We start from the raw sequence: 61,720 nt of genomic DNA, 5'->3' as shown, positions 1-61,720 counted from the left end.
GCAGTGTGTTGTTGTCCGAGTACGGCGAGTAGTACACCAGGCCTGCAGGGGTGGTGCCGCCAGGCAACTGGTGAGGCGGTGTGAGGCCGCCGGCGCCGTTGTTGCCCGCGACAATGTAGTCAAAGTACGCCTCGGCCTCGGTCTGCCACCCGGTAAGGTTGTTTGCCAGCCCGGCGCCAGCTGCAAGGTTGGGCCGAGCAGTAGCAACCTCAACGAACAGCACGTACAGGGCCGGGATGCGGCCCTCCCAGCACCACGAGCCGCGGTACGCCGTCATGTTGTACTCGACGTACGTGTTGTACGCGTCGAGGTAGTACGCCGAGTCGTTGGTGGCCGCGGCGAGCGCGAGTGCCGCGGTCGCCATCGTGTCGTTCCACCCATAGCTGACGTACGCTTCGCCGACCTCGGGGATGGATGCGAAAAAGTTGGCCTTGGTCGTGGTGTTGGCGACCTCGTACAGCGTCTTGGCGTGCTGGAGGAGCGTGGCCGAGTAGTTTGCGTCCTTGAGCGACGTTGGTGCGAGCGCGCTCTTGGACGTGTTCCACAGACCGCCGTCGTACGCCATGGCGCCCATGGCGAACGCGGCCGCCGTCGACGTCCACACGTCGGTGCCCGGGTGGGTGCGGTTGACTGGGAACGCTGGGCGGGGCTCGGGAATGTGGAGGTCGCCGCCCCAGTAGTTGTTGTCGAGCGTCGTGTTGCCCACCTGGACGAACAGCGTGTCGTTGCTCGGGTGCGCCTTGATGAGCCAGTCAAAGCCCCAGCGGAGCGTCGCGTCCATGTACGGCGTCTGGTTGGACGCATCGAAGCCTGGCCCAAACGACAGCGCGCCCCACGACAGCGCAAACATGGTGAACCCGAACGGGAACGTGCACTTGATGTACTGGGCGCGAGGGCGTGAGCGGAGGCGGTGCAGTGCGGTGAGGTGAGGGGTGTGTACTTACATCGCCTGCGTCGTGGAACCCGCCGCTGAGGTCGAGCCCCCAGTCACTGCCGTCGTTGAGCAGCGTCGTGTTGCGCCATGGCACGCGGTTGCCGTACGTCCCGAGGCTGAGGTTGCCGCTGCGCTGCGCGTCGTAAAAGTAGAGCGCGTTGCCGAGTGCCGTCGTCCACTGCTTGTTTGGTCCAGACGAGTTGGACGTGGCCGCGACGAGACCTTCCGTCGCTGGCGGGGGCATCCACACCGGCCCCGAGGGCTTGACCTGCGCCGACGCCAGCGGCGCTAGCGCCATGAGCGCTCCCGCGAGTGTGAGCGCGAGCATGATGAGAAGAGGGTTATGTTATAGTTGGGGACTAGACTGTCAGACGGGGAGGTTATAAACCATGCCCGGGCTTGTTGTCGTTGTGCTTTGGGCGCGTGATAAGAACTATCCCCAGCTTCTGGCCGCCACCACGCCCCGTCTTCGCCGGGCAGTGTGCCGGCTGTGCGCTCGCTGAGCGACGCCGTGGCGCAGCAGTGTGTGCCGCCTGGGCCGTGTCGGCCCGGTATGTGCACTCCTCAGCGCGGCGCATGTGGCCGTAGTCCACGTAACGAGAGATAGCTTGCACTATTTGAGGCGGCATGGGGGGACCCTTCCGGCGACTCGCCCGATCGCTGGCGCCGCCGCTGCCGCTGGGCGCGCTGGGCACCGGCTTCTGCTGCGGGGCTCTCTGCCTCGGCGTCTCTGTTATCGCCAGGAGCCGGGGGAGTGGACGGCAAACCCGGGGCGCTTAAGGGTGGGGGGCGCGGGGCTGCGGCAGTTGTCGAGGTGTCAGACGACCGCCTGGAGCCGATGCACACGACATGGCGTTGAATACCGACCTGAGGGAGGTCATATGAGCATGAAGCTGGCCGTCAAGTGCCAAGTCTAAGACACCTTGGCCGGCTTATGTAAAGGCTGAACATGATGTTGACGGGCTGCCCGAACAGTGACGGCAAAGGTGAGATCTGGCTGTCCTCCGATGGCCCAGCTCTGATGCCCGCTAAGAGGTTGTGCCCATTCACAGGCAGCAGCGTCATGACATCGAGACCGAGGTCGCCGCCGCCTCGTCGTCATCTACGCATGTCGAGTTCGCTGTTGGCTTGGATTGTTCGTTGCATTTGTATCTTTGCAGTCGTCGCAACTTTCCCACCCACGTGTCCCTCACGCTCCACACGTGGTGGCCGCGGCTTGCCAGGCTTGGCAGCAGTACAGTAGCAGCAGCAGCAGCAACAGCACCACCAGCAGCTCCCTCGAGTGCCAAGGTACCCGCCGCCCAGCTAGCCAGCCAGCCAGCCAGCAGCACTCCTACTCCACAAATGGACAGCGTCGCGGCCAACCTTATTGCTCTCCATCCATTCGTTCTTGTCCATCCATCACCACCACCACCACCACCACCACCAATCGATGGCCGCGCGGTAGAGTCGCTCGTCCCGGTTCAGCAGATAGGGCCATGTTTGTTTTGACCGCCGAGCGGATCAGGGTGAGTGCGGCGAGGGGGGTGTGCGGGTGCGATGGTCCCCGGTGGCGCAGCTCGCAATAATCTTTGGTCACCGAGTGTGACTGAGCGTCTGCGTCTCCGTGCGCACTCGGGCCCGTTCATGCTTGTGCTCGCGCTTACACCCATACTCAGACCAACGAGATCCAGTCATGCGTCGCGGCCGGGTGCTCGATCGTCGCCTGCTTGTCCGTCATCGGTCTCGCGCTATGGGTGCACTCTGTGCGCTCTGCGCGCAACTTTCTCGACCGGATCAGTTTCCGGCTCCTCATTCATGCGCTGGGCTTTGAGATCCTGTATGATATTAGCTACCTCGTCGTCGTGGCAGTAAGTCGTGGTGGTGTGCTGCTGCTGTGCTGGAACCGGCTGACGACTCCAAGCCTGGAATCACGGGCCGCACACCACCGCGCGTATGCTCGGCCTTTGTATACTTTATGATGGCGTACATGGGCGTGTACGTCGATCGTTTAGTCGCCGCACTGACGTTGCACAGCGTCAACTATCTCGTGTCCTTCATCGCCGTCAACCTCGCCATCACCATTGTCTGGGGCTTGAATCCCATCCGGCTGGGTGGGTGGTGTGCTTGGGCGTGATTGCTGACTTGGCACAGGCTTGGAAAAATGGTACATTGGCATCTCGATCTTCATTGGCATGTTCATTCCCATCATCCCAGCGGGGCTCGGACACTTTGGATATGACCCAGTCTTGGACGTGTGGTGAGTGACGGAGCGGAGGCGGACGATGAGACGACTAGGCTGACACGCCCGTCTCCTTCCAGTTGGATCAAGGCCAAGACACAGAAAGCAAGAATGCGCAACTTTGTGCTCGACCTGTACTTGTGGCAGCTGTTATCCTGCCTCTACGCTGTCGCGGCAGTCGTGGCCGTAAGCAGCAGCTCCGTGTGCCGCGCGACGTAACCTGACACTTGCTGGCACAGACCCTCGTGACGCTCTTCCGGCAGGGCCGTGCAACGTCTCGAGCCGTCGCAGGCACCGAGAGCTTCAACCTCACCATGCTGAGCGGCGATGAGACAGTCTCGGCAGACTCGGGCGACAAGCCCGCTGCCAAGGCCAGCTTCGTGACGCGCATGATTCAGCGCCGCAAAGAGAAGAGATATCGGAAGCGCGCGTTGGGAAGGCTAGAGGACAGGTTCGTCAGCATTGCCCTCCGCATTGCCGCGTACCCCATTGCGCTCGTCATTGTCAACTGCGGTATTGCAAGTGAGTCTACACTGCCAATCTACGCTGACCTCCGACTCAGTCGGCGATCTCTACATTTCCTCGACGGGCGGGGTCAGCACGCCCCAAGAGTACGGCCTGTACGTCTTCTACTACTTCCTGTATGGTGCGAGAGGCTGTGTGTTTGTGTTGGTAAGTGACGCCTTGTGCCGTGTGATCCGTCCGACGGCTTGCCCCCGCTCACCCCCTGCCCCCTTCCCCCCAGTTATGCGTCTTTGTCGACCCATGTCTTATGAACGGGGTCCGCGCAGCGTGGGCGGCGACTTTCCCCAAGGAATCCACCCTCGACTCGTCAGACGTAAAGATCGACCTAGGTTCGTCGTCGTTGAACGCAAACCACCCAGGGATCAACGCACCCTTCGTCTCTGTCAACGACGCAGAGCCCATGGACAGCAGCAGCAGCAACAACAAGCCACCACCGAGCGGCGGTGGCGACATGGGCTTTATGCAGGCTCTGTTTGAGCTCGACGACGAGCCAGAGCTCGACCGCGTCACCCAGGTGTGGGACAAGGACAAGGAGTTCAGTGAGAAGGACGATCTCGCGCTCGAACCGACCAAGGCGGTGCCAAAGCGGTCAAAGCTGTTTGGCATCAGGTGGAAGAAGCCAGTCGCGGGCGACCACGACGCCGCCGGCGGTGTCGGGCCAGGTCATGGCGGCAAGCTCAGCCTCGTCACGAGTAATCGCTCGGGCAAGCCGCCTCCACTCAGCCCCCCACCCACCCCCAACCGCAGTCTCGCGTCGCCCGCCTCTGCGCGATCACCCAGCCCACCATCAAGCAGACCTCCAAGCCGGGCGACCAACCAGCCGAGCAGGAACACGACCCAGGCAGCGGCCACGCCAACACAGTACTCTAGCGCCTTTGCGGGCGTGCCCCTCGGCGCCCTTCCGGTCGGTCTCGACGACGGTGCCGACGACGTCGTGAATCGCGATGCGCTCGACCACGCCAAGACGGTCGCGGCGCTTGAGCGGCTCCTCGCTGCGCCAGTGTCCCAGACGCCGGGAAGCGTGGGCAGCGCGTCCAACATTGTGGACCGTCTCGCGCTTGTCGACAAGCTCAGCCGTCGCCTCGAGCGGGTGGAAGGGCGCGCCGGGCGCGGGTCGCTTTCCGGGTCTGCGACGCCCCGCAGCCCTGCGTCAGTGCATGCCCCGTCGCGGACAACATCGCGCGTCGACGGGGTAGACCACCACCAGCGCGGCGCCGTGCCACAGTCCGTGTCGCGTAACACTGACCCGCGGCGCGGGTCACTTGCGTCTGGTGTCGGCGTCGGCACAGGGCGCGGTCGCACCTCGGGTCTCATGTCGCCCCGCAACGCCGAGGAAGAGCGCCGGCAGCGGCGTGACCGGGCGATGGAGCTCGCCGAGAGGCTGTACGAGGAGTTGGAGTCGCAGCTTTAGGTTTGCGGCGTTGGCGGCGGGTGGTGTGCGGCCGTGGGTGACGGCCGTGGGGATACGGGTGCGTGGGAGACCCAAAGGTGACGCGACGACCCTGTCACTGTCTGGGCCCTTTGGGTTCCCTGCCAGCAGTGTATTGATAGAAATGCCCCCCCTGCCCCCACTGGCAGGGGACCTACTTATATTATCAGCATCCAAGTCTGTACAATGTATAAGTGATTACGAGTAGATGTCTGCGTTGATGCTTTATGCTGTTTACCATTGTTGCTCGTTGTTTTGCTGTCGCCGTCGCCGTCGCCGATTGTTGTTTTGTTGAGCGCATTTTGTGCCAGTTTGGAATTGGATTCAAATTCAAGTTGAGACGCCATTCGACCCCGACGACTGCGGGGGGCAGCCAGGGACGAGATCCTAATAAAGTCACGTGATAATTAGACTTTAGTGCCCTGAACATTAGTTCATGTCACGTGATCATTACAATATGTTCCTATTAGATCCTTCTATTATTTTTAGCCCTTTGGCACTGCTCTCTTTTCCCTGAAAATCACTGCGGAAAAGTCGACCAAAATAGAAACAGACGCGTGGGAGGAGGGGAGGAAGGTGGGTCTGTGCGTCGACGCAGTCCAGTCGGGCTGCCTTGCTCGCCTTGCTCGCCTTGCCTCGTCGCCTGGCCTCGGATCGACACACATATCTCCATCACTTCCTCTTCCTCTTCATCTCTCTCATCTCACTTTCTCTCTCTTCTTGTTCTACTCATCATCATCCTCCTCCTCTTCCTCCTCTTCCTCGTCGCTCTCTAAACCCCCAACCCCCACACACCACGCCCACAATGGCACCCACAACCGTCCTCTTCGCAGCCCTCGTGGCTGCTGCCGTCGCCAGCGCCCAGACGACGGTCGTCACTACCCCCGCTGCTGCCACCCCCGCCGCAGCTTCCCCCACCACTCCTCCTGCTGCCCCCGCTGGCCCAGTCGTCTCCCCCAAGCCCCTCACCGAGTAGGTTTGCAAACCGTCACCGTCGCCGCCGCACAAACTGACGCGCCACCCAACCCACAGGTACAACATTCCCTACTCGGCCATTCCTTACCAGGTCAACCCCTACCCCGTTCTCCGTGGTCCCCAGTCTGGCTGTAAGTGTCTTGTCTGCACAGTTGGAACCATCTGCCCCGAGGTGGTGGTGCGATGGTCTTGTTTGGGACTGTTTGGAACGCGCCAGTAGACACGCGCCGAGGCGCCGTTTGGTCTATTTTGACCTGCACCACCCACCCGAAACCTGGCCTTTACCCTGCGCGCCCTGCGCAATGTGTCCCACTTGCTAACACACACCTCCAGACAACCTCTGCAACTCGACTACCGAGGGCCCCAATGCACTCTGCCAGACCGCCGTCTTCAACTCGATCGAGGACTTCTGCTTCTGGGGTGGCCCCGGCACCACGGGCACCGACACAATCGGTGTGGTTGAGGCTGCTGTTGTCGCCTACGTGAGTGAAACCCGACGGGCAGACGCCGCCGGAACGCCTCCCTGACCCACGCAGTGCTCGCGCTCTGGCCACGGTGCCCGCATCTTCCCCGAGGGCACTTTCAGCTCTATTCAGGTAGGTCGGCTAGGTCACATGGCCCAGTATGGCAACGAGGCTTCCCCCGCTCACACGACTCTTCAGTTCATGAAGACCCCTGCCTACATCCAGATTGTCGGCTACTTCAACCAGACTGCCGGTATCAACCTTGCCGCCTCGGACACTGGTGGTGAGCTCGACCCTCACGGTGCCGACCTCCTCGGCAACCCCCTCGGTGGTCTCTTCTACTCGACTGGCTTTGCCAACGGTGACGGCAAGACCTATGTTCAGACCCAGAGCTGGAACAACTTTGTTGGTTCGGGCCTCTTCTGCCTCAAGCTCTGCGACCCCAGCTACTCGACCGACAAGAACTACTGCCAGAAGTGAGTCGTACATGAACGTACTAGGTGCTGACCCCTTTAGCATTTACGACCTGATTGGCTGCACCTACAACATGCCCGCCGACTACGCCACTCTGCAGAAGGGCGGCGTCTTCGAGTCGTGCGAGGGCGAGATCCAGGACGAGGTTGGCACCTACACCTCGAACGGCCAGACCTACACCTGGTCCCAGCCCGAGACCCTCCCTGCTACCAGCACTCTCCCCTGGACTCCTCGCGTCCCCGCCTCGTCCAACTGCCAGACCTTCCAGTCCACCGACCTCTTCCCCATTGCCTCGCTCGGCTACCAGAGCGCCGCTGCCGCTTCGTCGGCTTCGGCCGCCTCTGCTGCCTCGGCCGCCTCGGCTTCGGCCACTGCCACTGTCTCGAACGGCAAGTCCCAGGGCAGCGCCTCTGCCTCGCGTACTGGCTCGGGATCCGCTGCCGGTGCCAGCTCCACCTCGAAGCCCTCGGCCGGCTTCACCTCGGCCACCGCTTCGCCCGTGGCCGCGCTCGTGACCCTCGTGGCCGTCGCCCTCCTCGCCCTCTAAGCGGCTGTATCCCTTCGCATTATCACTCGACCCGCACCTGGCCGTCCGTGTCGCCTTTTCAAGTGCCAAGATCCATGACGACGGACCTTGCATAACCCCATACATAGCCTTGGTGCAATCCGGACTGAGGCAAAACACGCTTCTGCGCTCAGTGCCGGGTCCACCCGCCTAATTGTGTCTATATCATTCATGAAGCGCGCGTACGCTCTCACTAGCCTCTCTTATCGTTCATGGACAATCGTACCTTCTCATTTTTGTGCATGCATGGTCGATCAGCCCCACCGAGGAGGTGGTCGGTTGTAGGGCCTACGGAGATTCGGCCACTGTCCGCGGCGCCGCCTTCCGACATTGGTCGGACTAACGGCGCTGCTCAAAAGCTGTCAGGCGAGCCGATTCCTGCCAAACAAAGGCCCTCTCTACAGTACGTCCCCTGATGCGCACGAGCCACTGAACCAGCCAAGGCATGGCGCAGAGACGAGGACGTGGCTGAGACATGCGCTGAAACCGGCAGCCAGCACAATATCGCTTCGACAAGCGCCACACGGCGATGCCGGCGCCTCGGCGCCTCCAGCCACACTTGACGACCTTGATTCGACGCGTCCAACGCCTCCAACGCGTTCAGCAACGCGTCAGGGAAAACACTCGCGTCCATGGCGAGGGCTTCTTTCCGGCAGTGCCGAAGGGGTGCCGCCGGAAGGAGCGTACCCGACTTTGACATGACCCCCACACATGCCACACACCGATTCTAGCCGGTTCTTTGGATCGTCGGCAATGTGGGCAGGAACTCGCTCCACCCCTGCTCATGGCGATGTACCACCCAAGGTGAAGGCGCGACGGTCGCTAACATGGCATTTCAATAGGAACCAGTTGCCCGCATCTTTCGGCAGCGGCGGGCGCGATCGGCTGCGCAGTGATCTCCAGCTCTATGCAGCTCATGCATGGCCCTTCAATGTAACGCGCAGGTGGAGTCGTCCAAGCCCAATTGTCGACATGAGCGCACATTGCCGACGTGGAGCACTCATTCAGTGATAAGGAGGCTCCATTCAGCGGATGTGAAAGCCCGAGGTCAAGCTAGCGCACGCCAAGGGCGGGTGATCCTATGGAATGAGATGAGATGATTCAAGGCGTAGAGCATCTGCTGACGCGTCCTCTGGAAGAACCGCTGCATGTTCTGCGTGCACCTTGAACTGATATTCATTACTCACTCAGTAAGGGGGTGACCAAGAGGGGCGAGCTGTACCCAATTGAAGGTGTACAGGGCGAGGGGATCGTGGGGCAGCAGATCTCGCGTGGAAGCATCCAACAGCTCTGTATTGGGACATCGGTGACTGTCCCGTTCAGAGTCAAAACGCCTCGGACACAAATTGGAGGCGTCAAGTGGTGGCTGATGCCAAGGGATCCTCGATGTGGCACAATGGGCAATGTCGGTAGTAGTAGTAACCCTAGCAATATCCCTTTCAAGTGTGGCGGGCGACACGACCGCTCTTCCAAAGCCCAGCTTACTCGTGATGGATGCATGGATCGTGACATGACTGGGTATCATGGTTGGAGAGATGGATAGCCCGAAATCTATGCGAATTGAGATGGAAATACTAAAGAAAAGTAAAGTGTCCGCCAGCTTTCTGTAATGCTGGGCTCACGAGGAAAGAGGTTTGGGGATACAGTATTAGGTGAGGTCGTTTTGTTGTTTCTTAGATGCAGGCACCGTCGACAAGAGTGAAGCCACGTCGGCAGCGAGTGACAACACAGGAGCCGTGCCAGCACGAGGTTGCGCCCGGGAGGACGCCGGGGAGGGCAGTGCAGTCGGTGCCGGTGTAGGTCGAGTTGCTGCCATAGGCACCGTACGCGCAGCCGCCGCACGACTCGAGCTCCGAGTTGGTGTCGATGCACTCGTAGTCGGACGAGCCGGGGACGCGGCACGCAGACTTGCCCAATGGGCAGTAGGCGTCGCGCGCCGCCTCCTCAGCCAGGCGCATCTGCTCGGCATAGCGACGACGAACGGCGCCCGAGGCAATCACCTGAGCATAGTTGGAGAAGGCGTACGTCTTCGCGACAGAGAGGAGCCCGCTGGGAGTAGAGCCAGTCTCGTCGCCGCAGATCGCCGTGGCTCCTGAGGGGGCAGTGTTGGAGCAGGCACAGTCGTACTGTCCACCAGTGCGGCCGAGGAGGATGTTGAGGAGGTTGAGGAGAGACAGGAGCTGGTTGACGCCGCTGGCACGAATCGAAATGTACTTCTTGTTCTGGCACTGCGCCGATTTGAAGCACTGGTCGGCGGTGCTGACTGAGAACTGCGTGTTGTCGCTGGCAGGGAAGCCAGTGTCCTTGCTGCAGCCGCCAAAGGTGACGGTGCTTCCGCCGCGAATGTAGTCGACGCGTGTGCCGATGAGGTTGACAACAGTGGTAGTGCAGGTTCCCTGCGAGTCGGAACCTGCAAGTCAGCAAGGGTCAACACTGGGTGAACTCACCAGCAATGACAGCGTTGGGCGAGACACCAGTCGAGCTGCACCAGCAGGTACCCAGCAGCTGGGTCTGGTCATACGTCTTGAGGTCAAGCGAGAGACCCTTGGCGAAGATGGCAAAGTTGTACTGAGGGCTGTTTTGGCAGGTGGCCTGTGGAATTGTCAGAATGCTTGCTACAGGCAGCGATGTCCAGACTCACGATACAGTCGTTGCCGGTGAGCAGCTGCTGGACGAGGGTGTTGACAGTGCCCAGCACACCGGTGAGCAGGCCACCGACGAGACCGCCGACGGCGGCACACTCGACGAAGACGGCGGTGGCGCCGCTGAGGAGACCGATGGCGGCGAGGAGGAGGAGGAGCGACTTCATTGCTCCGCGGTGTGGTGGGGGTGAGGGCGGTGTTCTTGAGGGTTTGAGAGTCGAAGGGGAGGGGGGGGGGAGGGGGGGGGGGGTCGATGTTGATGAGAAAGAGAGCCTGCACCTCTAGAGTTAAGTACCCAAGTGCTACGTCCTTCGGAGCAAACACGACAGCCCATGCGGCCAACCAACGACGTCGAAAGCTTGTTCTTGGCCACGGGGATTGCTCGGCACTCAACGTAGCACATGAGTTGGTGCTCACAATGGCGTACTTCGAGACAAGAGACGCTGTGTCTCCTGGCACACCCTTGCCAAGCAGCCCCCTCGTTCCAACCCTCCCTCACGTTCGCACTCGTTACTCGATAACATGCTCTGCTGTCGCACGCGCTGCTCAGCTGGCCGCTGTTTGAGGCACTGGGGTGGCTGAAGCAGACACCTGTTGTTCCAAAGCAGCCACCTGTGACGCCCTTGCCTTGGTTTGGCAGGTACGGGGGGGTTGAGGGCAGGACAAGCTGCTGCTGCTGCTGCTGCTGCTGCTGCCTCACCGTAGCGAGCCCGCGTGGGGAGTCCCATGGACGTTGTGGCCGTCTTGTGAGGCGACGGTTCGGGGGTCGTTGCCCACAGCCGGCCGAGTCCCCGGCGCCCCCGGCACGCCCGGCGCCTCCGGCACGCAGGCGCACCTGGCGACGTCAGCAGCAGCCCACGACCCACCCAGGTCAAGGGCCCCGACGCGATGCGATGCGATGCCAGCACTTGTGCCACAGCGAGCATTAGGCGAGGCCTGGGGACTGGGGATCCGCGGCTTGGTATCAGGCGTCTGCACAATAGAATAGCTGGCGTTGCTGGGCGTCGTTATTTCAGTGTGGCGTCGTGCAGTGTGCCTCGTCGTCTCCTGCCAGGCTGCGAGCGTGTTATCCTTAAATGAGTTTATCATGGCGCTGGCCCTGATGCGCGTGGCGCTCTTGGAACGGCTGTCACAGGCACTGGGCTGCCGAGGGACGGCGTATTCTGGTTCTTTTCGAGCGCCGCACCTGCGCCTCTTGAGTCATATGGTCCTGCGCCTCGTCAGGGAGACGGACAAAGAGTGGCGTTCTTGTCCACAGGCTCACAGGCTCACCAAGCTCGGCGGTGCGGCAGATTAAACCCAATCTTCTCTACCCTATCCATGAATACAGACTGGTCAATAGTTCGCGCCGGTGACCGCGGTTGCTCTGTCTCGGTTCTCATCATTTTTGATTTTTTTCCGAGCTCGGTGCCGTGCCGTTCATGCGAGCCACACTCGCCGGCGGGGCCACGACTGCGCTTTCAGTATGGGTCACGCTACTGCATGTGTGCCGAGCCTTGCCTGTTACTCCGACGTGCGCACCAAACTCCGTCAATTGTGCATGCGTCGTTGTGTGACGCGACGCTATTCAGTCCTAACGACCCCGAGTGTGAGACAGTCGTGGCGGTGGGGTCACGGTGGTGGTGGTGGTGTCGCGTGCTGCTACAAGACGGAGGACGAATTACACGCATGCGTCACATATGTGCAACCGAGTCCCTCCGGCGCTTGTGTGCGGACGACTTGGGGTCCGCGGCATAACCGTGCCGGCCGGCCGTAGTCCGAAGAGCCGAGGGTCCGTCCGTATCTGGCAGGGTCGCGGATCCAAAAGACGAGCGGGCAGTGGTCGCGTCCTCCTTAGGCGGTGACAAGGACCTCGAGCTGCAGCGCACGCACGCACGGCCTGTCGTCCCCGTGCCTTGTCTACGCGCGCGTCAGTTAGGACGATCAGGGTGCCAGGACCCACAGACGTGTCAGGCTGACGTGCGGTCAGGGTTGTATGACCTTGCTTGTCTTTGGCGCAGCTGCGGTGTACCTTTGCTGTTCGTTCGTCATGTGCCTCTTTGACCCCTGACGCCACCCAAACTGCCTTGGACTTCGGCAACATGGACGCTGCCTTTTGTCTTGTCGAGTCGGCCATTACCCACTTACTACTGGCTGGTGTACAACAGGGGCAAAGCTATTGTCTCATGGAGTGGGGAGTGGGCGGACTTATTGTCCGCCAAGTCGCCGAGCGCACAACTGGTTCAGTCGCACCCCGCTGCGGGCAGGCACATGCGAGGTACTGTAGCAACACCTTCGTCGATTGCTCGCACCAATGCAGTCAACTTTGCCGAGGCGTCTACAGTCTTGAACCGAGAGCAAAACACACCGACCACCGACCCGGAGACCGACTTGGCAGGTTGGGGGGTCTCGACGTCTGTTGTCCTTTGTTTGTTGTGCCCTCGACGAGTGCTGCGCACCGATTGCACAGGGAATAGTCCCCGTCCACCTGTGGCGGCACTCTTTGGCTGTCGCCACAGACTAGGTCTCTATTGAATACCGGTCTATGCTTGTCGAGCATGCTTATGTCCGTCCAAGACCCAAATTCGGAAGGACGTGGGAGGCGGTGTTGCCTTTGTTTGGCAGTCGGGCCCTTGTCCGTCCGTGCAGCTGGCTCGACGTGGCTAGCCGCTAGGCCTTTGGCTGCCGAGCATCCCCGGCGTTTGGCATGTCGTTCAAGGATGCTGATAACAAGGCGTAACTCGGGGGCCGGTCAACACAACAACAATGTCCACGCGGCGCGGCTTAACAGCCCACGTCAGACATGCACCTTCCAAGGTTCCAAGAGTGTGTGGCTCATGGATGGCGTTCGATTGAGTCCGGCCTATGCACGATGCATCTGTGCGCCCAATGTCTCTCCTTGGCATCCTGCCCTCCACTCTGTTGACCCCGGAGGCGGTCAGGACCCTAATCAGCTAAGCCTGGCGACGTCATAGGGGGGAAGTGGCAATAGCACAAGGTTAGGTTGGTGCAGGAACTTTACTGCTGGGGGGCAAAAGAGCCCTTGGAGCAATGACAGCGAGGGACGTAGATTCACGTGATACAGTACATGGAGTTGGGCTATGGACTCACGACAGGTGCAGGACCCGAGCAGCAGTCGTTGTTGACGTTGTGGGCTCACCAGTCTTAGACATTAGGGGTCGGGTTCAAGTTTGGGACAGGGCAGTCGTCGTTGACTCCCGCAATCTGGTAACTGCCATAGCGGTGACGGACGGGGCGCTTGCGCTTGCTCTGGGCAAAGAGGCTGGTGACGAGACCGGTGCGGCCGCCAAGGATCTCGACCAGGCGCTTGATGTCGTACCACCACACGTCTTCGCCGCGGCGCAGCTTGACGTCGGTGTGCGAAATGACGTCCGACATCTTGGCGTACAGAATCTTGGAGCCTCTGACCGCAATCATGGCGGCCGTGTCGGTGGGCGGCAGGTCGGCCGTGCGGCGGCGGCCAGTGTAGTCCTGCGAGCGGGCGTGGGCGTGCTTCTCGAGGAACTTGACCGACAAGAGGGCCATGCGAGCCGCGCGCGTACGGTCCAGGGGCGATGGGACGAGACCCTGGAGCGTGTGGCCGAGCTGGGCCGAGCGGGCGTCAAAGAGGTCCTTGCCCTCCTCTTTGAGAACCTTGGTTACAAAGTCTGTCGTGTAAACACTCGATGATTTTTCCGACCTGGTCCCGGTGTTAGCTCTGTGTGGTGGTTGGCTTTGTGGCTTACCGCACAACAAGGCGCCCCTCTTGCTGTCCCTTCTCGTCTAGCTTGTAGCGTTCCTTGAGGAACTCGGCGTCCTCGAGCAGGGTCCGCAGGTTGATTCCCTCTTCTGGAGTGTAGACGAGCACTGCGCCGACGGCAAGAGCGCCGAGAGTTGCCAAGTAGCCACTCATTCCGCCCTGAGTCTCGACAACAAACACACGGTTGCGCGATGCCGACGCACTCTGCTTGATGGCATCGCACGCCGAAACGAGGACGTTGAGCGAGGTGTCAGAGCCCAGCGAGAAGTCGGTCAAGGGAACGTTGTTGGAAATGGTCGCGGGGATGTGAATGATGGGGATGTGCAGCGCAGGGTAGTCCTTGCGCGCCTTCTCCAGCATGGTCACGGCACTAAAGGCCTCAAAGCCGCCGATGAGGAGCAGGCCGTCAATCTTGTGACGCTGCAGCGCAGCGGCGATACCGCCCATGTCGACATTGGGCAACGTGCGGTTCGTGCCCAGCTCGGAGCCACCGCGGGTCGTCCAGTTGTCGACACGGAGCCAGGTGAGTTCCGTGATGTTGTCGTCGAGGAGACCCTCAAAGCCGTTGTGGATACCGAGAGGGGTGTGCGCACGTGCCAGACAGTATCTGACCGCCTGACGTGTCGCGGCATTCATGCCTCCTGCGGGAGCACCAACGCTGGCGAGGTCAGCATTGCCTCTTGTGTCAACCTCACTGGATGATGGCTAGGCGGAGTCTCTGACCCTCGGGAGCGTGGTCGGCCTGCGAAAGAGAGCTGCTGATCTTGAAGGCCTCAAGCATGTCCTGAAAGTCGGCATCACGGTACGAGATGGCTTTGGCAAAGTCCTTGTTCTCGATCGCTTCGGCAACGGCCTTTGTTTGCGCGACGGCTTCGAGCAGGGGCACCTTGGTGATCTTGTTCTCCTGAATGCCGATCATGTACGAAGGGGTTTCGGGCGTGGCCTCGAGCAGGGCCTCGACGGCCTTGACACCTTGGAGGGTTGCCTGAGACGTCAGCGCGGTGCTTCAAAGGCTGAGGCGGCGGCACCTACCAGAATGCGGTCAGCGGCCGACGGCTTGCCGCCGCGCTGCGTGTGGCCGAGGGTGGTGAGACGTGTGTCCAGCCCAAGGCGCTTGGTGAGGATGTCCTTGACATAGTCGCCCTTGATGGGCTTGAGGTTGGCGTCGAGCGCGCCCTCGGCGACAATGACAATGCTCTTGCGCTTACCGATCTGGCGGTGGTGATGGAGGACGCCGCACAGCTCCTCCTCCCAGTCGCCGCTGGGCGGGTCCTCGGGGATGAAGATGAAGTCGGCGCCCGTGGCGACACCTGCCATCAGAGCCAGCCAGCCGCAGTGCCTGCCCATGACCTCGATGACGAACGCTCTCGAGTGCGACGACGCCGTGGACGAAATAGAGTCGACAGCCTCGCAGATACGGTGCAGCGCAGTGTCGGCACCGATGGTCTGGTCCGTCATGGACATGTCGTTGCTACGCGTCAGCGGTATGCCCACACTGCTACCCACTCGATGGAGCCGACAAGGCCGACAATGTTGAGGTGCTGGTGCTCCTCAAACTGGTCGTCGGTGATAGTGCCGTTTGCGTGGAGCTCGCGGATGAGGTCCGGCCACTCGCCGCGCAGGACATCGGCACCTGTGAGCGAGCCGTCACCACCGCAGATGGCGAGGCAGTCAATGCCATACTTGATCAAGTTGTGTGTGGCCTTGAGACGTCCCTCGCGCGTACGGACTGTAGCTGTTAGCCCTCAATATGTAGCTTGCCCACTCACATGAAGGACAGCGAGACGACCCGATAAGAGTGCCGCCCTCGCCGAGCCAGCTGCGCGTGTCGTCCCAGCCCACGCGGACAATGTAGCGGTCCTTGAGCGAACGGCCATTGTCATCGACCTCATCCTCAATCGTAGGCGGGTGGTCGCTAAACGTCGCGGCCAGCTCGTCGGGGTCGCCCTCGCCCGCCCCGTCGCGGAGGAGGCCGCCGTAGCCAAACGACAGGGGCGCATCGGACAGTCTGGCGATCGCGTTCGGGTCCTTTGAGTCGAATGCCATCGGCGTCCAGGCATTCTGCGCGCTTGCTGACCCAAAGGGGTCGTCGGGGCGGTCGCTATTGTCCAGCGAGAGCTTGGACATCATCTGGCCAAAGCCCACGCTGCGGGGGTTGAGCGCAGCGTTGATGGCCGGCGAGGCGACGTTGGATGGGTGGCGCGACGACGCCGGCGTGGGCTCGGTCGCATTGCCGCGCACGAGGCCTTCCCAGCCCTCGCGGATGATGTACGCCTGGCAGCCGCTGCGGGTGGTCAGTTGTGTGTGGATGAGGAGGTATGGGGGGCGGTGGACGGCGAAATGGCCGACCGGGGGCGTTTCTTGGCATCACCAACGCCATGGACACCTTCTCACGCAGTCACCCGGGGCCGAATCCACTCACCGAGCAATGCCATAGCGGACGACGGCGCGCACTGCGGCCTGTCAGCTTCTTATCGCGAAGCGTGCCGCCTCCTGATAACAAGAGTGTCGTGGATCGGCAGCCATATCGACTCACCCGCAGCGTTCATGCCCGCCGAGTCGCCGCCCGATGTCAGCACAGCAATCTTCTTCGGTCCAGCGCTGTGATGCGCGGTGTGCGCACTGCTGGAGAACTGGACCGGCGAGCTCGAGCGGGGGAGTGAAGCGCGGTGCACGACTGGTGTCGCCTCGTCATGGTCGGCACCCTCGTGGTTTCCATTCGCCCCGGCACCGTTGGGCTGCGGCGTGCCAGAGCGCGGGGACTGTGTGTCAAATCCCAGCTGGGATGACATGGTTGTTTGGGACTGAAGAGTAGTAATGTGAGTTGGAGAGATGAAGCAAAGCAGTAAAGGATGAACAAGATAATATGGAAGGGAGGCTGCCCACCTGCCTGCCTTGCCTGCCTTGCCTGGGGATGGCTGCTGCTGCCGAGGACGAGCAGCGGCATTGGTCCCATGACGTGCGGCAGTTGAGGGCACATGCCGTCATTTTCCCCACTCGGCCGCCGCCGCCGTCGCCGCCGCGCTGCCTCTCTCTATGCCCCACCCTCTCATCCTCGTCGAGCGAGCCCGCCCTCGCTTGCATTCCACTGCTTGGCCCCCATGTGTCCATTCCCCATAGTGCCTTGCCGTCCAACATTGACAGACTGTGCATCGGGCATATGTGTCAAGACGACTTCTTGCTGACGCCCTGGTATGCACAGCACACCCACTCAGTGTGTGAGGAGCGAGGACGGGGTGGTCGCGCCGCTGAGCGTCAGCCCGCTTACCGCCAAGTACACGCTGCTTGACGAGCGATTGATCGACGCGTAGATCCACCAGACCCTCCAGGAGCCAGGAGATGCCCCGGAGACGTTGTTCACTCTCAATCGACCCGTCGCCATTGCCTCGGACCCCCTCCGACCACAGAGGCGCAGGCCGACTCTGGCGCGCGCCAAAAAGGTGCTCCGCATATGGGAAGTGCCCCGGGGCGCCAACGCCGGCGATGGTATCATCGCTGTCGGCTTTTGACCCACACGCCAGTTGGTTGCAGTTGGTCTGGTGAAGTGAGAACCATGCCGCCCATGTGCGTGCCCAGTTGAGATCCACGAGCGTGGCCGTCCACGTGCGAGTGTCCGGGCGTCTTGGCGCACCGGCCCCCGAGCGCCGTCGGGTCAGTCACGTTCGTTCCAAGGTCTCGCCACTGCACCACACCTGATGGGTAGTATAGCGTAGAGCCTACCTGTCACCACGACGACGACGGTGCGAAGGAAGTAATATCGGATAGTATCTCACTCTTGTACCATGATGTCTCGCTCGTCGTCGCCGATATGTGTGTGTGTGCATGAGATAGGCCGAGTCGCCAAGTCCACTCTCGCCGTCGACGGGTGCTGCACCCAGCCCCTCCTTTGGTCGCCAGTCATGCCTCCGCCAACGTCCAACGCTACTCTGTCTGATTCAAGCTCCCATGAGACCCAGGCGCATGCGTTCCCACTTCCTCGCACACGATCTCCAACCTCCTCATTGTGATCAACAACACTCAAGATGTGGGGAAGCACGTGATCCACCTGAGGTCCTGGTAACGAAGCCGAAGTTTGGTCCCACTCCTACAGCAACGAGTCGCGGTGTCAGGTGCCTTGAGGACCACAGGACGCGTGAGGGAGCTGCTAGCCAACAGACCAAACACGCGGCGTCACATCTGGTGCCCAGCTCAACATACCGTCAATCCGAAGGGATCTTTCAGCTCCTCAATAGGCAGTGAGACCTCCCCTCGAGGCGAAACGTTGGCGACCGACCGAGGGGCCGTTCCTCCCTCTCGTCACGTCGACATGGCTCCACTCCACCGTGGTCAATACCTAACACGATGCCCCGGCCTTCCGTAATGGTCTCTGACACTGTGCCTAGTACGCGGGGCCGTGCGTCTCTCCTCATTCGTGATCGAGATGAGTATACCCCACGCGTCGACGCGACTCTAGGCCTCCACCCCCAGATGAGCACTCCGACAGCGTTGCAGAGCGAGGAGATGAGTCTGTGCACGGCATTGGCTGAGATGAATCTACGGCCAGGATATTCAAGTCGGCAGACATCGGCAGACAGAGTGACCCGGCCCGGCGCCACCGTAAAGTACCCCCATACAAGGGCGGGACCCCAGCTCCTTGTTCGCGTGAGGAGGCTCGACCGAGGCGTTGTTGACCCGAATAGCCATGCCATTTCCCCTGAAGGCCTCATCTCTGCTCGTCGTGCGCGTGTGGGCACCCTCCACTCGGGGAAACGCGTTTCGGCAGTGAGAATGTTTGTGGATCGTGTTCGATAGAGTTTAACCCCGCTGAACGTGACCGACAACAGTGTTACTGGTCCAACTTGTGCATCGATCTGACCCAAGAACATGTTTGCCGGCCACGGCCCAGATCCAGGCCACGGCCGTAATCTTTAGAGTTTGAGACGAGACTGTCGGAGACGCCACTTGGAGATGGTTTGAGGAACCAGGCGTCGGTCCACATCCGTCGTGTAACATCTCGTCATGACGCGCGGCCGCCGCTGGCTTCAACGAGGGGTTTACAAGGGATAGTTGTAGCACGCTACTGGTTGTCAAGATAACATGTTGACCGAAACGACCATAATAACATCGGAGCCGCGCTCACGAAGAACAGTGTTGACCATGTTCCTCGCCAGCGAGGGCAAGGGGCTCCGACGCGTCACGACTTCTGCTGACTTGTTGACATCGCGCCAGTTCTGGAGAGCTGTGCAAGGCGAGGGGTCGTCCCAGGCGCATGTGGGTGAAGTATGCACTGGCTTTCCAAGGTACATAAGGCCCCGACGCGCCTGTCTTCAGCCCCACCCAACTTCTCGCCATGATCAGAATCCTCGCCATCCTGGTCGCTCTCCAGGCCTTGTTGGTTGCTGGCCGACCTCTTGTGCCACCGCGCAATCTCAATGTGGTCCTTCAACCAGACCAGGCAGACCTACTCAAGACTGCAGTCCTGCAGGGGCTCATGTGAGTCAACTGTATCCAGCTGCTCGTAAATGGAGCCTTATTGATAGCGATAGCGTCCCGCCCTCGGGTCCCGCTCCTCATGAACACAAGGACACAGTCGTCAATGCCAAGCGACAGGGATTCCAATGGACCATCCCGGCCAACGTCCCATTTGATCTCCGAGACGCCATCCGCGGGATATTTAATCAGAACGCGGTCTGGCCACCCACACAGGGCGACTTGCGCAACATTTTCGTCGACCTGAGGGCGCAGCTCCAAGGTCAGAAGAGCAGGGCGACCCGCGTGCAACTCCAGCGAGTATGGCGGCTTACGAACGGCGTTCGTGCCGTTATCCAGGCGACAATCGACGCTGGCAAGTTGCCGGCGGGCGTTACAACCACTGCCAGCAATTACGTGTTGGCACTCGAGGACCTCAGTAATTCGTATCGAAACTTCCTTAACATCTACAGGGTGTTTGATGGTCTGTCGCAGTTGCCCGAAGGGCCAAACACCACTGGGATGGAGGCCCCCGACTTCACGCCCGAGGCCCCCAATCAAGCCCCCAACCAAGGTCCCGCTCCGCAGGGAACACCGGACGCGCCGACGCCAAGCGCGCCGACGCCGACTGGCAACAATCCGCAGCCCACTCCCAACAACAATGACAACAACAACAATCCCGACAACACCAACAATCCTGACAACACCAACGGCAACACGAATGGTGGCGGCGGCGGCAATGCTCCGGTTGCTGGTGGCGTGCCGCCAGCCGGCGGGGCAACCCCTGGCGGAACACCTCCCCCCGGAGGCGGCAACACCCCGAGCCCAGGTGGTAGTACCCCTGGCGGCAACACTCCAGCTGGGGCCAACCCTGCTGGTGGTGCGGCCGCCGGCGGGGCAGGGGCCGCCGAGGGAGCTGGAGCAGGAGCGGCCGGAGTAGGCGTAGCTGCCTGCATCCTCTCCGGGAAGTGTACTCCTGGAGACAATAACGGTGGGATCAACGTGCCCGGTGGAGGCGGTGGCAGCGACAACAACAATAACAACAATAACAACAACAACAACAACGACAATAACATCAGTGGCAGCGGCAGCGAGCCGACGCAGGGGAATGACCAAGGCTCAGCACCCACGACTACACCTGAGCCGACCCCGTCTGCCGCTCCCCCGGAGTCATCCTCGGTGCAGCCCGCCCCCACTACGACCGAGGAACCCACAACCACTCAGGAACCTACCACCTCTTCTGAGCAGCCGTCCTCGACAGAGCAATCCTCCTCCGTCGAGCAGCCCACGTCCAGCGAGCAGCCCCCGCCGTCGACGTCTAGCGAAGCGCCCGCGCCACCCACTTCGTCACAGGAGCCAACCTCGACCGCCTCCCTGGAGCCGGGCGTGGAGGTGACCCAGTCGCCGACCACCCAGCCGCCGGAGACATCCTCGACATCTGAGCCCGCCCCAACGACGACCACTTCTATCGAGATGTGCAACGGCCGTCCCGAGGGCATGGTCCCGTTCTATGTTCCTTGCGGTGACATCCCACCTCCTACGACCACGCCGGCTCCCACCCTGGCACCAGCTGAAACCACCACGTCAGCCAACGGCGTGCAGCTGTGCAACAATGGTGCCCCCGATGGCATCCCCCATTGGGTGCCCTGTTCGCCCGGTGGTGGGTCCCCTGCCACAGAGTCGCCGTCGCCCACGCCTACCGAAGCTCCAGCGCCACCCGAGACAACCACCCAAAGCTCCAAGGAGCCCATCTACTTCTGTACCATTGGTGGCGTCAACCACGACATCGTGATACCGTGCGGCAAGGGTGGCCCGGGGGCGGGAGAGTACACCCCTCCTGCAGGACTCAACGCAGCACCATCCAATGCCACCATCAAGACAGCAGCCGTCACTAACTCGACGACGTCCGTCCAAGTCGTGCCCACCACCCCAACGCCCTCCGTCATAGCGACCGTATCGGTGAGCCCGATGACAACGGCGGTCCCATCCTCATCGTCATCTGCTGCGCCCACTGCGTCAGCAGCACCGGTCACCCAGTCTCCGACCCCAGTGTCGCCCGCGCCGAGCCCCTCAGTAACCACCAGCAAGCCTGGCAAGAAGAAGTGCCCGCCCCGCCGCCGTCACAAACGCGTGCCGCGGCCGGCGCCCCCCGGCTGATCGCCGAGATACCTGATTCTTCGCACCCGTTGTACCAAGCACAAGTTGTCAAGATACCCATTTCGTAGTGCGTTTGTAAAGCAGCGGGTCCTGGTGACGGCAAGACTTGAATGAAATGTTTCAGAAGCCTGGACGGATGGGTGAGGGAGCGGTGACCATCGGCTCAGACGTAATCCCTGCGGGGACTGAGGTTTGGCCACCACGCCTATAGCTTACCACCATGCATGCACGGCTGTATCTCCATTTCATACCCCAGCGGCCGCCGTTACCAGGCGCCGTTGCGTATGACTGCGAAGCCCCCGTCTGCGTGTCGCCTCACACTGACCGCGGCGAGTGCGCTTGACCACTCTCCTTGTGGGTCCCCGGCTGTCTCGTCTCAAACTTTAAAGCCTGCGGTCATGGCCAAGATCTGGACCGTGACTGACTTTGAGTCTCCCAAACGGATCGAACGCTACCCCTCGGCCATGCAGGCGGGGCCAAACCCTATCATGCTCGATCCACAAACACTCCCGTCGACGACACATGTCTGGCTTTGGGGCTGATCCACGCGAGCACGACGAGAAGGCTCTTACCGGCTGGACTTTCTATGTGAGGACGTCGACTGAGTACGCAGGATTTAAGCCGGACAGTTAGCATGACTTGCGCATCGAGGTGAGGGGCTGGCGTACAAGAACGCGTTGTGTACCCACAAGAAAAGCAGACGCGTGACCCCCAGCTCTAGGCACAGCGTCAGAGATACTTACGGAATAGACTGGGGAGGGGTAACATGTCGTCACGACGCGAGCGAGGGGCAACTGGTGTTCATGGTGGGCTTTGTGGTAGCAACGGAAGGCATAGCACGCACACTAGCCGTTGTCAAGATAACAACATGTCGAGAAAAGAGGACCTAATGCCGTTACACTCGTGTTGACGGACAGTGTTTACATGTTCCTCGCCCAGCGAGGGCAAGGGGTTCAGACGCGTCGGGTCGCGACGTGCTGCCTTGTTCACCTCTCACCAGTGCAACATCTATGCGAGGATGAGAGGGGATCCAAGATTTTTGTGGGATGCGACAGACTCCCCAGGTCATAAAGGCCGCGTCGCGCCGGGGTGAGAGTCCCCCCAAATCCTCGCAATGGTCAGAATCATCCCCCTCTTGCTCGCCGTTCAGGCTCTACTGGTGGCTTGCCGGCCTCTTGGCCAGGACCGAGAGGTCGATGTCGCCTCACGCCTTGACAAGGGGCACATCGTGGAAGCGGCAGACTCACCCCAGTCCATGTGAGTCCACCGCTTCGGCCCATACTCATCACAAGTGCACTGCGAGTTACGCTGCCTCTTGAAGACGCCCAGGTCCCGACCCACGACAGGCTAAGAGAAACATGGAGCGCCCCTACCATTGTGCCAGGCGATATTCGCTACCTTGTCAGGTCTCTTCTCAGCCTGGCAGGCTTTCCGCCCACTGACCAGGGTCTCCAAAACATGTTCAATACACTGCATGGACAAACCCAGACGACCAATCGGCAACAACTAGAACGAATGTATCGACTGGTGAACGGCATTGTCGCCACCATCCAAGACGAGGCGAATGACAATAGGTTTACCGATGCAGAGCAGAATCTCGCTGAAGATTGGGTCGAGCAGCTCAACCAACTCGGTTACGATACGTTCCAGAGGATCAACACCATGAGAACCGCCGCCAATGAACGCCCATTGCCCGACCGTGGCCCAGGTGTGACGGGCATGGAGAACCCCGACAATCTTCCCAACCAAGGTCCTGCGAACCCTCCTGCTCAGCCGCAGTCACAGTCACCTTCTCAGCAGCCGACGCCGAGCCAAAGTGGGGGTACGAACCGCCCGCGGCCGACGCCTTCAGGCAACAACAACAACGACAACAGCAATAACAACAGCAACGGTAATAACGGCGGTGGCGGCGGTGGGACACCACCACCACCCCCAGGCGGTGGAGGCGGCGCTCCAGCCCCGAACAGCGGCAGCAACACCCCCAGCCCGGGAGGCAACACCCCAGCTGGGCCAGGTGGTAGTGCCGCTGGAGCTGGTGGAGCCGCCGCAGGGGGTGCGGGGGCAGAGGCAGGAGCAGGAGGCGCGGCGGCTGCCTGCATCATCTCGGGTCTCTGTCGCCCTGGCGGCGATGGGGGTTCCGGTGTCACCGGCGTCGGGGGAGGGAACAACGATAACAACGGCAATGGCGGCGGAGGCGACAGCAGCAGTGAAACTTCACCTCAACCGTCACCTGCTGTGACCACTGAGGAGCAGCCTGCCACTTCCTCGCCACCAGCCACCGAAGCTCCAAGCGAGTCACCTTCCGAGCAGCCCTCGACCACGTCGAACGCCCCAACCACGGAACCGACACCCACCACTCAAGCACCTACCACCTCGAGCGAGCAGCCCGCCTCTACCGATCAGTCAAGCTCCACAGAACAGCCTACATCGAGCGACCAACCCACATCCAGCGAGCTGGTCTCTTCGACTGAGCTGACCTCGAGCTCCGAATCGCCGGCACCGTCGACATCCACCTATGCGCCGACCACCGAGTCGTCCTCTGAACCGCCACCACCGACCTCGACCGAGATCCCAGCCCCGCCGACAGACACCCCAGAGCCAAAGACGGTCCAGTCACCATCCCCTTCACCAGAGCCCACACCCACGCCAGAGCCGACGCCCACGACCGAGTCCACCCAGGAACCTACGCCGACAACAACCACCTCACGGGAGATGTGCAACCTCCGTCCGGAAGGCATCCCCTTCTGGTTTCCTTGCCCGAATGACCCCGCACCAACCCCAACACCCACCGAGGCTCCACCGCCACCAGAGACAACGACCGAAAGCTCCAAAAAGCCCTTGGTCTTTTGTACCATTGGCGGCATCAACCACGACATTGTTCTGCCGTGCGCTGAGGGTGGACCTGGACAGTACAGCGCTGGTGGACTGAATGCAGCGGCGAACACGACGGCCGCGGGGTCCTCTGCCAAGCCGATCGCCACGTCCACATCGGTCAACTCGACCGCGTCAGTCGAACCAACCGCTCTCGGCACAGTCCCCGCGTCGGTGAAGGCGACGGCATCGGTGGTACAGACGACATCAACGCTGGCATCTGCCTCCTCCTCCCTCTCACTGACTGGATCGGCGGCACCTGTGTCGGATGCTCCAACTGCATCGGCCCTGCCGAGTCCAACCACCGACAAGGCAGCTAAAAAGAAGTGCCCACCTAGCCGGCGCCACAAGCGTGCTGCTCGGCCGGCTCTCTTCAGTTGAACGGCAGAGATTGGCATTAGTGGAAACTCGATACCCCATGTTGTGAAGATACCAGCTCCGTAGTGTGTTTTCGATACTGGCGTGCTGGTCACGTCCGAGATGTTTATGAAATCGATAAGAAGTCAGCTGTGGACCAACACGTATGTTCCGAGCATGAGTGAATCGTATCAAAGGTCATCGAAGGAGAAGGAGTGCAAAAGGCCAGCGCGGAGCAGCCCGCCTTGTGTGGCACGCCTATTTGTTTGTGAAGCGGGAACGCCGAGCAATGGTGTGTACTGCAAGTCGCCGCTGTCCAGAAGGGACCCACCCGGACCTCGGCCATCCCACCACCGCTCCCGACCCAAGCTCCCAAGAGATCTTCCCACCGTATGCAACCTGCAAATAGCACCATCACATGGTCGCCCAGCTAAAGCTCAGTGATGTTAGAGCCATGAATCCGTTGCTCCCCTCTTGACTTTGAGCAACGCCCATCTCATGGATCTAGCAGCCACAACCATCACTGTGAGCATCGGGAGCACGCCGGCTGCTTCGCACACGGGGCACCATGCAGGCCCATCAAAGAAGGCCCAGATGGCGGCCGGTTTGATAGTGAGTGTAGCCCGGGGGCATGCCAGCCTATTGCGCAGCTCTCCACACACTACTGTACTGCATTCTCACCCGTTCAGGTTGCTTGCGTCCTTATTATCGTCTTCACTCTTGCCTCCATCGCTGGCGGAGTGTATCTCTACCTCAAATGGCGGCGCGAGAAGCGCGCCGAGGGGCAGCGCGCTCGGTGCGAACGGGGACAGGGACCGCAGTTACCTCTGCCGAGTCTGCAACGCAGCCGAAGCGACAAGCCCGGAGTCAAGGATGGCACGGGCGACTACCCTCTCGCAACCCTTGACTGTGAGGGCAAGTCAGGATTCCTGCTAATGGCAGACCACGACCAACGCGACCGGAGCGCGTCGTCGTCGTCCGGCTCGAGTCAGGGCAAGCAGCCGCTCTGGTCCAGATCACCGCTGGACGGCGCCGAGCTATCAGAGCCGTGAGTGAATTACCACGCAAGAGGGCTGATGATCAAGTCGAGCGAACACAGATCCCAGACGCGAACGCCTGCCCCCATACTCTCCCAACTGAGACGTGCTGGATTGGGCCGTTCTGTGTCAAAGACCAATGGCGTTGTGGAAACGGTTTGTAGCATATGTATGTATTCGTTTTCTTGTTCGGTGTATGCCCAAGAGATAGATCTCTTGACCTGCGGTCGCTCTCCGCGCCGACGACGGTGTGGCCCTTCGCTGTCTACCGGGACGTGCCCACTCCCCGAGGCTTGCCCTTGCCCACCCACCTTCGTTCGGGCCGTTGATAATATCATGACCGATCTCGACTCCCCCCAGTGGATGAGTTTGCCCAAGGGATAGCTGCCGGATGTCCATGTTGGCAAGGAGGCCGTCCTCGGCCCTGAGCCTCCAGAGTCTGACACCCACCGTCTCGCTTGGAGGCAGGGACATGATCCAGCCTCGGGGCTCGGCCCAGGCCTGCTCCGAGCGATACCACTGGCACTTAGCCATGGCTGGCGGCACGCGTGCCGCCCGTCCCGAAATCTGCACTCTGTGCTTGGCAATGGTGGTGAGGTGCACACCTCATCTCCCTTCAATCTCCCTCACTCCAACCCCATTGATGCACTGCACCGCCGGATATTCCGGCCATGACTCCACTTTGGTGCAGGAGTCCTGTTACCTTGTACTTGACCAAACACACAGGCGACAGAGCGACTCTGATAAAGCTGCGTCGTTCGGCGTCGATGCCGCCTTGACCCTCGGCAACTGTTCTTTTCCTTCTCGGCCCCGCATCTCACCTTGTTCGCCATGGAAAGAATACCTTCACCACCGGCGCGAGTGTCATCCTCGTCGTCTGCCTCGGCATCAGTTGAGGGTACTCCGGCTGCGACCTCTGCTCCCAAGCGAGCACGCCGTCGAGCCCACCCGACTGGTGTGCCCCGGTTGTCCATGAGGATAGGCGGTAACCCGACGGTTGCCTGTCAGAGGTGTTATCATCGGAAGAAGAAGGTACGTGGGCTGATCTGGAGCTCCACTGACCACCCAGTGTGACCACGAACGTCCAGAATGCGGGGCGTGCCATAGGTCCGGGGTCGAGTGCGTCTACGACATTCCTGTCACCGACTCGAGTCATCCGACGTAAGTGCGACTGAGATGCGCTCGTCTGACCTCATAGCTTTGTTGCGAACCTGCTCAGCACCAATGCCGTCCAGCGTGAGACGATAGATTCGCAGTCGGACGAGATCAAGTCCCAGCATGAGCGTATAGCCGCGTTGGAGGCACGTCTTCGCGATCTCGAGGTCGGGTCGTCGACGTCTCGCTCGGCCACGCCTCCAATGTCCAACGCGGCGACATTTGCCGAGCGTGCCGTGCGCAAGATTCTAATCAACGAGACTGAGACGGGATTCTCCTTCACCTACGCCATTGGCCGTCATCTTGGTGTCCCGGAGGCCAACCCTTCCACGGCGGAAACGAAGGAGCCAGAGGCGCCAGCGCCGAGCAAGATCACTGCCTACCCACCAAAAGAGCTCGCTGAGCAGTTTGTCAACCTCTTCTTCGACTACACGATCTCGTTCTACCCGATTCACGATCGACAGGAGATTCAGGACGAGTAAGCAGCGCTTGGCGGTACTCGGCTAACACCGCCAGCATCGATGACATCTACTCTGGCGATCAACCACCCACGCCCGAGACCATGATGGCTCCCGATTATCGCGTGTATCGACTTTTCCTGATGCTCGCCGGCGGGTGCACTCTCTTCGAGTCGCGACATGGCTGCGGGGTCACTGATACGTCCGAGTCGCTGTGCAATTACGCCATGGAGCACTTTCCCGCCGTCTTCCGCGGTGATGACCTTGTGGGTGCTGGCTGGCTCACACCTACTGACAATCTCAGCAATGCCTCACTGGCCTGACAACGTTTGTCAACTACTCGGTGCTCCACTTTGGCCGCGTGTCGCAGTACATTGCGTCTGGTGTTGCCTCTCGGTTCGCCCTCGAGATTGGCTTGCACAAGGAGGAGCCGGGGTCGTACACCACGCCCGAGCAGCAGCAGCGCCGTCGTCGACTCTTCTGGTCGGTGTACAATCTCGACAGGTTGGTGTCGGCTGCACTGAATCAGCCCGCCACTATCCCCGAACAGCTCATCAGTACGCCATTGCCCACCCACATTCACACATCGACACCACTTTTGGGCTACCTGTCACCAGTCGACTACTTTGCGGTGGTTGTTGCAGGTCGTCGGGTGGCAGGTATACTTGCGGATGCCGTGTACATCACGCCACTTGGTGACGCACACGAGACCCAACAACGAATCCATGTGCTCGTCGATAACTGGTACGCCTCGGTCCCGCGTGATGACACCGGCGCCGTCTTGCCATTCTTCGAACTGTGCTACCACGCCCTTCAAGTCAACATCTACCGCCCCTCGCCATTGTCCCCAGCTACCGAGGCATCGCGCATGCCTATTCTGCGTCACCATGCGTATGCCGGGGTTAAACTCCAGACATCATTGACAGGAAAGGGGATCGACGCTGCCAACACGCTGCAGTTTCTGTGCTTGATCAACGTTGCCGCCACGCTCATCTACACGATTCTCGAGGCGGACGGCGACTTGCGAAACTTTGACAACGTCGTCTGGCGCAACGAAGCCCTTACCCAGGTCGCCGAGGTCGAGGGGTTCGTGTCGAAATACTGCGAACACTCACCGGGGGGCGCTCGCTTCAAGGCAGCCTTCAGCAGCTGTGCAAACCAGGCTCGAGCGAAACTGGTAGTGTCGTCGTCGCCGGGCAATGTACCATGGACTGCCCAGCCTTCTGCCGGAGGGAATGTCAACGCGCACGGTGGGCAGCACCATGCGAGTGCCAGTGCCGGTGCCGAGTGCAACGATCCACTGTGCTGCGCCATGTCAAAGGCAAACGGCACGGGTCCATGCGATGGATGTGGCCAAGGCCACAACCAGGCAGCATTCACAGCCTCCGCCTTTGACCCTGGCCCGCAGCCATATTTCCGACCCTCGCCGACGACGGACGCACCAGCGGCTCAGTCTACAACGTTGCCGAGGGAGTTGTGGGAAGCATGGGCGGCACCGGCGCTCATTGGCGAGCAGAACCTTGCGCTCGCAGTCGCAGGCATCGGAATGGACGAGCTGTTTGCCAATGTCGGCCTCGACCTGTACGGGCCCGTCACGGGTGCCCCACTATCCTAGTCCCCATCCAAGCATGTCGGCCCCACGGGCTATCACTCGCCTGGGAGCACATGTTAGCAGCCCCTGATCGACCCCAACGAGGGCGCAGTACGGCCGAAGGACCTGTCGGAGGCTGCGCCGACAACCTGTATCTTGTATCTATGTATACGTGGCCAACCCTAGCACCGAGCTGTGAGATGATAAGGGTCACAATCCATTCCGCGGCACAATAGGCTGGTGATGTTCCGACACGGCTGGTTCCAAGATAGTGTGTTGGAGCTAGGCTCGGCAACTCACCCGTCTTCAAGCGGTGTGGGCACCGCGTCGGCCACCTCCCGATGAAAGCCAAAGAGTATCGGGATCTGGACGGCGGCGTGCCTCGGTGCTCGCTTGTGACAACCTCGGTGGTCGGTGAGTCAGGGCAGCCAAGCTCAGGTGTGTCGGTGCCCCCACCGCCATTGCGGGGCCAAGGTGGTCGGTGGACGTTAACCACATCCGCTATCAGTACGTGTGTGCAGCGCTGCGTATGTTGATTTCCTATATCTAACCACCTGCTGAACTGACGCCGTTGACCCCCCACACACGAAGGCTCTGTCGCGGCTCCAGCACCAGCGAACAAGAACCAGCTCTTGACCATGGCCACCGACTCCAAGCACCTCACCCTCCACGACGAAAAGATGGGCGACTCGACGGAAAAAGTGGTGCCTGCACCAACTGCTCCGTCTGCCATCGAGTACACTCGGTGGCAGAAGTTTGTCTCGGCTGTCTGGGATCCCGACTACTACCTCAAGTCTGAGGCGGAGCGTCGCCTGGTCCGCAAACTCGACACATACATGCTCACGGCCCTCTGCTTCGGCTGGCTCATGAAGTACATTGATCAGACCAACCTCACCAACGCGTATGTGGTACGTATCGCAGAATGGAGGGGTTAAGAGGGCTGTGCTGACAGTGGTAGTCGGGAATGAAGGAGGATCTCAAGATGTTTGGCAACGAGTACACGCGCCTCTTGACAATCTACAACGCTGTTTACTGTGTGCTTCAAATCCCTTCCAACCTCATCGTGATGAAGGTCCGCCCGTCTTGGTGGCTCGCGGGTTGTGAAATTGGTTGGACAGCCTTCACCTTTGCGCAGGCCGCCGCAACCTCGACAACTCAGGTCTACGTCTTCCGCTTCTTCGTCGCATTCTTCGAGGCCGCCTTCCAGCCGGTTTGCTACTTCCTCATGGGATCATGGTACCTCAAGTCTGAACTTGGCAAGCGTATGGCTGTGTGGTACTGCTTCATGCCTTTGGGCCAGGGTGAGTGTTTGTCGGAAGTTGGTGGGATGTAATCTAACCCGCCACAGCCATGAGCGGATACCTCCAGACTGCAGTTTACAAGGGCCTCAACGGTGCCCACGGCATGCAAGGCTGGCGATGGCTCTACATTGTTTGCGGTGCTATGACTATCCCCGCCGTCATTCTCGTCTTCATCCTCGTCCCCGAGTTCCCGTCCAACGCCAACGCGTGGTACCTCACCGACGAGGAGATCGCCATTGCCCGTGAGCGCTCGGCCCGCAATGGCACCAAGCCCATCCTCAACGACCTCAAGTGGGGCCAGTTCGCCTCCATGTTCAAGCACTGGCGAATCTACTTCCTTCCCCTGGGCTACATCTTCTACGGCTTTAGCGTGCAGAGCTACAACTACTTTGGCATCTACCTCAAGGCCGAGAACTTCTCCGTGTCCATGCGCAACATCATCCCATCGTGCTCTTGGGTCGCGTCGATTCCGGTTCAGCTCCTCATTGGCTACCTTTCCGACCGTCTAGGTACTCGCTTCTGGGTTATCGCCGTCATTCTGTCTTGTCAGGTCATCCCCAACGCTATCCTCACTGCCTGGCCTCCCTCGGCGGGCCTCAAGATTTTTGCCTTCTTTGCCAACCCGCTCTTCTTCGCCACTTCGCTCTACTACACCTGGTTGAACGAGATATGCGGAGCCAGTGCCGAGGAGCGCGGCGTCGTGGTCGGCATGACCAACACTGCGTTCTACGCCTTCAACACGTGGCTCCCAAACCTCGTGTTCCTCCAGTCCGACCAGCCGAGCTTCCGCAAGGGATACCCAACGCTGCTCGGCAGTTTGCTCTGCGCGCTTGCTACAGTGGTTTGCATCCACCTTTTGTACAAGCGCCAGCAGCGACAGGAGGCTGGAGAGACCGGGTCAGATATTGAGAGGGCTCCAGAGCAGAAGCAGTAGGCAATAGTATGCGCGTTGTAACAGCAAAGTGGATGGAATTTCAATTGGCGGATGCAGCTTTTCTAATACATTATGGGTTTGGCATGTGGCATTTTGTTATGGGTGTGGTCTAGCACTTGAGAGTCCACATCCCGAGGGCCAGCCTTCAACGTGGAAGCTGCTGTCTCCCTGCCGACTCTCGGACCTTCCGGGGCTCGGCCGTACGAAGTCGTCAGTGCCCTTCACTTTGCGCAGCTTGGCGAGGACTCCTGAAGCCGGTTGTCGGTTGAGTTGCCGCCTGACCCTGTCGGTCCTTCTGCGGGGTAGGTGTGTTGCCCCAAACTATTCGGCCACCCCGCCGACACAACTCCTGACACTTCTCTTTCTCCCCACTCCATCACCTCCTGTCACCATGGTCAACGATGCGTCCTCTGACGGCGTCAGCGAAGGTGGTACTGGACCTATCCGCCGGCGTAATGGTCCCAGCGGGGTGCCGCGCGTCTCTATGCGCTCGAGCGACAACACCGACGTCGCGTGCCAGCGGTGTCACCATCGTAAGAAGAAGGTGAGGGCTTATCTCGGCGCGGTCAATCGCCTCGTGGCCGCTGACATACCCAGTGCGATCGCGCTCGACCCAGCTGTAGTCCGTGTGTGAGGGCCAAGACGTCGTGCGTGTACAACATTGCCGTGTCGTACGACGCACACCCCGAGTGAGTCGTGTGCCGCGGTGGTTCACTGACGGGATGAGGTTTGTGACCAATCTCTTATCGGAGAACTCGAGCCAGCTCGAGCATATCGGTTCCCTCCGCGACCAGATTGCCACCCAGCGTGAACAGATCGAATGGCTAGAGTCGAGGCTCAACTCTGTTCTACGGGATGGAGGCACGGCTGTCGCAAATGGAGGAGACATCTCAGTGCACGATGTGCCCATGGCGTCTGGCGGCGCGACAAGCGCCCCCGCAGAGGTGCCAGCAGCGGGCCTCCCCGTCACCGACAGTCCGTCGCCGGCCGAGAGGCTGGTCCGACAGATCATCACGGCCAACACCGGCATCAACCTGCACACCAACATCCTGCAGCAGCTGGGAACGGTCGCGGCTGTCGAGAGTGACCCAGACGGCCATGCATCGCATACACCGTCGTCCACGGCCTGGCCGCCAAAGCAGCTTGCGGAGCGTCTTGTCAACCTCTACTTTGACTACACCATTTGCTTCTATCCCATCCACGAGAGGTCCGAAGTCCTCCGCGAGTGGGTGTCCTTGTTATGGGGGAGACGCTAACCCATAGCCTCCATGACATCTATGCCATGACTGCACCGGATGTACCCGGTCCCTCGTCGTTCAAGTCACCCGACTACAGGGTGTACCGACTCGCCATGATGCTGGCTGCCGGCTGCACGCTCCAGGAGACTCAGCGACGAATCCCACGTACCGATGCGTCGGCCTCATTGTGCAGGTATGCCTTTGAGCATTTCCCTGCTGTCTGCCGAGGTGACGACTTGGTAGGCATGTATACGTGCTTCACGCGCTTACACACTCAGCAATGCCTCGTCGGGATCCTGACCTTTGGCAACTACTGCATCTTGGACTTTGGTCGTACTTCCCCCGACCATGTCGCTCGTGTCGTGGTGCAGTACGCCTTGGAACTCGGACTTCACAAGGATCCGGATCCCAGCTTGCAGCTCGAGGAGCGCGACAGACGACGTCGGATCTTCTATGCCATCTACAACCTCGACCGGGTTGTCGCTCTGACGATGACGAAGCCTCTCCTGCTCCCAGATGAGATCATTACCACTGAGCTGCCAACCGTCATCCACGCAACGACACCGTTGTTTGGTTACCTCACCGCAACAACATTCTTTCACCACACCATTAAGATGCGCAAGATTTCGGGGATAATCCTGAGCCAGGTCTACCTTTCACCTCCCCCCGACGTTGACGAGAACCGCGAGCAAGTGCTCGCCAACATTCACAACATGATCGATGATTGGTACAGCGACATCCCAAGAGACTCGAAGGGAGAACTGTTCGCTTGGTTTGAACTGTTCTACAACATCCTCTTGACCAATCTGTATCGACCGTCATCACTCTTCAACAACACACATCCTTTGCGAATGACGGCCCTACGTCGCACAGCCTACCGTGCAATCCAGCTGTTCAAGGTGCTACAATCGGACCGTGGCGTGGCCGAGAATCTTGTCCACTTGTCATCGATCGTCACGGCCGCCGTGACACTGGTATACACATTGCTGGAAGCAGAGGGAGACCCACGGAATCTTGCGCTCAACGCCTGGAAGCGAGAGGCGTTGGCGCAAGTACTCGAAACTGAGCAGTTACTCGCGGGGTTCTGCGCGAACTGGGTGGGCGTTCAGCGTTTCTACGAGGCGTACCACACGCTTGCCAACGAGGTTCGAACGAAGGTTGGCGCCCAGCCGGAGGTGGACCAGTCTGCTCGGTGGACGTCAGCAGGCCAGACCCCTGGCACGCTGCCATCGACAATGTTGTCAGGCAGCATGTCCCTTACGCCCCAAGTCCAGATGGGAACACTCCCAATGAGCGGGCAGTCGCACGCGGTTGCGTCTGGGCCTTCACCGCAACTATCGGATCAGGGGCTGTGGGATGCGTGGAGTGGTCCTGCACTGCTGTCTGACGCCGAGCTGCAAATGGCGCTACCGGGGCTCGGCATGGACGCGTTGCTGGCAAGTGTAGGGTTGGATTTTGGGCTAGAGTAGTGTATGCAGGAGCTTGTGCGATTCTATCAACGACCTCCTTCTGGCTGCCTAATCTGGGATTGAGAGTGAGGGGTGGAGAGTGGGGCCACGATTTGTGGTCCACGTCTTGTCAGTCAGTCCTCCGTTAGCTGCGCACGCCGGGATGCTTATGTAGTGCTAAAGCTATCGGGGAACCACTAGCCCTGATGTCTGCGGCTACCGTCCACACTGCCTTGCACAAGTGACCTTCTCGATAGCTGCTGCATACACAAACTACTGATCAATGCTCAATGCTGCTCCGACGGGTACAACGGCCCGCTCATATCGCGTCAGATTCCGCTCGGAACCCGACCGACCTAAGCGAGGGCTGGCACCTCGATACCCGCCTCGACGTCCTGGAAGCGCTTGACGACCTCGCGCATGCCGTTGAGGAGGAAGACGCCGTCGCGTCCAGCAATACCAAAGGCGACGGTGGATCCAAAGTCCTTGCGGAGGCGGCCGATGAGGTCGGGGCGCCACTCGAGGCCGCCGAAGCCGACGTACAGGCCGTTGGCTGCGGCAGCGCGACAGATCTTGGACAGGGCCTCGTAGATGCGGGGGTTGGAGAACTCGCCGCCGATACCCATGTCATCTGAGAGGTCGTGCACACCGACAAAGATGGCGTCCAGGCCGTTAACGGCAGCAATCTCCTCGACGTTGGCGAGCCCCTCGACCGTCTCGATCATTGGCGCGATGATGGACGTGAGGTTCTGCGCCTCCTGGGCCTGTCGGAAGTCGGGGATCTGGAACTGGAGCTGGGGGGAGAAGGCAAGAGGACGCTCGCCGAGAGGACGGTGCTTGCCGAAGCGCACCATCTCGCGGGCCATGTCGGCCGTGCCGACGCGGGGGACGATGATACCCTGAGCGCCGTTGTCGAGCAGGCGGGAGATCCAGTCGTTCTGGAGCGAGGGAACGATGCAGATGGGGGCGATGCTGGAGGAGTTAGCACTCATGTAGAGAGATAGGGGGTAAGGCCACTCACCCGCGGTTCAGAGCAGCGAGACAGATGTCCGAAGCCGTCTCGATACCAGTCTTGTGGTGCTCGAGGTTGAGGACGGTCGCGTGGTAGCCGGCGAGCTTGGCGAGGTTGAGGACCTCGGGGGATGACACCATCTGGATGTAGTAGCAAGGCGAGAAGTTGCCAGCGTGCATGCGGTCCTTGAGGGGGTTGCGCGAGAGGACGGGCAGGACCTTGTCGAGGGCGAGGAGGGGGTCGGCGGCCTTGGCCTTGCCGTTGGTGGCGGGCTGCTCAGTGATGGCGGTGGGGGACATGTTGAGTCGTTGGCGTTTGGCTGGGTTGTCGATGGGGACGAGGTGGATATTGTACGAGGACCAGTGATGGAACATGTCTCATTTATATGCCGTTTTGGAAGGTTTGTGCTTGATATCAATGCTCAGTGTCGAGGTCTGCAAGTGGTCGCTCGAGGTGGAGGTGTCGGCCACCACTGCGACGCCGCAGCAGATGCGGACATTGTCCACCGTCGGCCAGGGGTCCGAGGGGTTCTGAGCCGGTCGGCATGTCGGAGGGTGGCCCGCCGCCCACGTGCAAATGCAGCCCCGCAAAGCCTCGGGGCTCGCCGACACATACTCTTGGCTCGCAAAGCCAGCTCTGTGGGGCGGAGAAGCGAATGGATAGGTCGATGGACGGCCCCACAGCCAGGTCAAGACGCGTATTGTTTGCCGGGTCGTCTGTCGTGGTGAAGCGGCCCCATGACCCCCCACGAATCGAATGGTTGACCCCCTCTCCAAGCCTCCCGTCCAGTTTCCGCCCATTGGTCTGCTCAGATTGAATGCATATCGCTTTGGTACAACAGTGCATGTCTTCTCCAGATGTTCCACTACTGGGCATTGCCCTCGGCAACGGCGAGGATGTCGGGGTACAAGTCAAACCTCCGCTGGGTGAGAAGGGGGATGCCAGCGCGAGTGTCGGCAATGTGCTGAGGGTCTGGTGCACGTCAGCCAAGGTCTCTCAGGCTGCGTTCAACTTACCAAAGGTGGCGTAGACAATCTTCTCCTCGGTCTCGGCAGTCGCAATGACCTTGCCCATGGGCGAAACGGCCATCGAGTGGCCGTAGATCACATACTTTGCCGTCTCATCACGGGCGCATGAGCAGGTGGCGACGTAGATCTGGTTGTCAAGCGCGCGTCCACGCTGTAAGAGCTCCCAGTGGAGGGGGCCAGTGTGGGTGTTGAACGCCGCGGGGTAGAAGACGGCCGTGCAGCCCTTGCGAGACGCGAGGATGGCAATCTCGGCAAAGCGCAAGTCATAGCAGCTTGACAGTGGTCAGCAAGGCTGGGAATGTCTGTGGCTTACATTGCAAGACCGAAGCGGCCAAAGGGTGTGTCAAAGGTGGTGAGGTGGTCGCCCGGGGCAAAGGTGTCGCTTTCCTTGTAGGTCATCTTCGGGAGACACAGGTCGAACAGGTGCGTCTTGCGGTACTTGGCGATGAGTGCACCCTCGGGCGAGTAGACGGTCGCCGTGTTGTACAACCTCTCGGCGCCCTGCTCGGGAATGCTGCCACCAATGATCCAGACCTTGGACTCGATGGCAGCGTCGGCGAGGGCGCGAACCGTCTCCGACTTGGACGACCACTCTGAGGGGGCCTGTCCGGGCTCTGGGACGGGCTCGGCATTGGCGATAAGCTCGTCGTGGAGCTATCGGTTAGTATTGACTCGCTACTCTTGTACTCACAGTGGAGCCGTTCCACATCTCGGGAAGGACAATCAAGTGCACGGGCTCGTTCTTGTCGTTGCCCTCCTTGACAGCCTGGAGAACGAGCTCGCGCATTCTCTTGATCTGGTCCTGCTTGCCGCCCTCCTTGCCCGCCTGAATCTGGATGAGGGCGACATTGACCTTGGGGCCCTTTGTGGGGTCGATCGTGGCGGCGGCGATAGGCATTGTGTGTATGTGTGTGTCTGGTGTGATGGGGGGCGTGCTAGGAATGTTACAAGTGCTGTGATACGGGGCGATAAGTATAATGCGACGGCAAGCTGGTGATATATGTGCAGTGGTGAGATGGAGCCTTCGTTCACATAGCCGACAATGCTGAGCGAGGTCGTCCGCTGCGGCAACTGGGCCGACGCGTAAAGCCAGAGAGATGAACAAGGCGATGGATGGTGTAACAGAGACGGCGGTGGGGGGCCGATGAGGTCGACTTTGGCGAGTAGAGCGAGCGAGGGAGGGGTCTGGTCGCGGGCATGTCCGATTGACCTGACTCGCGGCGACTCCGAGGCACACCAGCCTGCATCCTCCATGCTCCATCTCACTGTACACAGCGTTCCGCATTACCCCACCTTGAACGGCCATATCTCACTCCCCCCACTCTCGTGCACGTCAGCTGACCCGGCGGTCATGGAGACTGCAAGATAGTCTCGCCGGCCCCCGGGCGGCCCCGCTACTTGCGTGTGGGGTTAGAGACTGGCGGCACAACCGCCGCCGTCGCCCTGACGGGCGTGTTGCCGCTGCCTGCGGAGATTGATCCGCGACGCGACGAACAGGCGACGACAATGACCGGTCTGATATCGCTGACTTGACTGGAACTGACAGTGGTATAACTAGGACGGTGTAGACCACCATGTGCACCCCACCACTACCAACACGCCCACAGCAATGTCCCCCACAGCAGTCACCGAGTCCAACGGCACCAACGGCGCCATCAAGAAGGATGCCCTTTCCCAGCTCGACAAGGTCGCGCCTTTGATCAAGCGCAACACGGTCAAGGACCTCATGGTGGCTGGAGGCTTCGCCCCGCTGTACTACTTCCACCTGTGCCACTCGCCAGAGGTGATCAACCTCGTCAAGCTGGCAGGATACCCCGGCATCGTCCTCAATCTCGAGCACCACTTCACCGGCATCGAGACAGCTGCCCAGCTCTGCTTCACGGCCCTCAACTTTGGCCTCTCGCCCGTGTGCATTGTGCCGTCGCTTCAGTCCGACTGGATCTCGCGCCTCCTCGACAATGGTGCCCAGGGCATCATCGTTCCTCGGGTCGGAACAGCCGAGCAGGCCCAGCTCATGGTCAAGTACAGCAAGCACCGCCCCTTGGTGAGTCGAGTTTGTAAGCTGTGAGGCTAACTGTCCAGGGAGAGCGCCCGCTCGCCTTCGGTCCCCAGCTCCAGTTCCAAATCCCCGACTTTGTCCAAGCGCAGGATGCTCAGAACCTCACCACCATCACCGCCCCAATGATCGAGACGGTCGAGGGTCTTGAGAATGTCGAGAAGATTGCCGCTGTCAAAGGCCTCGATGCCATCTTTGTCGGCGTCCACGACCTGACGGACGAGTGAGTCGAGGTGCAAAGGGTCACACTGACCCCACAGCATGGGTATCGGCGGCCAGTACACCGCCCCATCAGTCTACGAAGCCCTCTCTCGGATTTGCCGAGCCGCCAAGGCCAACGGCCTCTATGTCGGCTTTGGCGGTCTGGAATGGCACCCGCAGGTCATTGCCAGTCTCCGCAAGGACTTTGGTTCGACGGTCGGATTTGGCATTGCCGGTCGGGACTCGTCGTTCCTCCTCAACGGCATGAAGGACGTTGTGGCCAGGTTCAAGAAGGTCGAGGACGGCACGTTTGAGGCTTAGCCATCAATGTGATGCAGAAGTTGTATATGAGAGATGCAGATCCATTGATGCCATCTATGGTAGAGGGTGATACGTCCCATCTGGAAACAGGTTGAGGCCGACGCTAGCAAACAAGGCGTCCAGCCCCATGCCTTGTACTGAAGGCATTTGGGCGACTTGATCGTCCATGATGAGGTCGGGCACTGTCCACGAGTCCCACAGTGCTTGATCAGAAAACTGGGGTGATGGCCCTGCAAACGTGCCGGTGCCAGCGTGGAAGCTTGGCTCGGTCGCCTGAAGGGCAAGGATTTGCGGGGCAGAAGGTGTCACACCCCTCGGGTTGGACACGCTCGTGGTGGTCTGAGAGGTTGTCTGGGGCGTGACCCATAGATTTGGCTCTTCAGATGAATTGGTGTCGCCAATCTTGGTGCGGACACCCTCTGCCAATAGATGAAATGCCTCGGCAAACCTGGTGACGCCAGGCCAGAACGCACAAAAGCTCCCAAGGAGCTCCTCGCACGAGTCAACCTGAGCCAGGGCCTCTCGTCGCCACGAGCTCAGCTGTAGGTTGCGCTCGTCTCCCTCGGCCTCGAGTAAGGTGTAGATGAGCGTCGTCGAGACGGTGACTATGTTGCTGAAATGGACCCAGTTCTCCATGAGTTCGTTACCGTGCTGGAGCTTCCTGTACAGCTTGACTGACTTCCAGGCGGAGCGCCGCAAGCCAGACATGCGCATCGGGTGTGTTGAATTGAAGAGTGGTGAAGGGCGGTAGAGTGACGTGAGGAGGACGTTGTGGTAGAGCTCGAAGAGCAGCGAAGTTTCGCCTTGCTCGTTTAGAGGGACGGCGCGGAACCACTTGTCGAGGTGATTGTGTAGGTTGGACAAAACCTGCTCTGCTTCGGCTGGGTCTTTGGTGGGTGACAGGTAAACCTGCTCGAGGATTAAACCACAAAGGCGGCGGTAGGCGACACCATGGTAGAAGAAGCTTGTGGCCTCAATGTGTCTGTGGATGGGGGAGGTTGCCTCGACCTTGTTCGGGAGTTTCACAGTGATGATCGAGTCGGGAATGGCGAGAGGTTGGGAATTGGTGACAGCAACGACGCGGTCGAGGTTGTAGATGGTGTAGAATAGTCGGCGTCGCTCGTCTTGCTGGTCGAGGGGGAGCGATGGGTCCTCCTTGTGGAAACCAAGTTCGATAGCAAACCTGGCCACAATGCCAATGACGTGGTGGGGGGACATGCGCCCAAAGTCGAGGAGGCAGTAGTTGGCGTACAGAGTCATGCCTGCGATGCATTCCTAAGCGTGAGCGACGGTACTTCACTTGAGCTCACTTCTTCCTTTCGTCTAAAGACGGCCGGGAAGTGGCGATACGCCTGATGGCACAGCGAAGTCGACGTTTCCGAACGAGGACATCCGCGCTGGGTCTCGGCGATGTTGACACCACCGGCGAGGATGATAAGCAGTCGGAAGACTCGAATGTCTGGGTCGGGAAACGTGTCATCTGTTGGGACATCTGACCCTGCGACAGCGTATAGCTCATCCACACTGAGGTGTTTAGTGCAGGCCGTCGAGGCCGACTTACTCTGCAAGCACTTCGGATCTCCGGGCAAGGGGATAAAAGGCGATTGTCCAGTCGAGGTAGAGATTGGCCAGCTTGCGCGCGAGAGGTTTTGGAGGCCATGGTGCAAGTGGAGACGTGGTTTGATCTGACTCGCGAGACTCATCGTCGTCTGGTGCACCGAGCTGTTCCCCAATGGACTGGCGTAGCGTCAAGCCCCTCTCGGTGGTAAGGATTTGCTGAATGATGCGCTCCGCAAGTGTCGCATGGCCTCCAGGATCGTTTAAGGTATCGCGATCCATTGTGGTCGGCGGTAAGCTGCTGGAAGTATCCATCGATTCATCGAGGTGCATGACATTCGTGGGAAGGGCGTGGAGGAGCAACGTCTCTGCCGCGAGAGCCGTATCTGTCGCAGCACTGGCGTGCTCGAGCTCCTTGACGCGCGATTCGAGCCATGACAGTTGGCTGCGGAGTGTGCTGAGCTGTTCTTTCTGTGCCGCATTCTCAGACAGCAGGTTTGTGACGAAACTGTCGGTCATCAGCGGTGTCACGGGAGGAGTCAAATGTGATCGTGAAGAGGTGCGTGGTCACGATAGCCACCCTCCCCCCCTCTCCTGGCAGGAAACCACAGGTCCACCGACTGTACCCCCCCTCCCCGCGTCACCTATCGCAATGCCAATGTCTACCCAACTGTCGGTATCGCGTGTAGCTATCCCGCTCTGTTGGAAATGGTGCCCCACGACTGCACCAGACAGACCTCGGTCTTGACCCTTACCCCCCCACATTATACGGATACTCACCCGGGGTGTGACCTATCAGAGATGGGGATGTCGTAGATGCAATCGGCCTTGACTCGAGAGCAAGGGCCGCAGGTCGGCCGTTCGCGATCACACTGGCACTGTCAGCACGAGCCCGGGGGGGCCTCGGCGGGGGCGGACCTTCTTCTTCCTGTGATGGCATCGCTGGCAGGCGATGGCTCCGCCGTCGACCGTGCGTGTGCTCAGACGGGGCACTCCGCTTGGCGCGCGCCGCCGAGTCGGTCCAGTGGGAGCCGACCGCTCCGACGATGTCTCTGAAGACATGCAGTGTGTGTTTGTTGAGTGAATGTGCAAAGTCAGATTGGGATGCTGAGAGGCGGCGGTGATGCCGACAGGAAAGTGGGGCCGACGCTTCATTGTCGCTTGGCGCTTGTAACCGGCGGTCGGTTCAAGGGGCCAGCGGGCAAACCTTTACCCTGTCGTATCTTGTTCTCGTCTATCAATTGCGTCGGATCCTGGCCGAGGGGGACCCCCAACTGAAGGAGCCCCCAATGCATTCACTCCGCGGTCGTTCACTATCGAAAGAGGCCCGGGAGTTCCGAGGGATGGCTGACGTGGCTGACGCTTGCCAATCAACAGTGGCTATCAGCCCAACTTCGATAGCGACACCACCACATCGTCACAGTCATGGACAGGTTGTAAGCAGACCAGTGTGGTTGGGCACTTGCAGGCGACGAGAGTGTCCGCTCCACGGCTTCTCCGCTCTACCCGGCTGTAACGATGGCCCACACGTACAACCATTCATTCTTGCCCTACTTGCTTGCTACTACCAACAACTTTCACTGCTAAATTCCTCGTAGAGCAGGTTATGCTCACCCAGACCATGAGAACTAGTGCTTGATACCCACACCCGTCTGCTCAACGTCGCCGTCCACGAGGCCTGCCTCGATGGCCCGCTTCTTCTCCTGCCTGGTGTACAGGATCCTGACGACGCAGACCAGGATCATGCACGAGACAAGGCAGGCGAGGAGAGTTGGGAAGCCCTTGCGGAAGCTGGGGGCGTCGGTTTGGAGGAAGACGACGTTGGGCAGCCAGGCGTTGACGGCGAAGAAGGCCGTGTTGGTCAGACCAAGAACAACGCCGCGCTCCTGGGCGTTGGCATGACAGATCTCGCTGATCCAAGTGTAAATGATCGAGGTGGTGAAGAAGATGACGTTCATGAAGAAGGCGCCAATCTTGAGGTCGGTGCTCTTGGGCCAAATGGCAAGGATGACGGCGGGGATGAGCTGCAGGGAGAGAACCGACATGATCACCTCGAATCGCGAGCCCGTCTTGTCCGAAATGTACCCAATGAACATCTGGAAGGGGACGGAGGCGATCCAGGACGACGAGGGGAGGATGTTGCGCATCTCGACCGAGAAGCCAGCCGATTTGAGGAAGATACCCTGCGGCGTTAGTGGTGCCGCGTCGGCTTGAACTCACAAAGTACTGGTACGCCTGTACGCAGAAGCCATAGAAGATGTACATGAAGGGGATGAGCCAGAAGCGCCAGCCTTTGGCCATGTCGACAAAGGCGCTCCATGAGACGACGTTGTGGACATCTTCAGTGCCATTGTTGGCGCAGCGCTTCCTGGCCATCTCGCGCTCTTCCTCGGTAATGTACCACGCCTTGGTAGTGTTTGGGAAGTCGGGGACGAGGAAGAAGACGCACACGACTGCCGGGAGAGTCATGCAGCCGCAGACGATGTACAGCCAACGCCAGCCAGCGATGCCGTGGTTGCCGTTCAGACCCTTGTAGATGGCCGCCTGCATGTATCCAGAGAAGGCTGTAGGTGTCAGGTCGGTGTAGCTGGCACTGTTGACGCACCATTGCCCAGAGGAGCAGCCGAGAACCAAATAGCCATGCGCTTGCCGAGTTCCTTTTTGGTGTACCACGAGCCCTGCAAGTGTGAGATGGCGTGGGTGGGCATCCGACTCACCAGCAAGAAGTAGGAGACGGGCTGGAACGCTGCCTCGAAGAAGGCGACAAAGAAGCGAAAGACGTACATCTGGGGTACAGTCTGAGCGGCCGCCTGGGCGAACGTGAAGATTGTCCAGCCCAGTTCACAACCAGCCAGCCACCACGACGGGCGAACCTTCATGACGATCATGTTGGAAGGGACTTGGAGCACGCAGTAGACGGCATTGTAGATGGTCAACATGCGAGTGTATTCATTGGCCTGGATGTGGAGGTCCTCCTTGAGGCCCGACTGTCATTGTCAACACAGTTTCGGTCACATCGGGATACCGAGACTACTCACGACGTAGGCGTTGGCCAAGTTGGTTTGGTCAATGAGCTGCTCGATTAGCTGGGTCAACAAGCAATACTTGCCTTCATGAGCCAACCAAAGCAGAGGGCGACGAGCATGTACGTGTCAAGCTTGCGAACAAGGCGACGCTCGGCCTCCGACTTGAGGTAGTAGTCTCTGCGCCTCGTCAGCTGGGTCTACAGCCCTAATACTCACGGGTCCCAGACCGCAGAGACAAACTTTTGCCATCTGGTGTACTGAACGGGGTGGGAGGGGTTGTTGACGACCTCGACAACATCCTGCTGGGTCATGCTACGCTTTTCGTCATCGGCAGAGGGAGTGTGCGGTCCAGAGTTGGGGTGGGAGGCCATGCTGAGATCGAGGAGATAGGGGGCGGTGGGGCCGGTGGAGTATCGCTGCCGTGGGCTTGGGACATCATCATCCCGCCTTGGAACTGTGGATAAGATATATCAACATTGAGGTCATTGCCGTGGGTATGTGAGGAGCCTGGGGTATGCACAAAGCCGACGCGAGGGGCACCAAGATAGTGAGCATCGGCCGTTGCGCCGCTGCATCAAATCCTGTGAGATCCAAGTGGTGGTGAGCAAACAGTTTGTTCCAACGACGACCACAGAGAAAATGTCCTGAAGGGAGCAGCTGGCTGGATCTTGGCGGCGCTCTCTCCGCCGCCTCTGTCCTCATGCCTGCCCTCGGTTGTCCAGGCCTCACCGACTCTGTGGGGTCTCCGGGTCGCACCAAGTGCCGACAGTTGCCATGTGACTGGCGCACCACTTGCCGCCCGATAGCAATCGAGCTGTTTTGCCTTTGCTGCATTCCTATCGAGCGGCCACACGTCACCCCACATTCGCGGCTGGGTTGGGCACGGTGGGGCCCAGGAACTCGCGATAGCCGGACGGTTGAGCCGAGGAGGCCGATGGCGGGCGCAGCAAGATTGTCGGCCGGTCCAGCGCGCGGCGGCACCTTGTCCGACGCTGGAATATCGATAAAGAGAGATCGAAAGCATCATGGACTGGTACAAGCGACCGAGAAGCCCAACCGACCACCACCCCATACCAGCGTTTGAAATTCAAGACGATGACTGTTACACTCAACGACAATCTCGACGCGTGGCGTTCAGCCGCGGCGATTGAGGAATGGTGGGCTACCCCGTCCCAACGCGGCATCACTCGCCCATACTCTGCCGCCGAGGTCGCCCAGCTTCGCGACATCTTCCCAGAAGGAGATGGAGCTAGTGCTATGGGCCTCCTCCTTCGCGAGACCCTCACGAGGCATGCCAGGGATCAGTCTGTCAACCTCACCATCAGTGCTGGTGATGGCATCACGGCGCAAGTGCTGTCCGAGTCGGGTCTTGGTACGTGCCCGTTGTGTGTGTTGCTGGTGGCCCACTGACACTCCACAGATGTTGTCTACGCCTCGGGTGGCGTGTCAGCCATGTCCGACGTAACCACGAAGGACCCCTCGACCGACCTCTCCGACTACACATATGACACTGTCCCGAGCAAGGTCGCCACGCTGTACCGTTCACAGCTTGTGCATGCGCGTACTGCTCAAGCCCTCGGCAAACCTTACCGCATCATCCCCATCATCGCCGACGGTGACTCGGGCTTTGGCTTCCAGTCGTCAGTTATGAAGATTGTCAAGCTGTTCGTCCAGGCCGGCGTCGCCGGCTTCCACATCGACGACCTGCTGTCGGGTTGCAAGCGCTACGACGGCAAGGACGGTGTCGGCTACGTTGTTGTTCCGCTGTCGGAGGCCGTTCGCCGCCACATCGCTGCCAAGCTTCAGCTCGACATCATGGGCGCCGAGGTAGTCAGCATCCACCGTACCGACGCCGAGACGGCGACACATATCACCTCGACCGTCGACCCTCGCGACCGCCCCTTCATTCTCGGCGCATCCATTCCCCAGGCGTACGACGCGGCATCAGCCCCAGACTACAAGACTTGGATCCAGGCTGCCGAGCTCAAGACACTCGACGAGGCCTTTGCTGCTGCCCACCCTGCCCTCATCGACACGTTCAATGCCCAGACCAAGGGCAAGAACACATCCGAGGCCCTGCTGGTTGCTGCCAAGCTCGCTCCCGAGTTTTACTGGTCAGCCGATGCTGCTCGCACCGTCCAGGGTTGGTTCCCCTTCCGTGGAGGTGTCGAAGCCGCTACCGCCCGAGCCATTGTCTGCGCACCGTACACCGACGCATCATGGGCATGCCAGACCAAGCCGTACAACGGGCCGGCCGTCGAGGCCTTTGCCAAGGGTGTCCGCGCCGCCGTCCCGGGCCGCTGGCTCGCCTACAACTGGACCGTCCTCCCGGCCGAATTTTCCAAGAGCAAGGAGGTTGCCGAGGCACCCGAGAAGCTTGCCAAGCTGGGGTATGTGTACCAGTGGATGCCGGTTGGAGGCATGACGGCTGTGGGCATTGGTGCCCGGTCGTCTGCTCAGGCCATCAAGGAGGGCGGCGTGTCTGGATTCCTCCAGAATGCAGAGAGGGTCCAAGGTAAGCAGAGGGACCTGCTGTACTGGCTCCTCGACCTGGCCAAGCTGAGCGACCAGGCTCAGGAGATCATTGGCACGGGTTTGTAGACGGCGCATGCAGACGACTGAGAGTGGTTATCAATATAGCTTAGTATCGCGACTTTGCCCTGCGGTCCCTTGAAGGAGTTGAGCGATACACGTATTCATCCCCGGTACGCATCGTCTTACTGAATGACGAGCACCTTGTCGTCGACGGGGAGGTAGGTGCGCTCGGGCGGGGCGCCGTTGATCTCGCCGAACGGAATCATGGCGGTGCACGACCAGTTGTCGGGTGTCTTGAGGAACTCCTTGAGCGCAGGAGCAGTGACGGGGGAGAGCTGGGGGAAGTGCTGGAGGTTGGCTCCCATGCCGGCGCACTCGAGAGCGGTCCACACAATGTAGTGAAGGATTCCGGCGGCGTTACCGACCCAGGCGGGGAAAGCCGTGCTGAGGTTGGGCATCGCCTTGACCATGCCGTCGACGACGTTCTCATCGTCGAAGAAGAGGTAGGTGCCGTAACCACCAAGGTACGCAGCCTCGTACTTGATGCGGGCCTTGCGCTCGTGCTCCGCTTGCAAAGTCAGTCTTTGCCCATGTGGGACACACTCACGGCCCGAGAGGGTCGTCCTGTGGGCAGTCCAGATGGCCTCCCACATGTCCTTGTTCTTCTGCCCAAGAATAAGAATGGCGCGAGTGCTCTGGTTGTTGAACGGTGTCGGGCTGTTGTTGACCGACTCCTTGAGGATGGTGATGAGCTCGTCGTCGGAGAGGGTGGAGCTGTTCTTAATGCTGTAGTAAGAGTGTCGCTCCTGGGCTGTCAGTTTCGCCGATGTCGGCGGTCCCTACCTTGGCGATCTCGAGGACCGTCTTCCATGTTGGAGCAGGTGTCATGGTTGGGATTGTGTTGGGGAGTGCACGGGGGGGATGTCAGGTGCAGATTAGCTGGACGCCGCAATGGATTGCCCGGCTGTTATAGATGTGGATGCGTCGAGGCTGTTGTCAGTAATCTCCAAAGTCCAGCACGACGGAGCCAGCGCCAAGGCAGGCAAAAAGCCGGAGAGCCGAAGCCCCAGTAGCCCAGCAGCCTGCAGCGACTGCCAAGGTCACAGTGACGTCAGGATTGCCTAGATGTTTATGCCATTCTTCCCACAGACAGCATCCGAGGTTGATCCCCCGTGTTACAAGTTGACCAGGTAAAGGAATATTTGTCGACGTCTGGCGATCTTGGCAGGGCCTAGGCTCAAGGCCGTCGACATCGGACGGACGACTTGGCGAGCTCTGAGAAAGCCGATCCTCATGCACAATCCAGCGGGTGCAGGGAGTGAGTGGTACAGTGCTTTGGCGGTGAAGGCCAGAGCCTCCGAGACACGTGATGGCCGGCCATTGGTTGGGGGCAACACAACATCGCACCACAATCCACAATCACTCGCTCTATGCAGTCGCCATCTTCCGTTCATTGATGCACCATACCTCGCTGTCGTTACAAGTACACGGTGACAACAGCCTGCCGAGAGCACTCATTGGAATGCGATGGTAGCCTGTCCATTCCATACACTCCATGCCGGCAAAGGTCGTCCCAGGGCCCCGCCAGCCGAGCGAGTCACCCACTGCTGTAGGTTGCAACAACGTGCTGTTGGCATGGGCCATCAGCGGAAAATAAGCCTCCTCCCTCTGCTAGTCAAACTGACGGTAGTCTCGCAGTTATCAGCTTGAGGAGCCAAAAGCTTAACTGATGGCAACGACCCACTGGCGCATACTTATATGCCGCTAGCGGGCGAGGCCATTCACACGAATCGCTCCGCAAATGAGAGGCGCCCGAGACCGGTGGTAGAGGTCGTCGCGGTAGTGCCTTGTCAAGGCCGTCCTGTCGACACCTACTCGTGCCTCCGCTGTGCTCACCGCAAACACCATGCAGCGACATACGGACTGATCAACTCCTAGGGCCTAGTGTCGACATGCTTGGCATTACAATTATCTGACAGCATCAAGGTGAGTGACGATAGGGCCACCTGTTCTGACTCTTGAGATGCCCCGCTCAGCGTCAAACGACACTGCTGCCGTAGAAGATCAACCGATCCGAGCGTCCTGTGACCAGTGCCGGGCGCGCAAACTCCGATGCGCTGGAGCAGATCGGAGGACGGTGTCGGGCCGAGGGTCCACCGGTGGCGCATGTGCCCGCTGTTTCGGTCGAGGCCAGCCCTGCACCTTCAGTGAGCATGTCGCAGTGTCAGACTGACACATCAAGGTGCACGTAAGCGCATGGGACGGCCAAGAACGGGCCAGCAGTCGCCAACGACTCCTCCATCATGGTCTCCTGTGACCCCATCTACGACCCCGACTCTGCTTTCCACGAGCTTGGAGCAGTCGACGTCCTTTCTGGACCTCTCAGAACTCGGAGGCGATGCCTTGGTTCATCCAGCGGAGAGCTCGTCCGCGGTCCCTCTCGGGAGCACCATGATATGGTCTCCGACATTGGCAGCCATGCCATCGCTACCAACGACCTCGAGTTCACTACCTGTGTCTCCTGATCTTTCAGTAGACTGCCTCGATTGGCTGGCTGTTCCCGCAGGTTGGAGCAACCCAGGGAGCTTGGACAGCCTCAGGCTTTCAACAGCCCGACAATACCCAGCAATAGCACCGTCTCCACTGGTGGGAAACGGTGACCTCCTCACCAGCCTTTGCGGGAGCACGTCAATGTTCACGCCCGAGGCCTTGTGCTCTCGACCATCAACTTCGGCCTCCGAGAGGGCGGCACCCGGGACAGATGGCCCACATGCGGGCAGCGGCATTGCTCATGATACATCACGGTCCACGCCAATGGAGACACCCTCAGACTGCTTCTGCCATGCCGCTTTTGTTATCGATCGACTTCGAGGCCTTCTACGTGGCATGCCCCGACCACGAACGGTGACGACTCCGTCCTGCGGAGACTGTGGACCGACGTGCCAGTGCCCATGTAATACTAGTCCAGCACCCCCTCAATCTCCCATCGAACTGGCACTTCACGCGGCCCAGACTGCAAGTGGGATGTGCTTGGCCTCCGACACCTGCAAGATGTGCGTCGCGGACCCATCCACTGCGACAGCAATGTACACTGTCGTATCTCTGGCCATTCAGAGCCTCCGGCTGTCACTACCTTCTCTGCTGTCTGCCCGTGGTGACGGTATCAACATGCCGCTTGTGGTGATTGGGTCGTACCAGCCACAGTCACAAAATGCCAAGCGACTCGTCATCACGGCCGTCCAGGCCGAAGTCAATGACCTGGCAATGTACAGCCGGGCGCTCGTCGTCAAACTCGACCAAGGTTGCCTCGACAATGGTGACACGGAAGGGCATGATAGCATACTGTGAGAGTCGCAAGCAGTTGAACCAGTGCTTACAGTCCAGACATGACAAGTTTACCCGCCAGCTGAAAGACCTCGAGCGCCGAGTGTCCAGTCTTTGGACCGACCTCGAGGGGCAATAGGGTACTGTAACCTCAACCTATGCACCTGCACAACTCTTACGCTGGTTCGTCACCGGGATCTGCGAGGACCGGGATGTCGTTAGGTTGGCCATGGCTAACTGGCCATGGCTAACTGGCTGGCAAGAACTGAACAATGCTCTCACTGTCCGGAGGCATTTGATTGATTGGAAGGAACGTCCTGCAAGGGGCTGCGGAATGTGCGGCAGAGCGGAGACTTCTCGGCGACTTATCATGTTTGTAGCGCGCGCTAGACATTTAAGCAACGTGATGGCCGTGGTGTGATGGAGAGGAGCCCCTCGCACGCAAACGAAAGCCAACATGAGCAGCATGGGCACTCGTGCACAGCCAAAGCGAATCGAGTCCGACATGACAACGAAGGAGACCGACCACCAGTGGTTGCCTGGTGATGGCGCAGGAGAAGTGACCTCTGGGGCCTCCCGAGCGCAACTCCGGAGGTACCACTGGGCCTTTTGTCTGACAAACTTTGGGGTATGTGGGGCGGGTCTTGCAGCAGATCCTGCATTCACGGCTTGCAGAGTGCTGATGTCTCCAGATCGGACCAGCGTTCAGCTCTGGCATCATCTACATGTCGTTCCAGATCCAGCAGACGGCCTTCTGGTCGGTCGGGCATCACCCGGGCATGCCTCCTCATACCGGATGCCCCGACCTTGGTCTGCCGTGTCGCGTTCCTCTTGGCAAATCCGACGTCAACCTCACGAGTTTGTTGCTCTATCTTAACGCCATTGGCTTTGGTGTTGGCGGATTCGTCACGCTGTTTGTATGCGCCTGGGGCGACCACATGAGTACGGGCACGGGTATCTGCGTGGTGGCTGACGTCTCAAGGATATAAACGCGAACAATACATCTTCCTCGTCATCATCTACGGTGCTCTATGTCTCCCTGCGGCAGGTCTGACTGTCTACAACCTGTCAAACTACTATGGCTTCATCTGGCTCTATACCATCTTTGGCGTGGTCGGATACCTCGTCATTGCATGGGGCAACATCTTTATCCCATACACAATGCAGGCCGCCGCTCCTATCGAGGATCTCTCAGCGCAGGCCAGGCTCGATGCCCTCGACAAGATTGACGGTGAGGGTCGCAAAGAGCTCCGAGCCAAGCGAGAGATGGAGGGACTCAAGATATCCGTTGGAGGCACCGTGGCGCTCAACGTCGCCGTCGTGCTGTTCAACGTCATCACCATTGGCATCTCTTACGCGACCATGGATGCCCAGAAGAATGCGGGGCTGTACATGACCACCGCGTCGGGGGCTGTCTGCATCATTTGTGCCCTCCTCGGGTGGCCATTTCTTCCGTCCCCGGCACCCATCGCGTATGAAGGCAGGTGGTGGTTGCTGCCATTCACAGTTTGTGAGTAGTCGGTTCCTTGGTCAAGGCTGACATGCAACAGTTGCCAGCCTGTGGAGAGGTATCAGCAAGTATACAAACGCCATGCTGTTCCTCGTTGCCTACGCCATTTGCAACGACTCCCTCTTCGCCTTTAGCGCTGTCACGAGTCAACTCTTCAACTTGACTGTTCGCCCATCCATCCGTGAATTCACCGCCTACAATGTGGCTGGCAGCATCACGACTGTCCTCGGTTCGGTCGTGTTCATGTACGTGTTTCCACACTTCAAGATCACCCTCCGTCAATGGGCCATGAGCTCGTACTCCCTCGTCATCTTTTCTGCCTTTTGGTGCTGCCTGGGCATGAGCGACAAGGTGGCCATTGGTTTCAAGCACCGCGCAGAGTTTTACGTCTTCCAGGTGTGTAGGGTGGCCACGAGGGGGTTTAGCTGAGTCGCAGGTGCTCGTGTCGCTCGCAGGCGCCATCCTCAACCCCCTCTTCCGCGTTCTCTTCCCCGAAATGTTCCCCAAGGGAAACGAAATCCAATACTTTGGCTTCCAACTGGTCGTGAGTATCAAGGCAATGAGTAAGGCTGACCGCAAAGTTGTCATGTGCCACGGCATGGATCCCTCAAGTCGTCAATGGGCCGATTGTCGACAAGACCAACAACCAGCGCCTCCCAGCGGTCGTCGCCCTCGTCTTCTTTCTCATTGCGCTCGGCCTTACATGGTGGTGCAATGATGTTGAAGGTATCGCCATCATTCATAGAGAGGAGGTCGAGGAGCTGGAGAAGCAGGCAACTGTTGAAGGGCATGCTCCAGTGATCGCGTAGCAAGCATCCCTTCCAGACTCGGAGCTCGCACTCTCCCCGTATCAGATAGATGCAAAGTTGCCGAGTCCAAGAAGCAAGCGGCCACATACTGCGTGACTGACATCTCGACTAGTTGCTTGTCGAAAAAGTCACCGAGGCCGCTGGCAGAACAAATACCGTCTGCAGCGATTTCACCAGCCAAGCACCCACCTATCTCCCAAACATCATGTCGCCCACTGCTGTTGCCGACCCCGTTCCCGCCTCCAAGGCGGTAGCTGGTCTCCACCTCGTTCCCGGAACAGAGTCTCGCCAATACCACTCGACCAAGGAGAGCATCTATGCTCTGCCGGCGGACGGACAAGAATATGACCGACTCGAGCAGCAGCACCGGCTCATTATGTTGCTGTTCAATGGTCCGGTGGCTTCGGCGCCTGTTCGTGACTTGCTTGACACCACCGGCGGCAAGGTGCTCGATGTTGGCTGTGGACCTGGCAGCTGGATCAAGGTGGGAGGGGAGATATAATGAGCTGACGGTGTCACAGGATGTCAAGCAAGCTTTCCCAAAGGCCGAGTGTCATGCCACCGACTTTGTGGCTGACACGTTCAAGCCAACGGCAGCCAACGACATTGACTTTGTGGTCGGCAACGTCCTCACTGGCCTCCCATACGAAAACGACACGTTCGACTTTGTCCACATGCGCTTCTTCACCGGCGCGCTGAAGAAGGTCGAGTGGCCGGTGGCTGTTAAAGAGCTTGTACGCATCACCAAGCCCGGTGGCTGGATCCAGATGGTCGAGCCAGACGGTCGTATCCGAAGTGAACGGGGCATCACGCCTGCCATCGAGGATTGGAACACACGTGGAATGCGCGGATCTCTGCTCAAACGTGGCGGAGAACCCAACGCGGGTCCTAGTCTCGCCCAGTTTCTCACCAGTGCGGGGCTTGCCAATGTCGAGGACATTGTTGCATCGGCTCCGATGAACTCCAAGGCTGGCGCGATCGGCGAGCACATGGTCAAAGACTACCGCAGCCTCATCACCACGCTCGCACCGATTCTCTCGCAGTCTTGGGGCATCACTCCAGACGCTGTGGTCGAGTGGGGCTTTGGTGTCATTGCTCAGAGCGAAACGCTTGAAGGGTTCCACAACTTCCATACCGCGTTCGGACAGAAGCCGTAGGGAATGCGAATGCACTGTTCGGAGTTGGTCGGAAGCCGAGTGTCTGGGTGTTATCTCTCCGCCCTATCCCTCCGCTCGGCGACTTTGCTCATACTTTGCCGCACACATGTGTCTAGCTGAGACAAGCCGTCATGCCAACGTGCTGCGAACATCGTCTCCGCGCTACGTAGCGTAGTGCCTAACACTGACGAGGCCCGCGGGATTCCTTCTGTTGGGCACACTAGGCGCCAGTGCTTGATTTCCGGAAGATATCTAAAACAAACCTGGTGGTAGATCCTGGATGCACATTGTCAACCACTTCCATGACTATTCACGGGCTCCAAGCATCAGAGGAGGGTGCGCCCTGCGACTCGGTGGTGGCGGCCTACCTTGATGCTCTGCTGAAGACTGGGGCAATGTCGAGCCCACATACAGCCGTCGTCAAACATCCCGACACCACGCCGTTGGCCCGGGGCATCATTGCTCTATTCGAACAGCATCTCAAGTACACGCCACCAAATGATCAGTGGGGAGCGACTGGACGCTCGAGATTCTCTCGTGGCGTGGAGCAGTTTGTGGCTGCGCAGCGCCCTGTTGAGTTTGTCCTACCCGCGTTTCCATGTAAATCTAGCAATCGAGTAGGTCATGGCTGCGCTCCAATCTCTGACGCTTGTCGAACAAGGTCATCGGTGTCTTCCCAGACAAGGGCGAAGAGCTAGCACTGCGCACTCTGAAGCTGTTCGCCGATGCCGTCTCAGAGATCTACCCTCCCGGTGTCATCATGAGGATAGTCTCCGATGGCCATGTCTTCTCGGATCTTGTTGGTACGGATGACGACGTTGTGGACGAATACAACTGCGCGCTCCAAGACATGTCTCTTGGAATCAGTTCCGACAGCCATCTGTTCCGGTTCGCCGGTCTGGGTGACCTCCTCCAGATCAAAGGTTTGGATCAGCAGGGGCATTCGTGGCCAGCACCTCGGTCTGGGGCCGTGGCGACGACTAGGGCTGCACACGCAGAGCGGGGCCGATCAATCTTGATGACGCTGTTTGGGAAGATGGGTTCCATTGAAGAGCGGCTCGCGCAAGATCCTTCTCTAATGGCTCTATGTCGCGGATTCTCCAAGTTTGTCTACGAGGATACACTCCAGCATCCATCTCTCAGCTTGGTGTCGCGGTCAAAGCAAAAGAGGATGGCTTGGGAGATGGCCAAGCTGATGGTCTTGGTGGGTTGGTGGCATCGGGGCAGTGCTCATGCCGCAGCGAAATGAAGCCTACTCTCGGCTCGTGGAGGTGTCATACCCAGATGCTGTTCGCCTCAGTATCCACCCGTAAGCCTTTGTCGATATCAAGCTGACGGCATTAGTCACGACAACAGCGGCCCCAAGTTTGCCATCAGCCTCTTGCACCGATCCTTTCGAGGAGATGTCGCAATGGGTAGCCCATCGTCGCCGGAACTCTTCCACATCCCGACGCCCTGGCACAACGTCGTGCTGCAGCTTCCCAATGGCGGATTTGTGCTCTTGAAGAGGTACATGCTGGTAAACCTTGATCAGAGTGAGCACCAAGTCGAGTTGATCCAATCGCAGAAGTCTGGCGAGGGCGCGTACTTTCGGTGTACAGTTAGAGAGTCGTAAGAAGCGGCATGCATAGACGTGTAGAAGCGTGTGAGCTGCATGGGTCACAGACGGGATAACGTCGCATTCCGTGCTGGGCCTACTTGCCAACTGGTACAAGCCGAAGGTGCAGATTCCTCGGCGCAAGGAGGCCACCAGGGGTCAGCTTGGTGCCGTCGTCCGAAGCTAGCGACAGTTGAAAGTCTGCAAGAATCGCCGTGACGGATAGATGAAGCGATCGCAAGGCGAATGCCTGGCCAGGACAAGCGCGTAAGCCGCCGTGGAAGCTAGTGAACTCCCCTCGGCTTCTCGTCTCTCTGGCCAAGGCATCGATGTTGTCCACGGTCGTGCCCCACCTCGACGGCCGAAAGACGTCGGGATCTGGCTGCCACGTGCTGTTCCACGGGCCACGGTGGACGCCAAAGGCTGTCCACCCGACGTAGGTGCCTGGTTGAAGTGGGACGTGGAGGGGTGCACCGCCTTGAGAAGGCAGCGACAGTACACAGGGATCGGCGACGCGGCGGTTGATCAGTTGCGGGATGGGTGGGTACAGGCGGAGGGTCTCGTGGACGATAGCGTGGAGGAATGGGCTGGTGTCTTTCCCACGATGCAATAGGGCGTCCTGTCGAATGTCGTCTTGCAGCATCTGCCAGGTCAGCGTAGCTCAAGCAAACACGGCCTCACGGGATCTCGTGCCAGCACCATGAGGACAGAGCACAGTGCCTGTTGAACATTCTCGTGCCCTGCTATGAAGAGGACTTGCGGTTAGCCTCATTGACGCACTATGCTCACTCTTCAAGTTGTCAATGTACTCTCGGGACGTAAATGTGCCGTGTAGCAATGCCTGATCGAGGTCGAACAAGACATTGCTGCTCGACGGCGACGAAGCGACATCGATGACCTTGCAGCTCAGGGCTGCCTTGGCTTCGGCACTGGGCAATGTTGCCAGCAGCTCTTGCTCGAGTTGCGCGATGAGTTTTCGAGCCACCACTCGACCCGGGAAGAGCCGGGGGTAGTTGTCAAGCGCTGGGACGCTGAGGAACAGTGGATGAAAGATGTGCCGCTTGACGAGGGTGTGCACGGCGTGAATTCTTGGGGGTTGGACGAGGAACTGATCGTTAGGACATGGACAGACACCCACTCACGTTCAGATCTTTGCCAAAGACGCACAGCGTAACGGCTTCCATGGCGTACTGCTGGACAATCGATGTCACAGCGACGACCTCGCCATCTCGCCGGAGCCGCTGGACCAGCCTTGCGCAAGCTACGTCGAGGCCGCCAGTGTTGATGCGATCCTTGAGTGCAGGCCGGATCACATGAGCAAAGGTACGCCATTTCTAGACGTCAGCGGCTGCCGTGCGCATCGACCTACCTCGCCCGTTTCCGAGATGATGTTGCCGCCGGTCAGCGCACTGATAACGGCGCGCGGGAGCTTGCGATGATTGCCGCTCTTGTGAAAGACGGATCTCTCGCGACCGAACAACTGGATCATGCCTTGGGGGCAGCCAACCAGGACATTCCACTGTGATCCGAAGAAGATGACCACTGCACCGTGCTTGGACATGGCCGGGGCGATGTAGCGAGCGTAGGTCTCATCCTGGCCGAGGAGAGGCAGCCCCAGCCAGCTGCGGATGAGGGGGAGGAACGCGACCCAGATGGGGATGACGGGCAGGCCGGGGGCAAAGGTGCGCGGTGGGAGGGTGAGCCATCTGATCGCGGCGATGGCGACGGCGATGGCGCAGGCGAAGATGATCATGGGAGAGGTGACGAGGAGGCCATCTCTGTCCCGACCATCTTGTCATCAAGGATCCTCGGGATTGTCGCCGGTCCGAGGGCAGTTAATGTCTCCGAGCCGTCAGCGGCCGTCGCACAGAGGGCAGTATTCTCAGATACGTTGACGACATGGCAACAAGGGACAACTGCTGGAATCGAATGACTCGGAAGACGACGAGCGGGTCTGCAGGTGATGAGGACTGTCGCAAGATGAGCAACCTTGGGTTCACACGAGTTGCGAAACTGTGCTGGTGATGTTTGTCCCTCGTCAAACACGTGATGCCGGCCGGCCTGCTCCGACACTGCTCTGCACGACGTCATTACTCCTAAACATGTATCCATCTCTCACTACTGCATCGTGTTTTCCGCTCGCGTCGACCTTACTCATCGCGTAGGAGCCTAGCCAGCTCGGTTGCCGTGGGGCGCTGAGCCGGGTCCACCTGAAGGCACTTGTCGATGAGCGGACCAAACTGACCCATCCTCTCAAAGTACCGGGCGGCGAACGGGCGGGGATTGTTGAGGTTCTCGATCGACCAAAGCAGAATACCGAATGCCCAGATGTCGGACTTGTCGGTGAATGCTCCTTTGCCGTGCACTATCATCTCTGGAGCAATGATGGCCTTGCTGGTAGGGCCGCACTCGAGGTCGCACAATGTCGCTTGCTCTCCAGAGAAGAGAGCGTTCATGAGGGTAATGTCGCGGTGAAAGATGCCTCTTCCATGCAAGGAGGCAAGTGCATCGGCGAGTTGCACAGCCCAGGAGCGGCGCGTCGAGGCCGGCGTGTCGTCGGGGTTATCGCCCTCGATCCATCCTCGTGACAAGTCTTTCCCGGCTGCCTGAAGCACAAGCTCATCCTTTGTGCGGCCGACCAGCTGAACGACATGCGGCAAGCCCTGCGCCTTGAGGAGGTTGTGGACCTCCTGCTCGGAGCGAGGTGGCTTCAGGAAGTACTGGCTTCCGGTCTCGGCGCCGGGGACAAGCGGAAGAGACTGGAAGACCTCGGTCGCCCCTGCCTCGGCGGCCTCCTTGACGTACTGGGAATCCAGGTCGGCCGCAAACTGTTCCCACCACTCTTGATCGTGGTAGACTTCAGTTTGAGCGCGGCGACCTCCTTGGCTGTGAGAGGCTTGGTCGACCCGTCCGCTTGGACAACGACGCCAGGTTGACCGGGGGGTACGATTGGCAGGGGAGCTTTCTCATTCATAATCTCTTCCGCTTCGGAGTTGGGCGTGTAGGGGATCTGGTAGAGGACATCGTTGTTGACAAGGACAGCGTCCTCTCCGTATTGCCAGGGTAGCTTGAGTTTTCCCATGTTGTGTTTGCTGTTCGGGTGGTGGCCGGCGGGGCACTTCTGGGCTTATAGATGCGGAGCAGGCCACGGCGCTTGTCGGCCGCAAGCCTCGTCGACGGACTCGCCTCCTTCCGTTGTGAGACTGACTCAGTCATGATGGCGCCGGGGAGCATGTGGTGTCAAGGTACCGACCTACTGCCACCTAATGCTATTCTCGTATGGCCCTAGTCGTTATTGTGCGGAGACCTTTGCGGCGATCAGCCGGGGTCCATGAGGCCCCATGGCATGTGGAACCCCTAAGAGCGGACACGCTAAAGCGGTCACACATGATGCTGAAGCCACCACTGCAGGAGGTCTCGCCTGCAGGTCTCGCCAGGAGGTCTTGATGCAGGCGAGGTAATGCAGTCGACAAGTTTATACACCCGGACCAGAACACGATCATAGGCGCTTCGGTGCATTACAGAACACCACACTACAACGACTCGATCTGCCCAGCCTGAATAATCTCCTCGCGACTGATGCGCGATTCGTTGCACAAGCTGCGGAAGATGCCGTCCTCGTTGTCAAACAACTCTAGGGGTGATGCAAAGTTGACGACCTCGCCGGCTTCCATGACGACAATCTTGTCCCAGCCAATGATGGTACGGAGGCGGTGTGCGATACAAAGGAGGGTCTTGCGGCTCCTGCGGCACTCTTCGCGAATGGCCTGTTGAATCGCAGCGTCGGTCTCCAGGTCAACGGAAGCTGTAGCCTCGTCGAGAACCATGATCTTGGAGTCACGAACCAGCGGGCGGGCAAGGCTGACTAGAGAGCGTTCACCGATACTGAGATTGGAGCCGTCGGTATCAATGGCCATGTCCAGCGTAAACCGTTGGGTCGCATCTGAGGATGGTCCTTTGACAAGATGGGCTCTCTGCAGTGCTTCGTTCAAAACAGCGTCGGGATAGTCGTCGAAGGGGTCGAGGTTGGAACGCAGAGTGCCGCTGAACAGCACGGGGTCTTGCGGGATGATGGACAGCTTTGAGCGTAACGCCTTGAGGCCAATCTTGCTCACGTCGACGCCATCTATGGTGATGGTGCCGGATAAAAGCTCTGTTAGGCGGTATAGAGCGATCGTGAGGGAGCTCTTGCCGGCACCCGTCCGTCCTACAATGCCTACGCGCTGACCAGGCTCAATGTTCAACGACCTGGGTTGTCAGACCATGCTGGAGATGTAAAAACAACTCACACGCCCTTGAGAACAATGGGCTGGCCGGGGCGGTACGACATGACCAACTTGTCCATAATGATGGCACCTTTGGTTGGCCACTGAGGACCGGGGTCGGTGTCCTTGATGTCGTAGGCGGCTTCTTGCGGTATGTCGCCGTCAGAGTACGGTAAGATGCGCTCCACCGAGTTCACTGAGGCCATCAATGTCTATACCAAAGGCGTGGCAACGTACTGGCAGTCTCGAGCAATGTGCCGACGCCGGCCAGCGCGCTCAACTGGGCCGTAGTTGCCACCATGTAATTCAGGATCAAGGCTACCTGGCCCGGGTTGATCGAGCCACCACCGGCGGTACACATGAGGGCAACCGCAAACACTAAAATGGATCCTGCCATTTCAAGCCGCACGTATAGCCATTGCTTTCCGGCATTGTTTGCCAGAGTGGCTCGATTCTGGAGGTCGACCAGCCTCGAGTTTTCCGACAGAAAACGGCCGGTTTCTCCGTACGCTCGAATGGTAGCCATTCCAGTCAGCGATTCTGAAAAGTAAGAGAAGAGCAGGCCACGGTTGAGCGCATCGAGTCGTTGAGATTCCCGAGCGAATGGACGATAGTATCCAACGACGAGGCTGAGGTCAGAAGGGGATATTTGTAGTGCGAGACTCACCCGTAGAGAATGCCAACAACTGCGACTCTGTATGGTGTCAGATTGGACTTGTCGCCCTACTCACATTGCAACATAGTAGGGAAAGTGGATAGAGATGACAATGATCGAACCGATCAACTGTGCGCATGGGTCAGCAGTGGGTCGCTGACAACTCCACATCAGTGTACCCACTCCTGCAAGTGTTGCAATGACCTAGCGCATAGCGAGAGGTACCATACCGTCGATCGTTCCAATGTCTGTGCTGAAGACGCCTTGGATTCGCCCAAGTGGGGTCGTGTCGAAGAAGCTCATGGGGCTGAAAAAGACATGCTGAAGAGCCTTGCGGTAAAGGTTGCGCGAAGCATTGATCGCCATCAAGGCCAGGGACACGCCAGTCAGGCCGGTGAAGATCGCAGACATGATGCCTAGCATGGCGTAAATGCCCTGATAGAAAGGAGGGAGACGGTGGAAGCTGTTGCTCTCCCAGTAAGTCAGCCACACACTGCATCGGTTAGCTCTGGGAAAGAGGATGGATACAAACTTGGACATGATTTGAGAGCCTTCCATGAGGACGATCATGACCAGGAGCGGTCCAAGCCATTTGAGATTGCTGGCGACAAGGTAGGCCCAGTAGACATAAATCCCGACGGCTCCAGTGACGCGCTTCTCCGCCGTTGTCAAGGTGCCCTGGACGACGTCAACTCAAGTCTCTGCAGGCTCGCGGTTGTGTGTACATACCTTTCCATTGCCGCTTCCAACAGCTTTGTTTGCGTCGTCACTGATTGCAGCCTGGGGTGGCTCCACCTCCACGTCGCCGTCCGAGTCGGCTTCATGCCCGCCGCCAAAGGCATCAATGAGGGACTTGAAGGAGGGAGACGCGAGCAAGTCTCCATAAGTACCCTCCTCCACGATTCGACCGTCGGCAATCGAGTAAATGTAGTCAACCCGGGGCAGGAAATGAAGGCCATGAGTGACAAGAAGAACCGTCTTTCCAGCGTCTCTCAGCGGCACGATTGCGTCGTTGAAGACGGCCTTGCCCACATGAGCGTCAAGCGCACTGAGTGGGTCGTCGAGAAGCTTGCAGAATGAGCGGTCGTCTGAAGCAAGTGTACTTACCAAGATGTCGGCATCGTAGTACAGTGCACGAGCAATGTTGACTCGTTGCTTCTGGCCTCCAGATAGGTTGATGCCCTTCTCTCCAATCTGAGACGTCAGCGACCACACAGCGCTCAAGGCTACCTCGGTCTGATCACCGTCCTGTAGAATCTCCAAATCACGTGTCATGTGGGCTTGACGAATGCACTTCCAGTTTCGTGCCTCATCCCAAGGCTGGCCAAAGAGGATGTTGTCGCGGAGAGTTGCGTTTTGGATCCACGCCGCTTGTTGGCAATATGATGTACGACCGCCAAACTTTACGTCTCCATCAATGGTCGTCATTTCGCCCAGTATGCCTTGAAGGATGCTGCTTTTGCCCGACCCAACCGGCCCGATGACAGCCACGAGGCATCCTCGAGGGACTTGCAGATTGAGGTCGCGAATGGCGAAGGCTGCAGCAGAGTTGGCGCCTTTCTCTGGTGGGGCCTCGTCGACGGCATCCCACCGGAAAGATGCATGCCGAACACTGATGGCCACGTCAAGAGTGGGGTCAACAGACGATTCGGTGCTTCGCTGCTCGGCTTCAAAAACTGGTGCCAGTCGTTGGAGGGCGTTGACCACATTGGTAAGCGACCCCAGCGCTTGGGGAATGGTGTAGAGCGGGCCTTGAAGGAGGGCAAAGTATGTGACTGCGGTGAAGAGATTCGCAATGTCCATGCGGGGGTGAAGTGCCGAGTACATGATGAATGCAAAGATGGACCCGAGCAGTGGAAGCGACTGGAAGATGGACTCTGTTGTTGCTTCGAGGAAGTTGATGTTTCGAACGCCATTAAGCTCCGATTCACGTGTCTTGTTGAGGCGTGAGAGGAACGGCAGTTCGTAGGTGAACAGTTTGACAGTCGCCATGGACGCCAGTAACTCTTGTAGCAGCTTTGATCTCTGTTGGGTGAACTCGGTCGACTTTTTGCGCTGCTCATAGGTTCGCTTCGTCAACCAGGTGGTAATGGGCGCTGACACAATGATGACGATGAAGCCGATGATGCCCGAGACGCCGATCTGCAGACAGAGAAGCACGAGACCTGCCGCAAGGGTGAAGGGAGTGACTAGGATTTGCATGACCGAGCGAGGTGACATGGCCACGCGTGCAAGGTCTGCTGACATGTGGGTGATGAGTTTGCCGGGTTAGGGGGTTAGGGGGTTAGGGGGTTAGGGGGTTAGGGGGTTAGGGGGTTAGGGGGTTAGGGGGTTAGGGGGTTAGGGGGTTAGGGGGTTAGGGGGTTAGGGGGTTAGGGGGTTAGGGGGTTAGGGGGTTAGGGGGTTAGGGGGTTAGGGGGTTAGGGGGTTAGGGGGTTAGGGGGTTAGGGGGTTAGGGGGTTAGGGGGTTAGGGGGTTAGGGGGTTAGGGGGTTAGGGGGTTAGGGGGTTAGGGGGTTAGGGGGTTAGGGGGTTAGGGGGTTAGGGGGTTAGGGGGTTAGGGGGTTAGGGGGTTAGGGGGTTAGGGGGTTAGGGGGTTAGGGGGTTAGGGGGTTAGGGGGTTAGGGGGTTAGGGGGTTAGGGGGTTAGGGGGTTAGGGGGTTAGGGGGTTAGGGGGTTAGGGGGTTAGGGGGTTAGGGGGTTAG

The 61,720-nt window shown here is 59.5% G+C and overlaps 19 protein-coding genes across 21 annotated transcripts in view; 9 read left to right on the top strand and 10 right to left on the bottom strand.

Annotated features, from left to right (window-relative positions):
- The window catches only part of celD_0 (Endoglucanase E-4), a 2,244-nt gene extending 751 nt beyond the window's left edge, over positions 1 to 1,493 (bottom strand). The window contains exons 1-2 of the mRNA XM_062766444.1: positions 945 to 1,493; positions 1 to 883 (exon numbers count right to left, since the gene is read on the bottom strand). The exon at positions 1 to 883 is cut by the window's left edge and continues 751 nt beyond it. Of these exons, the coding sequence (XP_062622428.1) occupies positions 1 to 883; positions 945 to 1,262 (1,201 nt within the window). The 5' untranslated portion in view covers positions 1,263 to 1,493. The remainder of the gene's footprint in view (positions 884 to 944) is intronic.
- An 846-nt stretch (positions 1,494 to 2,339) lies between these two features.
- On the top strand, positions 2,340 to 5,314 carry LOC62_01G000018 (uncharacterized protein). 2 transcript variants are annotated; one of them, XM_062766442.1, is made up of 9 exons: positions 2,340 to 2,442; positions 2,593 to 2,784; positions 2,838 to 2,911; positions 2,951 to 3,027; positions 3,068 to 3,173; positions 3,236 to 3,341; positions 3,395 to 3,677; positions 3,718 to 3,827; positions 3,901 to 5,314. In XM_062766442.1, exons 1-9 carry the CDS (start codon positions 2,413 to 2,415, stop codon positions 5,089 to 5,091), a joined length of 2,169 nt encoding a protein of 722 aa, XP_062622426.1. In that variant the 5' UTR covers positions 2,340 to 2,412; the 3' UTR covers positions 5,092 to 5,314. The 2 variants fall into 2 exon arrangements, with proteins under 2 accessions (XP_062622426.1, XP_062622427.1); XM_062766443.1 differs by having other exon boundaries at positions 2,838 to 3,027.
- Positions 5,315 to 5,811: 497 nt separating this feature from the next.
- On the top strand, positions 5,812 to 7,851 carry LOC62_01G000017 (uncharacterized protein). The gene is made up of 6 exons (XM_062766441.1): positions 5,812 to 6,081; positions 6,142 to 6,215; positions 6,418 to 6,566; positions 6,621 to 6,680; positions 6,747 to 7,024; positions 7,065 to 7,851. Exons 1-6 carry the CDS (start codon positions 5,915 to 5,917, stop codon positions 7,567 to 7,569), a joined length of 1,233 nt encoding a protein of 410 aa, XP_062622425.1. The 5' UTR covers positions 5,812 to 5,914; the 3' UTR covers positions 7,570 to 7,851.
- A 1,409-nt stretch (positions 7,852 to 9,260) lies between these two features.
- priA_0 (Protein priA) lies at positions 9,261 to 10,462 on the bottom strand (the record flags this gene model as incomplete). Its single annotated transcript, XM_062766440.1, has 3 exons — positions 10,229 to 10,462; positions 10,035 to 10,179; positions 9,261 to 9,997 (listed from the first exon to the last, which is right to left on the bottom strand). Exons 1-3 carry the CDS (start codon positions 10,394 to 10,396, stop codon positions 9,261 to 9,263), a joined length of 1,050 nt encoding a protein of 349 aa, XP_062622424.1. The 5' UTR covers positions 10,397 to 10,462.
- A 2,632-nt stretch (positions 10,463 to 13,094) lies between these two features.
- pfk1_0 (ATP-dependent 6-phosphofructokinase) lies at positions 13,095 to 16,811 on the bottom strand. Its single transcript, XM_062766439.1, has 8 exons — positions 16,505 to 16,811; positions 16,391 to 16,421; positions 15,738 to 16,252; positions 15,475 to 15,697; positions 15,001 to 15,439; positions 14,664 to 14,953; positions 13,955 to 14,626; positions 13,095 to 13,908 (listed from the first exon to the last, which is right to left on the bottom strand). Exons 1-8 carry the CDS (start codon positions 16,758 to 16,760, stop codon positions 13,374 to 13,376), a joined length of 2,961 nt encoding a protein of 986 aa, XP_062622423.1. The 5' UTR covers positions 16,761 to 16,811; the 3' UTR covers positions 13,095 to 13,373.
- Positions 16,812 to 20,889: 4,078 nt separating this feature from the next.
- Positions 20,890 to 21,573, top strand: LOC62_01G000014 (uncharacterized protein; the record flags this gene model as incomplete). The annotated part of the gene is made up of 1 exon (XM_062766438.1): positions 20,890 to 21,573. The coding sequence occupies one exon, from the start codon at positions 20,890 to 20,892 to the stop codon at positions 21,571 to 21,573; it is 684 nt and encodes a 227-aa protein (XP_062622422.1).
- A 3,679-nt stretch (positions 21,574 to 25,252) lies between these two features.
- On the top strand, positions 25,253 to 25,941 carry LOC62_01G000013 (uncharacterized protein; the record flags this gene model as incomplete). 2 transcript variants are annotated; one of them, XM_062766436.1, is made up of 5 exons in its annotated part: positions 25,253 to 25,413; positions 25,491 to 25,597; positions 25,649 to 25,710; positions 25,744 to 25,849; positions 25,908 to 25,941. In XM_062766436.1, exons 1-5 carry the CDS (start codon positions 25,300 to 25,302, stop codon positions 25,939 to 25,941), a joined length of 423 nt encoding a protein of 140 aa, XP_062622420.1. In that variant the 5' UTR covers positions 25,253 to 25,299. The 2 variants fall into 2 exon arrangements, with proteins under 2 accessions (XP_062622420.1, XP_062622421.1); XM_062766437.1 differs by having other exon boundaries at positions 25,491 to 25,849.
- Positions 25,942 to 26,469: 528 nt separating this feature from the next.
- STB5_1 (Protein STB5) lies at positions 26,470 to 29,066 on the top strand (the record flags this gene model as incomplete). The annotated part of the gene is made up of 5 exons (XM_062766435.1): positions 26,470 to 26,870; positions 26,908 to 26,999; positions 27,037 to 27,471; positions 27,510 to 27,717; positions 27,756 to 29,066. The coding sequence occupies exons 1-5, from the start codon at positions 26,670 to 26,672 to the stop codon at positions 29,064 to 29,066; spliced, it is 2,247 nt and encodes a 748-aa protein (XP_062622419.1). The 5' UTR covers positions 26,470 to 26,669.
- A 614-nt stretch (positions 29,067 to 29,680) lies between these two features.
- Positions 29,681 to 33,732, top strand: liz1_1 (Pantothenate transporter liz1; the record flags this gene model as incomplete). Its single annotated transcript, XM_062766434.1, has 7 exons — positions 29,681 to 29,950; positions 30,001 to 30,343; positions 30,391 to 31,273; positions 31,875 to 31,907; positions 32,005 to 32,502; positions 32,541 to 32,708; positions 32,794 to 33,732. 7 exons carry the CDS (start codon positions 29,681 to 29,683, stop codon positions 32,813 to 32,815), a joined length of 2,217 nt encoding a protein of 738 aa, XP_062622418.1. The 3' UTR covers positions 32,816 to 33,732.
- Positions 33,733 to 34,319: 587 nt separating this feature from the next.
- Positions 34,320 to 35,274, bottom strand: garL (5-keto-4-deoxy-D-glucarate aldolase; the record flags this gene model as incomplete). Its single annotated transcript, XM_062766433.1, has 2 exons — positions 34,320 to 34,935; positions 34,985 to 35,274. 2 exons carry the CDS (start codon positions 35,272 to 35,274, stop codon positions 34,320 to 34,322), a joined length of 906 nt encoding a protein of 301 aa, XP_062622417.1.
- Positions 35,275 to 35,800: 526 nt separating this feature from the next.
- Positions 35,801 to 37,119, bottom strand: SPAC26A3.11_0 (Hydrolase). Its single transcript, XM_062766432.1, has 4 exons — positions 36,695 to 37,119; positions 36,317 to 36,657; positions 35,992 to 36,275; positions 35,801 to 35,947 (listed from the first exon to the last, which is right to left on the bottom strand). The coding sequence occupies exons 1-4, from the start codon at positions 36,899 to 36,901 to the stop codon at positions 35,841 to 35,843; spliced, it is 939 nt and encodes a 312-aa protein (XP_062622416.1). The 5' UTR covers positions 36,902 to 37,119; the 3' UTR covers positions 35,801 to 35,840.
- Positions 37,120 to 37,612: 493 nt separating this feature from the next.
- On the top strand, positions 37,613 to 38,581 carry hpcH_0 (4-hydroxy-2-oxo-heptane-1,7-dioate aldolase; the record flags this gene model as incomplete). The annotated part of the gene is made up of 3 exons (XM_062766431.1): positions 37,613 to 38,047; positions 38,086 to 38,282; positions 38,320 to 38,581. 3 exons carry the CDS (start codon positions 37,613 to 37,615, stop codon positions 38,579 to 38,581), a joined length of 894 nt encoding a protein of 297 aa, XP_062622415.1.
- Positions 38,485 to 41,225, bottom strand: STB5_0 (Protein STB5). The gene is made up of 5 exons (XM_062766430.1): positions 41,057 to 41,225; positions 40,919 to 41,010; positions 40,143 to 40,646; positions 39,892 to 40,105; positions 38,485 to 39,856 (listed from the first exon to the last, which is right to left on the bottom strand). The coding sequence occupies exons 1-5, from the start codon at positions 41,198 to 41,200 to the stop codon at positions 38,636 to 38,638; spliced, it is 2,175 nt and encodes a 724-aa protein (XP_062622414.1). The 5' UTR covers positions 41,201 to 41,225; the 3' UTR covers positions 38,485 to 38,635.
- A 435-nt stretch (positions 41,226 to 41,660) lies between these two features.
- Positions 41,661 to 43,761, bottom strand: liz1_0 (Pantothenate transporter liz1). Its single transcript, XM_062766429.1, has 7 exons — positions 43,381 to 43,761; positions 43,278 to 43,341; positions 43,177 to 43,212; positions 42,856 to 43,125; positions 42,744 to 42,816; positions 42,359 to 42,702; positions 41,661 to 42,321 (listed from the first exon to the last, which is right to left on the bottom strand). The coding sequence occupies exons 1-7, from the start codon at positions 43,533 to 43,535 to the stop codon at positions 41,767 to 41,769; spliced, it is 1,497 nt and encodes a 498-aa protein (XP_062622413.1). The 5' UTR covers positions 43,536 to 43,761; the 3' UTR covers positions 41,661 to 41,766.
- A 498-nt stretch (positions 43,762 to 44,259) lies between these two features.
- On the top strand, positions 44,260 to 45,765 carry ACU-7_0 (Isocitrate lyase; the record flags this gene model as incomplete). Its single annotated transcript, XM_062766428.1, has 2 exons — positions 44,260 to 44,536; positions 44,585 to 45,765. The coding sequence occupies 2 exons, from the start codon at positions 44,260 to 44,262 to the stop codon at positions 45,763 to 45,765; spliced, it is 1,458 nt and encodes a 485-aa protein (XP_062622412.1).
- Positions 45,766 to 45,881: 116 nt separating this feature from the next.
- HBN1 (Putative nitroreductase HBN1) lies at positions 45,882 to 46,587 on the bottom strand (the record flags this gene model as incomplete). Its single annotated transcript, XM_062766427.1, has 2 exons — positions 45,882 to 46,505; positions 46,543 to 46,587. The coding sequence occupies 2 exons, from the start codon at positions 46,585 to 46,587 to the stop codon at positions 45,882 to 45,884; spliced, it is 669 nt and encodes a 222-aa protein (XP_062622411.1).
- A 2,902-nt stretch (positions 46,588 to 49,489) lies between these two features.
- On the top strand, positions 49,490 to 52,783 carry ATG22_0 (Autophagy-related protein 22; the record flags this gene model as incomplete). Its single annotated transcript, XM_062766426.1, has 8 exons — positions 49,490 to 49,582; positions 49,716 to 49,965; positions 50,006 to 50,533; positions 50,574 to 50,929; positions 50,970 to 51,077; positions 51,115 to 51,330; positions 51,455 to 51,826; positions 51,864 to 52,783. 8 exons carry the CDS (start codon positions 49,490 to 49,492, stop codon positions 52,497 to 52,499), a joined length of 2,559 nt encoding a protein of 852 aa, XP_062622410.1. The 3' UTR covers positions 52,500 to 52,783.
- Positions 52,784 to 52,786: 3 nt separating this feature from the next.
- On the bottom strand, positions 52,787 to 57,178 carry DIT2 (Cytochrome P450-DIT2). Its single transcript, XM_062766425.1, has 7 exons — positions 55,466 to 57,178; positions 55,239 to 55,430; positions 54,886 to 55,204; positions 54,778 to 54,851; positions 53,848 to 54,739; positions 53,741 to 53,814; positions 52,787 to 53,703 (listed from the first exon to the last, which is right to left on the bottom strand). Exons 1-5 carry the CDS (start codon positions 55,847 to 55,849, stop codon positions 54,194 to 54,196), a joined length of 1,515 nt encoding a protein of 504 aa, XP_062622409.1. The 5' UTR covers positions 55,850 to 57,178; the 3' UTR covers positions 52,787 to 53,703; positions 53,741 to 53,814; positions 53,848 to 54,193.
- Positions 57,179 to 57,629: 451 nt separating this feature from the next.
- Positions 57,630 to 61,256, bottom strand: fer6_0 (Multidrug resistance protein fer6; the record flags this gene model as incomplete). The annotated part of the gene is made up of 9 exons (XM_062766424.1): positions 60,124 to 61,256; positions 59,746 to 60,084; positions 59,549 to 59,694; positions 59,242 to 59,509; positions 59,093 to 59,145; positions 59,029 to 59,055; positions 58,599 to 58,990; positions 58,386 to 58,557; positions 57,630 to 58,344 (listed from the first exon to the last, which is right to left on the bottom strand). Exons 1-9 carry the CDS (start codon positions 61,234 to 61,236, stop codon positions 57,630 to 57,632), a joined length of 3,225 nt encoding a protein of 1,074 aa, XP_062622408.1. The 5' UTR covers positions 61,237 to 61,256.
- Positions 61,257 to 61,720: the final 464 nt, after the last annotated feature.

This window comes from Vanrija pseudolonga, chromosome 1 (genome assembly GCF_020906515.1).
Source record: "Vanrija pseudolonga chromosome 1, complete sequence".
Taxonomy (NCBI): Eukaryota; Fungi; Basidiomycota; class Tremellomycetes; order Trichosporonales; family Trichosporonaceae; genus Vanrija; species Vanrija pseudolonga.
Note: the sequence above shows the minus strand (reverse complement) of the source record. Positions and strands in the feature narration are given on the sequence as shown.

Coding starts and splice junctions, on each gene's coding strand:
- LOC62_01G000018 (XM_062766443.1), top strand. CDS start 2,413: ATGTTTGTTTTGACCGCCGAGCGGATCAGG. Junction 2,443..2,592: donor TGACCGCCGAGCGGATCAGG/GTGAGTGCGGCG, acceptor ACCCATACTCAG/ACCAACGAGATCCAGTCATG. Junction 2,785..2,837: donor GCTACCTCGTCGTCGTGGCA/GTAAGTCGTGGT, acceptor GACGACTCCAAG/CCTGGAATCACGGGCCGCAC.
- LOC62_01G000017 (XM_062766441.1), top strand. CDS start 5,915: ATGGCACCCACAACCGTCCTCTTCGCAGCCCTCGTGGCTGCTGCCGTC. Junction 6,567..6,620: donor AGGCTGCTGTTGTCGCCTAC/GTGAGTGAAACC, acceptor TGACCCACGCAG/TGCTCGCGCTCTGGCCACGG. Junction 6,681..6,746: donor GCACTTTCAGCTCTATTCAG/GTAGGTCGGCTA, acceptor ACGACTCTTCAG/TTCATGAAGACCCCTGCCTA.
- pfk1_0 (XM_062766439.1), bottom strand. CDS start 16,760: ATGTCATCCCAGCTGGGATTTGACACACAGTCCCCGCGCTCTGGCACG. Junction 16,253..16,390: donor GTCCGCTATGGCATTGCTCG/GTGAGTGGATTC, acceptor GACCACCCGCAG/CGGCTGCCAGGCGTACATCA. Junction 14,954..15,000: donor CGGCCGCTGACCGCATTCTG/GTAGGTGCCGCC, acceptor CTGACGTCTCAG/GCAACCCTCCAAGGTGTCAA.
- SPAC26A3.11_0 (XM_062766432.1), bottom strand. CDS start 36,901: ATGCCTATCGCCGCCGCCACGATCGACCCCACAAAGGGCCCCAAGGTC. Junction 36,276..36,316: donor GGCCGCTTCGGTCTTGCAAT/GTAAGCCACAGA, acceptor ACCACTGTCAAG/CTGCTATGACTTGCGCTTTG. Junction 35,948..35,991: donor GATTGTCTACGCCACCTTTG/GTAAGTTGAACG, acceptor GACGTGCACCAG/ACCCTCAGCACATTGCCGAC.
- STB5_0 (XM_062766430.1), bottom strand. CDS start 41,200: ATGTCTTCAGAGACATCGTCGGAGCGGTCGGCTCCCACTGGACCGACT. Junction 40,106..40,142: donor AGATCCGAAGTGCTTGCAGA/GTAAGTCGGCCT, acceptor TAAACACCTCAG/TGTGGATGAGCTATACGCTG. Junction 39,857..39,891: donor TCTTTAGACGAAAGGAAGAA/GTGAGCTCAAGT, acceptor GCTCACGCTTAG/GAATGCATCGCAGGCATGAC.
- liz1_0 (XM_062766429.1), bottom strand. CDS start 43,535: ATGGCCTCCCACCCCAACTCTGGACCGCACACTCCCTCTGCCGATGAC. Junction 43,126..43,176: donor ACTTGGCCAACGCCTACGTC/GTGAGTAGTCTC, acceptor TGACAATGACAG/TCGGGCCTCAAGGAGGACCT. Junction 42,703..42,743: donor GGCTGCTCCTCTGGGCAATG/GTGCGTCAACAG, acceptor TGACACCTACAG/CCTTCTCTGGATACATGCAG.
- DIT2 (XM_062766425.1), bottom strand. CDS start 55,849: ATGATCATCTTCGCCTGCGCCATCGCCGTCGCCATCGCCGCGATCAGA. Junction 54,852..54,885: donor GTACATTGACAACTTGAAGA/GTGAGCATAGTG, acceptor GCTAACCGCAAG/TCCTCTTCATAGCAGGGCAC. Junction 54,740..54,777: donor TGGTGCTGGCACGAGATCCC/GTGAGGCCGTGT, acceptor CTGACCTGGCAG/ATGCTGCAAGACGACATTCG.